This window comes from Bombus impatiens, unplaced genomic scaffold (assembly GCF_000188095.3).
Source record: "Bombus impatiens unplaced genomic scaffold, BIMP_2.2 scf_0182, whole genome shotgun sequence".
Taxonomy (NCBI): Eukaryota; Metazoa; Arthropoda; class Insecta; order Hymenoptera; family Apidae; genus Bombus; species Bombus impatiens.
The window spans coordinates 1-51,493 of NT_176601.1; the positions used below are offsets into that span (position 1 = coordinate 1).

Here is a 51,493-nt window from a genome sequence, read left to right on the forward strand (position 1 = left end):
TAGAATGTTCTAAAATAGCGTCTTTTTGTGATATTTGTTAGAAGGGATAGAAAGAAACAAAGTTATTGAATTTCGAGGTATGGTTTTCTATATATTTAACGAGTACAAAAAATTTTTTTTAAAAAGAAAAAATTAGAACAGATTTCTAAACCTACTTCATGGGCTGCAGTTTTCAATCGGCGGGAAAGATACACCCTCGTAATTCTTGACTGAAACGAAAAACCAAAAAAGGATTAAATTATTCTATATATATTTTTCTTCTCGATGAACTAAAAAAGTTCGTCGAGAAGTTTATTTAAATAATTGTTATAGCACCTTAAAGTCTATTTTTTCTTTTTAAAAAACACATTTTTTTTAACCCGCCAAAATTTGTAATTTCACACTATTTTCTGCCTTCTTTTTAGTTCTGCAGTCTGCTACAAGTAGTATACCAATAACTAATTTTTTCTACGTTAGTTTTACTCATATTGTTAAGAACGATGTAAATAAAATAATAAGAAGAGCCTATCACAAGGGACGTTCGAACGTGTACGCAAATGAATGGTTAATTGCATGAAAATTCTTAATTAAACTCTTTGCATTAAATACTTTCACGTGACATTTCTTTTCTATAAGAAAAATTTGAATTGATACTAAATAAATAAGGGTTTAGCGTGGATAATGATTCTGATGTAACTATTTTCATTCGTACAACTCATATGTTATTTTCAATTGTTTTTGAAATGATTTCGAAAGTTAATAGAAAGTCGTATACTTTTTTATTTTATTTTCTGATTCGAATGTCTACAAAATTTCTTAAAGGAACTATCGTTTTTGTCGAAACTGAAAGGTTGAAATATATATACCTGTTCATTTCTTAAAAATTAATTTACATACAAAATGTTACTCATACATACATATCTGTATTTATCATATTTCTTAATTATTTTACTATTACGTTATATTACATTTCAATGTTTGTATTAGACATCTTTAAATTAATTGTAAAATGCTATTACTGAAATATTCATTGCTGTTCTGCAGACATATTCAACTGTAAAATGAATAAAGCACGACTTGATCTTGTCTAATCTTCTTTTTCTCTATTTCTTTCTACAAATTTAATTTTTTTCCCCCATCCAACTGGCGTCTACTGATTTTCAATTACAATTCAGGTATCTACATACCCTTCTCACAGCGGTCAAATGTATTGCTTTTGAGTTGCGATTATATCGTATATATATATCGTAACTGTATATATACAGTTTACTTGCCGTGTAAAAAATAACAGGTCTCGTTCCAATAGCTATATGTTGAGTTAGCAACTAAATCACTTAGTTGCCAACTCGATAGTATTGAAAAGATTCTTTTTGAGATTGCTTCGGGAGGGAAGCTCTTGTTTCTGAGTGCTCTCGCTCTACAAAAGTTTTATGCCTTTTGTGTTATTGCAATGTTTCTTTTTCATGTTCCCGTTTAGGATGCATGAAAAAGTTAAATAATTAATTTCCAAAACCGCTTATCGAAACATTTTTCGGTTTACAGTTTAATCTAAACAATTTTACCACAATTCGTTTTCCTTTCCTCTGATAAATATTTAAAAAATTGACTATCTGCGATTACTAAAAGTTTTATTTTTGTACCTGCGGAATCGCCATCGATATGCTGTTTTCTATTACTTGATGACGATATTTTATTTGATAATGAACGAACATGTTGGGTTGACAAATTCGGGATATTCTTCGCTATTCTAATAAAGCTGAGCAAATCGATATACTATAGAAAAAGTATCTTTTAATTAATAAGATGAATCATACCGACTAAGCAAACCGTACTCTATTCTTTGTACTATTTCAGTATGAGGCACTATTCCAACTGGCAAGCTTGCTTGCGATAGAACAAAAATCACGACTATGTGTTAGCCTGAGAATATTAACAATAATATTCGTTTCCGTTCACTCGCTTGGCAATTAATAATATTAAGGTGCGATAATAAATAAATATACACACATATTAGATTGACAACTAAGTGATTGCGGATTTTGTCAATACCACCTAATGATAAAACCCGCAATCACTAAGTTGCCAACCCATATAACTATATACAACGTTGATTCGTAAAAGGTGAATTAATCATTTCGTCAGCGATTAAAAATTATGGATCAATAATTACGGAATGCACAGAAATATTCATGAAATTTCTCTTCCTGACGAAATTTTCCTTCTTCTCGATTTTGCCCATAACATACATAATGTACGTTAAATCGTTTTCTCTTCCTTTGTTGCTCTATTTCTTCCTCCTCTTCTTCATCCAGAAGTATCACTATCGTAGCTAACTGTAAGTCTTCGAGTAAAAATGGCATTAAAAATGGCATTTTGTTGTATGTTCTTTTATAACGTTTGATTTCCAACTGAGTGACACATTTATCCCGAGCACGTTGCGGACGATCGTGCAGAAATATTAACGCATAAACGCCCGGTCACGGAACGGACGCGGCACGGTTGTGTATAAATCGACCTTAATTCTGCTTAGGCGACACCGGAAGTAAGAACAAGTTACGCGCCACGAAATCACGATACGTCGGATGCGTCGACACACCTCGATTGTCGACATAGCGCGACATTGAGAGATTGGCGAAATAAATTCTTATTTCTTATTCTGTTTGCAAAATGATACTTTAAACATAATTTTTTATTGCATGAAAGTCAATTATGTTAAGAATCTTAATATATAGTGTATCTTATAATATATAATAATAATGTATCTTTACATTTTAGATTAATTTTTACATTAATTTTTATACTCCTATGTATGATTTAATAGACATTTAAAACATCTTTTCAAATGATTAAAATTTGTTCATATATTGCAAATTTTATAATCGTTGTTGTATAGTTATTGGATAATTGTACAATTTCGTTATATAGAGGAACGTAGCTTAATTAGAAATATTTGATAAAAGTTTATGCAATTAATCTTTTGGTTAAAAGTTTATTAAAACCAAAGCAGGAATTCTTACATTTTCCTTTGGTGTAGATGATTAGATAAAGGAAGAATGTATTTGGAAAACTATGGTAAAAATTGTCAATACAATAATTTATTAAATACATAATATAGGATATTATTTATAATTATACATAATACATATAATAAGTAAACAGATACTATCAATGTTATAGATTCTTTTGGAAAGTATTTGTACTAGTAGTGTCTTCCATAAATTAGGTGATCATCTGTTTGATAATTTAAGGATGCGCATCTATTTCGGTCACAACAATAAAAGTTCCTTTTCAAATTACTAATGAAATTATGACAAACAATGCTAGAAATTAAAAATATACGTGTACCTATATCTAACTGTTTATAAGAAGGTGGAATGCCTGCCATATATTTTTTCAACACATTAAATGCTGCATTTGTACAGTAAAAATGTTATTCGATGTAACTTGTTATTATATTGACTAGCTTGAAAGGCAGTGCGCACATTATATCTAGTTTTATATTTCAGAGGTTGCGGTTACATATTGCTTTTATGTTCGGCGATGACGGCATTGTAATTCAACTGAAATAGATCCAAGAATATGTATTAGTCGGTCAGAATTCAGAGCACCTATAGATGATTAAAGTGTTCCTGGAATATTTATTATCACACGTAAATACATTATTCGTGAAATAGTTACTACTTCATAGCATTTTAACTAATGCCATTAAATCCATTCGTTAACTTCTTCGGTGTAGCTTCATATTGCAAAAATAATTCTTGGTCTTAATCGTTTTCTCTGTCATAAAGAGCAAATGAAAAAATAATATTTGTAATAAAAATACAAATATTATTTCGATAATCGGAGATTATCCAATAAAAAGAATATTATACTATGTATAACTTTTTGTTAAAATTGAAAGTGTTAAAATGCAATTTTTGCATGTGTCTTAATACGGCCTCTATCTTTTTCAAATTCCTCCATTCCTTTTTCATTTATCTAACTAAAAGCAGTTTTATAGCACAGTTACAAATTTTTCACGCCTCGTGTAATAGCGACTAGTAGACTTTGGATTTTAATGCATTTAGACGAAATTCAATGTAAAAATACATATTTTTAAAGCGGAGTACTCGTCATAATCTTTACTAGATAAATTAGTAGGCAGTAAAAATTAGTAGATGAAATTTACATAAAAATTAGCAATCTGATAATAACATTCACGCTCCTATCTACAGAAAAACTAATATCGTTAGTTACTTTCCGATATAATTGTATAATATTATCAGAAATATCGTTGTTAAATAGGTTTTGGAGTTGGATATTTAATTAATTCACATAGATTCGGTTTTTATATTCTGTATTTCACCACCATGTACAACCATATGAACACATCGGATACACTGAGGCAATTAACCCGTGGCGGACGCCAAAAACAAAAGAGCGTCGTTAGAAGTCGTACCAACTTTACATGTAGAAACTAATGATCGTACCAACCTAATATTTTTCTGAACAAATATTTCAGTTTATTTCTACTGTTAGGTAACTCCCTGTATACACGGTTTATTGATTGAACCAATTTAGAAAATTTAGATCGAAATGTTTACCTGACAGAACTTCCGAAACAGACAATTTACATAGAAGCTACGCAATAAATCGCTTCGTTTAAAACAAACGAGTTCCAAGGAACGCGTGATCGCTATATTTATCGCAATCACCTGAAGAGATCGAAGGTTGTCTCTAATAGTTTTTGCCGTGTTTTTTAACACTAGAATTACCGGTATTTGAGACGTAGCTATCTCTACCAAAGCCAGTCGAAATGACTGGTCTTTAAAAAATACGTAATAGTAGAATATTTTTATATTTATTGATTTATTATTATCTTACAAAAGGAAGTCCATGTTATGAGATCATAAAAACAACTTTAATAATAACAATAAGTACAACAATGAAGAATATTTTGTACCAAAACTTTTGGTAACCTTTGGTAACAAGAATGTTAAAATAAATTTCCATTGGTAAATATAAGAAGTATAATATAATAATATAATAATAAGAGTAATAAGCGTAATAGAATAAATAAAATACAAATATAACTTACATTATTAGGTACAGAATTTCTCATTCATCACACTTCGTACAAACGTAAACGTTCTTCTGCCTGCATTTTCCGCATACATATTTTTTTACAAAGATTGCAACTGGTGGTGGTCTTATCATTATTACAGTACCCCATGTGACACCATTTGCGTGAATAAGGTGAGTTCGGATCTCAGATGCTCTATGATGTTCTATTCGTGATTTTTCATTGTCAGCGGCAAGCTAGTCTGCTAATTGAAACATAAAATCTTTTCTGGATATCTGCTCACATGTGCTTTTTTTTTATCTAAAATCCAGGCAATTATACCAGCTAAATCTAAAATATTAAAAAATGCTTGAAGTGGCCATCTTCTTGATCCCGACTTCACGCTATATTTTTTTCCCATTTTGTCTGCTATATCTATCCCAAATTTTGTTTTATTATAAAATTCCACCGTTTCAGGTAGGTCCTTTTCGCTTTTTCCTAAATAAGGAAATCTATTTACAACATACTTTGTTTGAACATCGGATGCTAACCAAAATTTAATTCCGAATTTGTCGGGTTTGTTATATAACTCTATGCTGGTTATAGTCATATCTTTTGAAACATAGGCAATGAATACTGATTACGTTGATCTAGTCATCGTTGACTCGCATTGCTTATTTAATAGCGGTTTGTATGACCCGAATCAGGAACGTAGATTGTCGCCCTTATTATGCAGCTCGCGTTGCTTAACACTGTTAGGGTTATGAAGAATAGTCTACACGGTACAATCAGTTTCTTGACTCTGCGAAAGAACGTTGAGATTTTTATTGCATTTTAAAACGCGATTGATATCGAATGATACATTTCTGATAAATGTATTCTTAATTAGTTAGAATATAAAAAAAATATATGTAGTTAGTCTTTTCAATATCGAGTTTGTTGTCAGCCTGTGAGAAAAAATAATTTTGTTAGTTATGAACAGTTAATTATAAATCGGAAATGATAACAACATATAAGAAAGATAGAAAAGTCTGACTAATCTGTATTTTTACTGATAGACAGTTTCGAAAGAAACGGAAGTTTTATAAAATTCAAAACCTATGGCTTCGTTAGATGTGTGTTTTTTCGTTATAAATTTTAAGTACTTCAAGCAGACTCTATTACATGCTATTAATTTTAAACAACTGAAAATTGTCAATTTATAAATGTCTTGTTTAATTTAGTTCTCCCAAAATAAATAGAAATTAATACTTGTGTGTATGAAAAACACATGAATCGTACAATTTGAAGGTTCTGTCCAAAATTAAATTATATTCGATTCGTATGGTTTCGTCTCTGCTCTCCTGTTACTTTTCGATGAAAAATATTTATGCCAATGATTTATTACGATAGATACATGAAACTAAAATGTATTATTTATGAAATACCATCCTTTAATTTTCAAATTATTATTATATCAAATGTTCTTTGTATTCCATTGTATTCTTTTAACGTCAAATGCATGCCAAATTGAAAAACTGTAATTTCTTCAATGTAATGCATATCTTTCGTGCAAATATAGTAATTATTGGTACAAGTTATCAATCTTTAGTATTTGCTATTAAGGGACTACATATACTTAAAAAGAGTACATTCAACACCAATTATAAGAAATCGACTATCACTTATTTGCATATATTTTATATTATACAGAGTGGTTGGTAACTGGTGGTACAAGCGGAAAGGGAGTGATTCTAGGCGAAAAAAGAAGTCGAAAATTTTCTTTTTTAATTTTTCCATCGAGACAACGATCTACAGTGAGATCCGTTATAACGAGACGCGATAAAGTGCACGCTCACCGAGCGAAAATTCAAAGTCGATTTTCTCGAAAACAAAGCCTGGAAAGAAAAATGTTGATCGCTCTTGGCGATACAATGGTCATTTGACATTCTAATCGCACATTATTATATAATGATTCCTGTAATAAAACTCAAATTATGTATCGAAAAATTCTGACAAAAAAGTATTTAAAATTACTTAATTATTTATAAGCATAAAATAACTTTCAAAAAATTAATTTAGTAAATTCTACGATATTTCTGATATCACTTTTGAAAACATTGTTTTAAGGATAATTTAATGTTCATGATAATTCAATGTCTTAAAATAGCTTCGCTATTTAAAAGATTTGTGTCATGAAAGTAAGGATGTGGCTACTACAAAAATTGTACTTTTTAATTTTTAATTACTAATTGTATACATGTTACCTATAAAAGTAAAAGAAAAAGAGTAAAAGAAAATTATCATTATACGTGTGATATTTCTGGTATTAATTTCCAATAAATATATAACAATAATTAGTAGAAAATTATGGTATGTAAATTATTGTAAATGAAAGAAATATAGATGCAACAAGGAAAGTCATACTAAATTTTTACCTGTTTTACCTGTATCTGTTTCTAGCGTCAATACCACATTGAGTAATTCTATAATAATTAAACAAAAGACGGCTATGTTGTCAAATATAATATCATAAATTTTCCATCTTGAATATCATCGTACGAAGCGCAATTCTTAATATTTGAAAGCCACAAGTAAAAAACATCATAAGTCACATTTCCTTTTATCTTTTTATTTTATCTTTATCTTTTTATTTTATTCTGGGATTAAATCTCGTATTTTTTCACCCTCTTGAACATTTAAAAAATATAAATAACATTAGCAGAGAGAGAGAGAGAGAGAGAGAGAGAGAGAGAGAGAGAGAGAGAGAGAGAGAGAGAGAGAGAGAGAGAGAGAGAGAGAGAGAGAGAGAGAGAGAGAGAGAGAGAGAGAGAGAGAGAGAGAGAGAGAGAGAGAGAGAGAGCTTGTATCAGGTTATTCCCGTTTTTTTCATTTTTTCATATTAAAATATTTCTTCTTAACCATCGAGCGACATAAAAATCAACGAATCAACAAAAATCATATTTTATCGTATGTTATTTATTTTTTCTGTATAAAAAGTTGAAGGTTCCTATAGAATAATAACTTTAATATCAATTCGTTATTTTATCAGATTGTCGATAAAAATCGGTTAAATAAAAAGCGAAGGCGCTTTTTCTGCTTTTCTTCTCTCATACCACATGCACATTAAACGGAATTTCGAATTGCGCGATCGTTAAAATTAGACGTTGACGAGGTGCGAGTGTTCGCCGCATCGGAACATCTCGTACGGAATTCGAAACATGCGAACCGATCGCTTTGGTCGCCCTCTATGCGTTGAATACGTCGGGGCTAAGGGTGTGCCACAAATCCGAAATAGAAGTGAAATTTCTCTGCCGCATGTCGCAACGGCTACGGCGATTCACGTGTTTCGAGAAATTAATCTTTGTACGGTAATTTAAGCTGACAAGCATTTACAAGGAAAGTTGCTGCGCTATCAGGTAACTGTAGCTAACCAGTTGGAGCTGGTCGCTGCGGATGCGATCACCAGGGGTTTGGAAATTGCTCCGACTTGTTATTTGAGATCCTCGGTAGACGAATTAAGGGTTCGATCTAATTAGAAAAAGCGAGAAGTTGTTTCGCTAGGGACTCGATTTTCTATTACAACTGGAAATTAGCTTTTGGAATTAGCTTAACTGAAGATAAAAATGATGAGAAATTTATAAATACATAGATTGCAAATTAGCTTGTATAATTTATAATTTATATTATGAAAAATTTGAAAGAAATTTGAAGATTAAAGAAGAAGGAGAAAAACATGATAAGTACATTTTTGTTGATTTCCTGATTTTAATGTCACTTTATGACTAAAAGGGGATTTTGATATATTGTATAAACCATAATATTTATGTCGTGGTAGATGTCTTTCGTACGATTAGTTATGCGTTTATAATGATCAATGAAAGTGTTGGCACAGATTGACTTGTTTTGTAAACTTTTATACTGTTTGTTTAACTTTTTTCTAAAATATAAAAAGTGGTTTTACGATATTCTATATAAACTTCTATTCTAAGTAATTCTTGTAAGGAATTTCTGTTTCTATAAAATCTTGTAAGGGATTTCTATTTTGGTTCTTATGCACATTGTTTCTAGATTAATTATTTACAAAACTTTGTTATTTCCGAGACAGTCCTAGAATTGTTTCTTGTATCGATTTTATAGTAATTGAAACATTACGTTTCTATAAAAACAGTTCAATATACAAGTATCTTTTATCATTTAGTTTTATACTTTAGAATGGAAAGTTATTTTACCAAAGAATTAAATAAGGCATCGTATGTTTTACGAATTTACTCAGCATTTTATAAGAAAGTCTAGCGCATGCATATACCTAGTGTATGTGTTTATCGTTGTTCGTTACTATTGGGTTGGCAACTAAGAGATTGCGGATCTTGTCATTAGGTGGTAATGTCATTTAGTTTAAAATAGTTAGAATTAAAATAGTTAGAAATTGGAGGAATCAGTCAGGTTTAAAAATATGATTGACAGAGTTTCGTAGAAGGCAAAGATATAACTGTTGAAACAAGTAATATGCGAATATTATGGCAAGCAGTATTTCAAACGTTATGAAGAGGCTGGAAAAATGTATGTTTAGTCCCAAAACCAAAAAGGAAAGGATATTTGTAAGATGATTTGATCGATAATGTAACAATATATAAAAATTTGAAGTTGCATCTTTTAAAAAAAATGGATAATATGGTTTGGCGTGTTCTTTCTCTGAAATTTTGATTTTTTACAACAGTGTAGTTTTTACACTTTGCAGAATTTTATTGTAATATTTTAAATTCTTGCATACATCGGTGATTTTAACTAGCATTGTATTTTTCTTTTTATATATTTTTGTTTATATTACATTTTATATATACTATTTATATTTCCAATATATTTTACTTGTTAAAATCTTATGACGTTGGTTACGTTGTTGGTTATGAAATATAATTTATGTCAAGCGTGACAAAACGAGTGAAAAAGAGAGACGTTTCATGTATACAACTTGAAATGAAGATAAATCCTCTTTGTAATTTGATCTGTTATATCATTATTTATGAAATTGTAAACAAAACATTTGTATAATGTTGTGCAGCCTTTGAAACATGTGTATAGAATGATTAATTATTTTTTTTTTTTTTACATCTCTATTGTGTATCTAACATTTTAAGAAAAATAACTAGTGAACTACAAAACTAATGAAAACAAATTATTAATAGTTTTTTCTGAATAATACTTTAGGAAATTTTACTGCCTTATAAATAGGATAAAATTTCCAAGGTATTAAAGGTATTAAAGGATTTTTATGATAAATTACTTGCACTATTTTTTGTTAATTTCATATATGAATTTTGTATTCAAATTGATTTAAACTTAACAATCGATAAAAATCGAACCAAATTTTGAGTTTAATAATTCAAATAAACCAATAATTGTGAACACTTTTGTTAAATCAATGGTAAAAGATTTATATAATTTACCCAAAGCCGAAGTTTTCGTTTACGCAACAGCTGTTAGATAACTTCAATACAAGTGACGAAAGAAAAAAGAAATCAATAAATTTATTGGTATATTTGTACTATTTGTTTCTGTATTATTATTATAATATATTTATATTATTATTATGAATAATAATAATAATGTCGTTATTATTACATTATTATTATTATGTAATATTATTGCTTAAATTTCACTTGGAATCAATTTTAAAAATATTATTATGTAATACTAATCTTTTTACAAAACGTTAACTACAAGATCTAGTATTTATATTTTACTACAATTAAATTGATATCGCTTTTAAAAAATATTAATAACAATGTAAAAAGAGTTCAATTAATTCTTAATGTTAAGAGAAAATTTTACTCCTAACTTCTTTCAATAAACTCCATTAACACTATTGTTTTTAAAGATGCTACAGATACCCGAAAGGATTATTAATTGTATATTACAACGATCAAATTGATATCAGAGTTTGAATTAATTACAGTCCAGAGGGTGTTAAATTACTAAAAGAATTGGTTTATTTATCAGTTGTTATTTAAGAAAAATATCAATCTTTGGCTACATCAGTTACAGTGTTGAAAGCGTTAAATGAGAAACAGGATATTTTTATTTCCCAACTGCCATTTTAAAGAAAACTTCATTTCGAATGTCTTTGAAAACTTTTAACAAATTCCATTAATATTCATCTGTTTAGAAAATGGTGTATAGTTCTATTAAAAAGACTAGTGATTTCACGACGACTAACGATGATATCAGTATTCGAAAGTGGTAACTACAGCTTGAAAAATGTGAAATTAACCGTAGTCTTTCTACATGTAAAAAATCTGCTGTAGCTTCGATCGACGAACTCGATTTCTGAACCGCTGAAACACTTTTCTCCATGATTACAGCATATACTGGCGTAGTTTGGATTTAAAGCTGCTTGAGTCACGCCTACTCTTATGCAGCCCGGCATGCAGGTCTGCAGTTCTGCTGCGCGAGTCTGCAGGCGTCGCGATCGATTACTTTTACCTCTGGACACGACCAAAGAACGTTCCACCGTGTTTCCCAAGGTCTCGCGGTGAATATTGATAGGGACACTTCTCTCTATCTTTCTCTCTCTCTCTCTCTCTCTCTCTCTCTCTCTCTCTCTCTCTCTCTCTCTCTCTCTCTCTCTCTCTCTCTCTCTCTCTCTCTCTCTCTCTCTCTCTCTCTCTCTCTCTCTCTCTCTCTCTCTCTCTCTCTCTCTCTCTCTCTCTCTCTCTCTCTCTCTCTCTCTCTCTCTCTCTCTCTCTCTCTCTCTCTCTCTCTCTCTCTCTCTCTCTCTCTCTCTCTCTCTCTCTCTCTCTCTCTCTCTCTCTCTCTCTCTCTCTCTCTCTCTCTCTCTCTCTCTCTCTTTCTATCTCCACGACGAGTCGACATAAAAATTGCCGTATCTACAATTTTCTACGATAAACTAAACGCAATATACTCAACTGTATGATCAAATGACGACCCTGGTTTCTGAAAATTTATATAATGGTAGATGTTTTATTTAAATTCAAATTTCTAGATCTTTATAATAAGCTATGAAAAATGATACGACGTATGTAATTTTAAAATTCAGTACGTCAACTAATTCCATATCATCAATATTATCTCTTTATTTGTCTTTCTTAAGCTCTTGAAAAATATTGAATAATATTAAATGTCAACATCTTTTTTCAACTATTTCATATAAAATACTTTCTTGCTTAAAGGTAGGAAGACACTAAAAATGGGTTCATTATGTTTTTTCTATTTAAATTATAATACATTATTTAAATAGAAAAAAGATATCAGAGATTTTTATTATTATTAATTGTAATAGAGTTTTTAAAAGTTAGTGAGAAAGTTTATAAAATACAGGATTTTAATTAAATTTAATGTCTTTAATTTAATAAAAATACATATAAAGAAAATATATAACGCGTTTTAGGATTATATAAATAATAAGAAGAACATAAAGAAGAAGATATATAAGATTAATATAAAGAAGGAAAGATTTCAGCTCATTAGATGTTTTGTTTACTATTTTTCTTGCGTTTACGTATGCAAAAAGATTAAACACTGTTCCTCTATTCGCCAGTATCGTAATATTCAGCAAGTTTTCTAGTGAATAGCATTAATTGAATTGCGTAAGTATCCTCTGAATAGCATAAAACTTTGTAAAACGTTGAGAAATCTGTGCTACGTTGGTCTCGAATTTTGTAGAATTCTGTGAATCGATACAGTAAATTGTACTTAAGGGGTTAGGTCTAATATTTTTAGAAATTACTAATTTTTCTCTTAGAATAATGTTTTTCGTGATTTTGCACTCAGTAAATTTAAGAAAGAAAAATGTAAAAATTATTTGCATATATTATGGTACAAAAAATTTAGAAACATAATTGTATAACAATTATATAAATTATGTGATATATATAATATTTATTCTAATAATTGGTTAATTATTATAGGTTAATAATTGCTTCCATTAGGAAAAAGTCGTTTTATATGTATATTAATATAATAATATAGTTTATTAAACGTAATTGAGACGCAATCTATTTTATTTATTTGTTTTTATATTTATATGGAGTTTATATAGATACCAAACTTGTTACTTTCTTATTTACGTTCAAAATTCTTTCTTTGAATCACCTTTCTTCTAATAAGAACAAATTGCATTTCGCCATTGTAAGCTTTAATTTGTCCAATTTAACTAAATTGTTAAGACAAAAACAACATAAACATAATACGGCTTCGCATCTTACCTTATCTTTGGTACGTTAAATTTAACAAATTACAATTAAAATATCTGCTAAATTAATAGTTTTTTAACATAATTAGGTTAATACATAATAATAGGTTCCATTTGAAAAAGTGAAATCCCTTAAAATCTTCCCTACTGCTCTACCCGCAAAAAATATTTTGCGCATGACGTTCCCCTGAATGAACGATGAACCAAATAATTTTAGTTCAAACATTTTTTTGATAACCTCAATGATACCGATCATTGCTAAAATATGTTTAATATGAAAATTATAAATAATCAAATCTCATTTCCTCGATTATTACAGTTTATTTATTACGTCCTTTCAAAAATTTGTAGAATAAATATTTTATAAATTATAAAAATATTTCATTAGGCTATGCTAAGATCTAAATACGATTTAAGCGATCCAATTAATCGAATATTAAACCTATCCGATACATTTACAGATATGATTTACTTTTCCTGTAGCAAATTCAGCAACAATATTTATTTAGCAACAATATTCATCGTTTCAAGAAATTTTTATACAATTAGAGCTTTATACACTATTTAAATTATGTTTTATGAATTTTATCATTACCACCTAATGACAAAATCCGCAATCACTTAGTTGCCAACCCAATATTTTCGAAACTTACCTATAACTTAAGATTAAGTATAACCTAATGCGTATAGTTACTTCCGTGTAATTTAGGCTTTTTTTATATAAATCTGTGAACTATACAATAATAATAGGCAATACTGTTTTGTTTTATCATTAACCTGCCATTTGAGCTACCCAGCTTTCTTTCAAACTCTTAAGCGTCACTAGGCGCGGTTGCCTACAGCTTTGGTCGTCTTGACAACTGTGATTGTTCTCTGTCACCGAGGCTTAACGCAGAACTAGCGCGTTGACTGTCGCGTCACCCACGTTCGGTCGACATCAAAGGTGAAATGGTTTCTGATCCGACAGTGTCACCCATATTCGGCTGACGATTATTTCACTACTTGCGAACGATCGTCGTAGATATTTGAAAAGATATTGCACAGGAAGTGATAAAACTATTGAATTGTTATAAAAGAGAATTGTTTATTAAGAGAATTATTTAGAATGTAAAACTTTAAAATATTCTATACGAAGCTGAGGTTGGTCGGCAGACAATTTGGACAATAAGTTGTTGTTTTCTTTAAATTCTCTCGTGTCTTTCACCGGTCCATTCAACGTCTTTTATCTGCATAACATAGTTTGCATGCGCGTCCAATGCTTCTTCCGCAATCAATTCGTTTTTATCATCTTCAGAAAATATTTTCTTGTAAAATATGCACATTGCATCATTTGATTCTGATCGACTATTTCACTTGTCTGGTTGGGTATTAGCCAAACCATCTACTTTAATTGGTGTCGTTATTGATTTCCTGTTTCTTTTACTAAGCAATGCAGTTTCTTTCGAGATGTCGCAGAGACAATTATCTTTATACGATGATATCGTTAATAATGCAGAACTTCCGGCTTTACGGTATCGATTCATAGCCCTGGGTTTAACACGTTGGTCGTCACGTCACCCATATCTATGTGACGGGTATACTTCCGTTGGAGAGGGGGGGGGGTGTCACCCAAATATGAGCGACGCTCTTCTTGTTCGAGTTAATTAACACGTTGGTCGTCGTGTCACCCGTATTTATGTGACGGGTATACTTCCGTGGAAGCCCCGTCACCCAAGTATGGATGACGCTCTTCTCGTTCGAGTTAATTAAATATAGGATATTATATATAGGATATACAACATGAAAATATTAAAAACATATTATACCGTACTTTCTATTAATTCGTATTCTGGATAAAATATTACATTATGCTATATCGCATGGTATTTGTTTAAACGTTCCAAACGTATTTGGGCCGATTTTGGGCACTTCGAACAATAATTGTAGACTTCGTCATCGCTACTCTCCTCACTTTCAAATATATTTTCACGCTGTTTACTGAAAAAAATAAGACATTCGGCCCCGAACCGCGTGACGAGAAAGTCGAAAGAAACGGCCACGTTTTCACCGAGAAACCGACCGAGCGACGCTATTGCGTATCGACGTTAACAATTAACCGATGTTAATTGCAGACTGTACGTTGTTGTTATTTGTTTAATAAACGTTAGTGGTTAAACGTCACCGAGTGTACTTCAGTGCCTATCACACCATTTCACCTCATATAGGATATTATATATAGGATATACAACATGAAAATATTAAAAACATATTATACCGTACTTTCTATTAATTCGTATTCTGGATAAAATATTACATTATGCTATATCGCATGGTATTTGTTTAAACGTTCCAAACGTATTTGGGCCGATTTTGGGCACTTCGAACAATAATTGTAGACTTCGTCATCGCTACTCTCCTCACTTTCAAATATATTTTCACGCTGTTTACTGAACATTTTCAGGATGAAAAAATCACTGATGTACGTCTCACAAGTATGCTTTTCGACCAAATGAAAGATCTGAGATATCTGCCACGAGATCCCTCGGAATACTCTAGCTGGAAAGCTTATCGCTTTCTCCATTTCAGAACTAAATAATCTTTCCTTTACAATGAATCGAAGGCGATAAACAACGAATACCCGCTTGTCGCATCTATTTACGTTCTGCGTACCAACGCTCGGATTTGGGCCCGCAAGAAACTTAGCCGAACCACGCTGGACGACCAACGTGTTAATAGATGGGATTGGCGATATGTGATCAGGACTTTCGATCGAAATGCTTGATATTAGGCTGGTGTCTCGAAGAACCTGAATATTGGAAGTGCCTGAAGAAGAACTCTGTGACATCGAATCAGCTACAGTTGTTGATGGAGTTAGGATAGTTTAATATTCTATCTATTATTTTCAGATGCAAATTGCCTTCCTTCGTCAGTCAAAGAAGCTGCATTTCCAGTTAATGCAGTAAAATCTGCTTTTGGAAAAGTTTCTTTGTTCAGTGGATAAATTCCAGTCGCTCGGGTTCAGTTTATTGCTATTTCAGCTCTTTGTACTTTTATGTACGTCTTCTCTAATAGTTCTGCCTCGATCAAATATCAAAAGGCCTCGATGTTTTTTGTTTTTGACGCAGAAATAATCGCATCTCTTCAAAACTTACCACAGAGTAAGTTCTCTATGGCCTTATGAAAGTTTTATTAAAAAGCTGAAGTTTCTGTGTAGAATGTGATGGTAGGTATACGATTGATACAAAATTCTTTTTGGCCAATTCAATTATACTTACATTATGGATGTGGCTGTAATGTCCATCCAACAAGATAAAAGATTCTTCTAGAGGTTTAATAAAATTAGCGAAGTGTGGCAACCACTTTGTAAAGAGTGGTGCTTGAATTCAGTCAGATGGATGATATGTACCGATCGATCTATTGAGTTGGCAACTAAGTGATATGTTAGGTGACCGTTAGATGGTAATGACAAAATCCGCGATCACTTAGTTACCAACCAAATACATGGTACCCTCCTCATAAGTACACTATTTTCATTTTTCCTCGGAAAAGTGACTACAGGTGGCACAAAATTTCCTGCTGCATTCAGGCAATCAACAGTACACAACCATTACCAATGCACCAGATTTTGCTGCTGTTCGTTTGCCCTTTTCCTTTAGGACAACAACTTTTGGTATTTTTAACTGTACAACGGTAAGCATTGTCCCATTAACATTGTAAATTCAATCAAGAGTATAACAATATTTGTCATACTCTTAATCAATAGTAGCAAAAAAGCATTTACATTTTCTCTACTGAAGCTGATAGTTCTGGCAGCTGAAGGGTCTGTTTAATATCTTCAGTGAAATCTTATCTTAATGACGGGTCAAAAAACAGTCTATTGAGCCTCTTCCAGCCGTGTTATTCTGAGAAGGATACTTGATATCATTTGTAATCGATAGTCAATGGTCTATTAATTTGATATGTTATTAGTTGTTCCATGGAATTTTTATTTCATTTTCAAGATGTAATTAAGTAATTGAGTTTCGAAGTCATCTCCTAAAATTCTTTCAAGCTATATTCTTAGTACTGATACTTTTATTAACTTTAGAGCACATATATGGGATTATGACATGATTGTTGATCGTGACATGTTAAATACTTTTGCTGTTTTAAAGTGGCCAAACTTTTTTAATTTGACAGCCTTAATAGCTTGTATCGTATCTTCTCCAAAATAATTCTTTCTTAAACCTTCCTTTTCTTTATTCAGTTTCGTTCGTGGCATCTGAAGAAACGATCGAAGCCATTTTGTAGTTTAATTATAAATTATAATATGTATAAATAAATTATAAAATTATAACTAATTATAATTATGATTATAATAAAATTATAATATGTAACAAATTGTAATAAATAATAATAAAATCTACCAATCAAGAACCTTACATTTCATTTTTCACCAATTTGCATTTCATTTTCTCTTATAATAATGTATTATAATCAAAACACAAACACTTCAAGTACTTTTGGATATATTAAAACCATGATTATTATATAACTTACTTTTTTCTTTTTTTTTTTGATCATAAAATATACCAAAGTAAATTTCACTTTAAGAAGCATTTGTACAAACTTTCTATTATGGCCAAAGGATAAAATATCTGTTAAACAAAAAAATTCATCGAGAACGGTTGCTATCTACCATTATTATCCTACTCGTCCCGATTCTGAACATACACGTACCCATACACTTCTACATAAAATTAAACAGAAATAGGTACAGTACCATAACTATTGATATTGTAGGAAAAAAAAAAAATAAAATCGGCCGATTGGGTTGCTGGAGCGGGATTTGAACCCAGAACTTCCACTTGTCGAGTGGTTACATCGTAATCTTTCTTTCTTTAACGATTATTTATCATCGGGTATCAGCCTTTGGTTGCATCAATAAATGAATAGGTGAGACCCTAACTGTTTATACTTATTGATCCTTATACATATTCGGTTTAAACATTTCATATAGATCTCGGTGTGTGTTGTGTGTGTTGTATAATTGTGTTCGTATTTTAACAAATAGTATTTGTATACAAGTTGCCATTTTGTCTCGTCTTTTATGTCAGAGACTCTTATGGAAAAATATATAATAGTATATAACAAAAATCATTAAATTACTCTGTTGGATTAGCCTAAGCTCTATCCTAGATTATATTTTAAGACTATATTTTTAAGGTTTATTTACATATTTATATATTGCACGTTATTGACGACGTGATGTATTTAGTTTTCATCGTTATGTGCCTTTTTGTTGCGTCTTCTCCCCTGGCTTGTGGTGATTGTTGCATCTTTGTCTCCTGACTTCTTTCGTCTCGTTTCCATATGTGTTGTATTTATTTGTTCTCTTTCGTGAGCCATCAGTATCCTTCGTGTGTCCTGTGAGTATCTCCTCTGTTACATGTTGGCGTTTCTCTGAAATATTTAAATAACTGTAGGTGTCTTTGCGAAGCGCGTCAACGGGAGTCGCAAATTTCCGTTACGATTAGACAATCGACGCCACGAACTGATCGATCCCCTATTTCTATTAGGATAATAGAAGTAGCTTAATAAGTAGAATGCTTGATTAACAATTCAAAGATATTATATATTTCCAACAACTTTGTAGAGAAGCCAGTTACGCTGGTGCGTAAGGTGACTGATCGAAGGGTGGAAACCCAGTAAAGAGACGTTGACTGTTCTAAAGTCGATGAACCAGTGAAGTCCGGTGACGATGCTATCGCAAAGGAAAACTCTTACTTGGTGGTGATCGCCCCACTGCTGATCGCTTGCGCGTGGAATCCCGGGAAACATGGGAAGATCCACGTTTCTCCAATTTTTACCTGATGGGGCGATAGCCATAAGGAACCTCTCGACTCGAAGATATTTTATGCCAATTGACGGCCTTGACGATAAATCAAAAAGCCTCGATTTATGACAGTTCCTTAGGATTATCGCGATCCGCTTAATTCTATGTACACAGCTGGTGGCCGCCTCGAACGTAAAGGGTCATCGGACGTAACAGTAAGTGTGTGAAAAGTTTGGTTCCTTTCTTTGTCTGGTTTCTTTTGCCTCCGTGGCTTCTTGGTCAGTGGTACAGGATTGGAATGTTGTCTGTGTCTGGTATCAGTTGCATAGGATTTGGTTTGGTGTATTCTTGAGCTATTATGTAGCCTATGGCGAGGGATTTGTTTAGGTATGCGGTGTCTATTTCTGCGAGACTGTAGATTATTGTATTTTCTTGTTACTCCAATGGCGTGGTTGTTTATTCTTGGCATCTCTGCTTCTTTATGTGTCTTTTTGTTGCTTATGTATTTAAGAGAGTTCTCGCTGATCGGCGTTTCTCAATGGAATATCTGGGGCAAGCTCTTTCGAACTTTTTGATTATTTTCCAACCGGCTATGTTCAAGTTGAACCACATTGCGGCTGCGTAATTATTGACACGATAGGTAGCACATAGCGCAATACAAGATATTCTTTTTTCTACATACAAGATATTCAGCTACAGGTGTAAAAAGATTTAAGGGGTGATTTTTGAAGTTAAAATTAGACAAAGATCAGGAATAAAAAAAATTGCGTCTGCAGCTTCGTTTTTACTTATCCACAATTAAAAATCGATTGAAATGTCCTTGTGCGAGAGCGAATCTCTTTACGCGGATAAAAGTAGGTCACCTTGAGCAGAGGGATGCACAGAGATTTTCAAATCGAACGAAACGTACACCATCCTGCGCGAAAACGTTCTTGCGGCAACGAAAATTCGTAGATTGAACATTAAACCTGCTTACTGATTGAAATCCATAACGGCATATCGAAAATCTGCTATGGGATTTCCGATTAGAGGGGATTAATGTTTCCTCTAATCTTTTGCTTCCATAAATAATTAGTAAACAAAAGCATATATTAACAATGTTTATGCAAAGTTCGCACATCACGATTGTCCCATCCGCGGATGTCCACAGTCAAATCACACAAGGAAATGGCAATCGTTTTATATTTAGTATTATTAGTAAATGTTCTATATAACGAAACGCAGTATAAGCAGAATACACACAATAAGCACTACACAAATTTCACATCCAAATCACTCGCGTTGGAACTAAATAAAAAAATTGAGAAAGTAACAAAAGATACAAAAATAAAGGAAATGAAAACGTTCAAAGAACTAGAAATGAAAAGGCTAAAAAAAATCGACAGCAGAATAAGTTAAACCTATACTTAATCTATATTTAACTCTAACTTTATGTTTATAGAATTCTCCTAATTGTTTTTGGCTGTCGAAATGGTTCTATCTTTTCAGAATAGTTTTACCTTCTTACCAACTTCCTGAAACTACCAAAACGTGTTACTTAACAAGGTAGCAGTGGAGATTTCATTCCGAAAATATATTTACAATATCCTTCGCCAAACGCCTTCGTTTTTGGTATAGCTCGAAATTAGTCAGGAACAACCACAGTATCTAAAATATTATCTTATATAATATTATTATACAGGGTGATTGGTAACTGGCGGTACAAGCGGAAAGGGGGTGATTCCACGCGAAAAAGGAAGTCGAAAATATAGAATACAAATTTCTCGTTCGAGGTTTTGCACTTTATCGCGTCTCGTTATAACGGATCTCACTGTAGATCGTTGTCTCGATGGAAAAATTAAAAAAAAAAAAAACACTTCTATTCTATATTTTCGACTTCTCTTTTCGCGTAGAATCACCCCCTTTCCGCTTGCACCACCAGTTACCAACCACCCTGTATAATTATATAATTATATAAGATATTTCTTAGTTTAATTAACTATTATTATATAAGATATTTCCTTTAAAATGTACGGTTGGGCGTGCCTATTGAGAAAACAAATAGGTTGCACACCAGGTGTGTTTAAAATGGTTAGAACTGCCTTGCAAGGCTAGTATTATTTTGGCAACGAAAGCGAGAACTTAAAAGAGCTATTCAACGCGATAAATATAATTTGTCATTCGATTATACATTAATTGATATTATTACGCATTACTCCATAAAACGAGAGCTTAATCAATCCTTCGAGTATAAATCGAAATAATCTTTTCGTAGCTTTCTTGCGTTTCTTCACTTTTTATTGCATGTGTATGTATGTATGTGAATATCGATGACTTTTTGATGAGCTTTTGCTTCTCTTGCTGGTATTGATTGGCGGATTTTCTGAATTCTTTACGAATTTCTTTTTGACTCTTTTCAGTATGCTGTGGGGCATCTGTATTTGCGGGATTTGTCGAGTTACGCGATTAGCTACGATTACTTTTTATATCCTCCTGTTTATATACTTTTTAAAGTTATATCCCATAGTGTTTTTTTCGTACGATTTTCTGTGCGGCGGAATATATTAAGTTGTTAATGTCTGTTAGTTAATTGGCCATTTGTTTTTCGAACTTGGTCCAGTCAGCCTTCTTGTATTGCAGCCTGATTGTGTTTGACGCTGTTGCTGCTATAATTTCTATTACTTTGTGATCGCTGTTGTAATTTGCGGTTTGTAGCTTACCGTTTATTGTCCGTGCTAGATATATTCTGTTGTCTGCTGTTCAAATGTCCAGAAAGGAGCCCGCGCTTGGAAATGATACATATTTACATACATATATACATATCTTTAATTTATAGTGTATTTATCTTTCGCTTGCCCAACTGCGAGTGAAACCGCCTCTGAGATTCGCTGCTGTGTCTTCCTGCTGCAAGGATATAATAGTTACTCGTTGAATTTTAGATCCTAGTACACCGAAATTCGTCTTTTTTACTATTTGAACCTTATTGTTGTATATGTGTATAGGCACTGATGATGTAGTGTTGTTGCTTTCCGTGTGGTCTTTAGTATCACGGTTTCGAATATCTTGTTTCTTTTTATTGCGGTGGGCTGTATTTATACGTATGGTATGTGTTTCTCGATTAGGATTGCTAATACCTCCTTGTTTGGCATTCGATCTGTTCGATCTTAATATACTGTAGTCTGCGCTAGTGTGTTATTTAGTTTAGTTTCGCAGAGTAGGGGTATGTCTGGTTTCTTTTAATCTAGCAACTTTTTTAGGTTGTATCTCCTTATGCTCCTTATAATTGATTTTAAGTTGGCTATGTTGGATTATATTTAGGTGTCTGATTTTTAATTCTATAAAATGTTTAGGGCTCGTACTGCTAAATTGATTTTCATTGGTCCTGGTATGTGTTTTCTTTATAGGCTGCCGGGAGAAGGAATCTATTACTTTGTTTTTGAAGCCTTCGAGCAAGTATTTTATGTCCGGTTGTGTTGTTTCTTCGCACTTCGGTAGATTTGTATTGTGTATATTTGTTATCTCGGTCTTCATTGTGTAACGAGCGTAATTTCGGTGTGGTTGTGCTGCATGGTAGTGGGGTTTGTCCAGTTTGATGGCGAGCTGTGATCTGTGGGTTTACATACTTGGATCTCCTGTGGACTGTGTCTAACCTTTGCTCTTTCTCAACTATGTTTTCCGTTTATTGTTGCTCGTGCAAATTTTAAGAACGTGCATATTTTGTAGTTTGCTGGATGCTATATTCGCTGCAATTGATGCAGCCTAGTCTGTTATCTTCATTTTCTGTTCTATTGCATTGTTCAGGTAAATGTTGATCGAGACATTTTATTACATATCTGTATCTTAGTTTTCAGTTTTTGCTGCACGGAGTTTGCAGTTTTGGCAGTTGCGGACCAGCAATATCTGCTTTCCATGTATGGTTCCCATGTTACTGTTTGATATGCAATTGCTTTGATTTTTGTTAAATTGTTGGTTATGCTTGGAACTGAGTGTTGCATAAAGAAGTATTCTGATGCCCCTGGATTGGCGTTGAACTTTATTTTTGTTATTTTTGTGATTTTTAAATTTGCTATTTTTATGTTGATTATATCTGACAGGATTTCTTGTAACGAGTGATTTTGGTCTTATGTTTTTTGGCGCGAATATGTGTAGTATTTGTATATATAGTATGTAGTATTTGATACATTGAGTGATTGAGTGTTTATTTGTGTATTGCCATCCCCTGTGTCTTTGAGGGTAAAGTCGGTTATGGCGCGAGATGTGTCGAGTTTGCGTTATTCATTTATTAGCTGTATATTGGTGACGGTTTCATTTTTTTTTTACTTGTTGAATGTGGTGTTTAACAGTTGTGATTGAAGTTAGCTTCTCTCTACTTTTCCGCTTTCACTTCGTTTGCTTGCTGAATTTACGTTTTTGATTCTTCGTTTCGTAGATGGCTAACTTGGTTATTTAGTTTTACCGGTTCTATCATTGTTGCGTTTCTCATTTTCGTTTGACTTAATGAACATTTTAGTTGGAGCCATCTTCTTTCCATGTTTTCATTCTTTTCTTATTGATTGATAAATGTAGTTGGTGTTTCTCTGATTTTCTCGCCGTCGGTAGGGTAGGAATCTTTTCTCTCTCATTTATGTTAAGTTGTGATATTTTAGGTTGGTGATGTCTTCGTCCAATTCTTTAAGAGCTTTATTCTAATATTATAATATTTCCTGTCAAGCTGTTGGATGTTGCTTTTACTGCCCTTGGTTGTTGTGTTTGTTTTTAGCGCAGTTTTGCTTGCACTTCGTGTGCAGCACGGCGCCATTTTATGGTTCTCGTGCGGCGCGGTGGGCGAGACTCGTCGATTTCCTGCACCTTTGTACACGACATTTTTTCTTTTTATTTTTCTCTTGTAGTAGAGAGTATCCCTATCACGGAGACCACCAATTTTTCTCGCAGAGTTACCATGGGCGTACACTGTTACATTCTTTGGAGGTTAAGTTGCGCGCACTGACCAGAGGTGTCGATGTTTTGGTTCTTACCGCGCGATTTTGTGGTTACTTTCTCAATTAAGCTACCTAGATCGTCAGTGAATACTGTTCTCCAAATTCTTAAGCGCCACTAGGAGGCTCCTTATACAATCGAATAATTAAATACACAAAAATGTATATACATATTTATCACATATGATTAAATATAATATTAATAAATAAGAAGATATTTCTTATTTATATAAGATTCTTGTGGGAAATTCTTGTGGAATTCGATTCTCTGTTTCTAAAGATCGTGATAATACGGTATTGCCCTTACTTTTATACGTCGAGTCTTTATGGATTTGTAAGCTATAAGATTTTATAAGTTTCCAATTTCCGCGGGATCAGCAGTGGTTGACTTACTTTGTTTAGTTAGAAGGCTGATGTTATTCTTGTAACTATTTGCTTGTATAGGTTTCAATTCGTTTTTCAAAGACTTTTATTCGAAGTTGAATCATTAAATAAAGATACGAAGTCCAGCCATGACTGCTTTTTACCTTCTCCTATTATTTTCCTCAAGTTAGCCCTAATTTTTTTGAAGGCGACGAGCTTTTCAAACGAAATTAATGAAACGAAAGAACAAATCCATCGTTTAAAAAAGTGCTCCACCCAGTGATCTTTTGTTAGTATATCTTTACATACTGTAAGATATACTATACGCCGCTTAGAAACGTATATTTAACTAGATAGAATTTAAGAATTCCCTAAGTATATAGGTAGAAAAGTTATACAAATGGCAACGACTGTTTGAAACAAATGATCTTAAGGAGCTTCATCTACTCATTATCACTAGAACTATCACACCAGTCAAATTGACTGGTTTTACAATTTTATTTTAAAATTTCTTCTTCACGTTATATTTTTTTCCGCGATGATGTAATGCCTTTCGCAACGATAATTGAAAGAATAATATAATGAATTTTATTTTGTTTTTTATGTATTCAAACTGAAAATAATTTTGTATCAAGGCTACTTATACCAATAGCAGTCAAAATGACTGGTATTTGTCTAAGTGTAAAAGGGTGCTGCAATCTGTTTATCGAACTCCAATTAACCAATTTCCTCGTCTTCTACAACTTGCCACGCGTTTTTCAAATTTTTACCGCGTATCGTTCGATATGACGATATCAGATGTTAGAAAAATTCCGGATCGATCGCTAGATGCTGACACTGGAAATACCATAGCAGTGAAAAGGACTGGTTCTACAATTTTATAAACGTGTCGACTCTCGTTTAGAGATTATGGTCCCAGATGGATCAATAATACCAAAAATCTACTACATAACATGGAATTGCTTCTGTAAGAAAGTAATAAATCAATAAATATACAAATATTCTATTATTACGTATTTTTTAAAGATCAGTCATTTTCACTGCTTTTGGTAGAAATAGCTTCGTGTTAACTATCGGTAGTTCCAGTGTTAAAATGCTGAAAACATTCACGCAGAAGAAATTAGCAGTTACGGTTGAATCATTCATAAGACAATGGGTGCAGGAATTCAACACGGGTAGAAAAACTGTATGATCACGTTTTCGCCGCCTGTCTCTCATTAACCGTTTTAGTGCCAGAGGTTTTCAAGAATCCGTGTCGGATTGTACCATGCAGCGTGACAGCGTTTCGTTCATTTATTTGCGAGAAATTCTTTTCGTTTATGCAGGTGGTTTACGATTTAAAAGAAAAAACAGAATTACGAACTACTTTCGGAACCGAGCGCGTTGCGAATTGACGATTGTGACCAAACATCGCGACACAGTTTCACCACAGTACGTGAACAGCGTGATCGCGCTGCGTAGCGCTAAAACGGTTAAAGAGGATCTCAAGAAATACGTCTGCAATTTGTATTTGGAAGAATTTTACAATGGGATAACTCGACGTTGAAAACCGTCAAATATATTTTAAAATATCAGGTGGTATGACGTAATAGGTACCGAAGGTACACTCAAATACGTTCAACAACCAATAACGTTTATTAGATTCTATCACTCGATAGCAATGAACGATTAACAACGGTTGAATGACAATTAACAATTAACTACGGTTGACGCTTGAAGACGATTGACAACAGCGACGATCGACCGATCTGCGGAAAATAGCCGACTCGTTTCTCTTCACCATTCGCGCGTCACGGCTCGGGGTAGAATGTCCTTTTTGTTCCAGATCGAACGGATTCTTCCCTTCGTTGCCCATCGATATTCCCACTAGCGTGCGTTCGTTAGATGTGTCGCAACGGTTGGCGCGTGTATGCCCTTCTGAGAATTCGGCGGAAGAAACGTGAAGATATCGATGGCACATTGGACACGTCGGTGTCGCACTTTCACGGCGTAGCGCTTTGTATGACGAAGCCGTTGGGAAGTTCCGTGACACGTGCCGTCACAAATATTTAACAAATACATAGAATGTTCGTACTAACGAATTCGCTAGAATAGATCGCTAATAAGATCGCTAATAAGATCGCGTTCGTTTATTTATACTGGTCGGGGAGAGCCGGAAAATTCAAAATATCTTCGTCCGACGGTTGCACGTAGCGGCAACATTGTTTCGTCCGGAGTTTATTTATTATTACATCGCGTGTTTCCTAACGATATTGATACTCCGAGGCAACAACACGATTCGAATTGTCTTCCAGCTCATATCTCGCTACATTTCCATTTATCGCGTTTCGTTCTCTCCACAGACGCCCTGTGTACTCGAGAATTTTCCAACAAAATTTTTTCCACGAATCAACTACTGCCTCGAATACGCGCATACCTCTCTATCCGTTTGATCTCTCTCATCCACTGCCACTCTCGGACAGCTTGCTCAATGTGCTGTCTTGCTCTTTTATTGATAATGAATAGAGCAACGTCACACACGTAGGGACACGCGTTTCCAAGAACAATCGCCAGCAGGGAGGATACATATGCTTTCAATTTCAACGAGCAAAGGGGCAAATGGTCGCTAATAGCATTTTGATGAGCCTCTTTTCTTCTCTGTCTCGCACTGCACCATTCTCTCGAATAATCACTGTCTCTCGGTTCTCTTTCTCTTAGTTTCTCCATGCATTGTCAGTGCGTGTTTCGTGTGCATTCCGAGTGCAAGGAGGGGCCATGCTTAGTTCATTGATCATTCGGTAAATCGGTGACTCATGTGCAAGCCGGCATGCGTCTGCCCCTTTCTTTGCTTCGTTTTACTACTTCGCCCCTTTCAAAATGAAACGCTCGTTCGATCGTTACGCCCGCATAACGCGAAGCGTAGGAAACACGCGTCTATGCCTTGCCCTCTCGATAGTTAGCGTTGTAGAGCGGACCGTTGCTCAGGGCCGCCTGTACGTAGTCGCGGCACCCTGTGGTTCAGGATATTCTGGAGAAAATACAGAGGCGAAAATATATTAGGTTGTCCGAAAAGTTTCTTTCGTTTCATAAGGCGATAATTGACGAATAACAATTTCTCTTTTGTATTATTTCATTCGATTAGGTATGATCCATTTAGTTCTAATTCTATTATTATGTTCGTGCATAATTCAATAAACTATATAAAACAAAGAATATTGTGCGTCTATCATTTCCTTATAAAACGAAAGAAACTTTTCGGACAAGCCAATATATATAGAAACAACTTTTATAATTATAATACTATAATATAATACTAATTATAAATAAAAACACACACACACACATATCCATATTGTATATTGTATATATATTTACATATGTCATTTTATATATTATTTATTTTTATATATATTTTTATATACAGGGTGGTTGGTAACTGGTGGTACGAGCGGAAAGGGGGTGATTCTACGCGAGAAAAGAAGTCGAAAATATGGAATAGAAATTTTTTTTTTAATTTTTCCATCGAGACAACGATCTACAGTGAGATCCGTTATAACGAGACGCGATAAAGTGCCAAGCCTCGAACGAAAAATTTGTATTCTATATTTTCGACTTCCTTTTTCGCGTAGAATCACCCCCTTTCCGCTTGTACCAACCACCCTGTATATTTTATATTTATTTCATATATATACATATGTCATATAGATAGAGGAATTAAATTGAGAAGAGGGAAGAGCTTTTTTTCAAGAATAGACCAAATAACTTTATAGTGCATAGTGTAATATATTCAAGTTTAAAAAATGGTACATGTAGTTCCATTTATAATGGGATTCTACGTTCCCATGGGATTTAGACGAGTCAGAAAAATTGTAACGATGTAAAAACAATATAACACATTTTTCTAAAAGGTACTTTGGAACGTGTTGTGTAATTAGTCTATCAAAGATTTATTAAGTAGTTGCGATTAGGAGATAAAGGAAAAGCTATTTTCTTTTAGGATATTTAGTGTTATCACTCTCAGATTATTAAATATATTCGTTGATGTTTATTTAATATGTTTATGATTTGTAACTTATGACTTTATAAAATTCCATTAATAATTATAATTCGATTGTACAAGAGTTTAGTACAAATTAAATATGTTTTATCTTTTTTGCTATTTAATTATTTTGTTATAAATCTGCCATTTCATTTGTATCACGTAATTTATAATATTAAGTAGAGTAAATGATGATATTGGCTGACGGTATTTATATGTATAATTTATAGCTATCTACGGTACCCACTTGACACAAATGTGACGCGGATTAAAAATCACGAAATTGTAGAGAAACATTGCATAACAATTGATATCGAACAAATACCTACAGTTTTACAATATACAGATACAGTCAGACAAAAATTTCTCCGTGCACCCTTTAAAACAATAACTTTGTATAACTTAATTAACTAACTTAAAATTGCACCAAACGAATCAAGTTTTTTCGAGAAGTTAAAAAAATTAGTTCATAAAATTTTGTGAAAATAGAAATTGGTAGGTATGACGACGAAAAAAGTAAAAGTCACTTTTATAATAATAAAAGTTTTATCTGCGCTTACAATGAAAATTTGAACAACACACTTTGAACATGTATGTCAGTTAGATACATGCCGAAAATTTCATAAAAATCAATTAACGTTACTGTAAACTACGAGCGATTAAAAATAGTGAATTTTTCAGTTTTTCATAACTTTCGGCCTATGACTGTAAAAATAAATTTTGATATCTGTTGCTTGTGTTCGTACCAACCGGTTTCGGTGAATTTTTCACCATGTAATTGACATATGTTTACAAAACGTACTTTCTAAATTTTCACGATAAGCTCGGGAAAAAAGTTATATAACGTGATCTTTGGTACTTGCATCACCATTCCTATCAATTTCAATTTTCTAAACATTTTTTTCCCGCATCGTCTAGTTAAAACAATCCTTGCAATTTCTCGAAAAAGCTCAAGTCGTTTGGTTCAATTTTTAAAAAGTTACTCTACTTCAAAGAGTGTTTTTTGACTGACCATGTGTATTATGCACGTGAAAATTATCTGTTAGTGCACGATATTGTATCTAAATGATGACATTTCTACATATTACGAGGCTAATATAAGCGATTCGTATAAACATCTTCAGATTTATAACGGCAGAAAATTGTTTATAAATGGAATAAAATTTACCTACCATTAGTTTTCGATTGTAACTTTATGATTACTTTTTGACGATGGGGAGAATAATATTTCTACGCCTTTGACGTTATTATCATCGTATCAAAAAGCTATTTATGTCGTATTTGAGGAAAATGCGTAAGAATGTTATGATATGCGTGATTTTTCGTTTTACAATTTTTATTCGTAACATTACATTAAAGTTTTACTCGAAGCGTTCAGAGGTTGTTTATCTGTTAAAACTACAATGAAATTAGAATATAAAAATTTAAAACTCAAAAATTTTGAGTAGACTTGCCAAGTCTAAATTAATTTGTCGATTTAGATACAATTTATATAGGTGAAATATAATTGGACGGAAGTACAGTTTTGCGAAGCTATCATTTTTCCACTTGTACAGAATTTTAACTTTGCTTTACAAGATTGAACATTTATTGTTATTAAACCACATGAAAATTATCTTTGTAACTTATTCCTCGTATTTTCATTCCTTTGTGTCTTAAAAGTCTCTTGAGTGTGTATTGAGAAATCTACAAATAATAATTTTCTTAAATCTTTTATAAATGATAATTATGTATTTGTGAGTTTATTTATTTGAGAAATTATTCTGATCAATAATTTCGAGAAACTTACAATCAAAACGTGATAATAAGAATACTAGCTACTAAGTATCCTTGCTCCTTTCTGGCGTCGAAAATAATAATGGTAACTACATATTGGTATAATATGAATAGTTGTTGTATTGCTATTTACTAGCCTGATGATTTAGGATTATTTAAATTCTTTACATGTACATAGAGTTTATAATAAAGATGAAAGTTTAGGTGTAAAATTAGCCTTATCGTTAAAGATTTCTAATTTGGTTTAAAAGTTTAAAAAGAAAATGGAGCTCTATGTTTTACAAGTATTATAATGTTTTGTTCCGAGTGTTACAGTTTTTGCAAACATATTATGTTATTTGAGTAATATTTACATATACCAAATGCGTGTCCTGTCCTTTATAGTTAAGCGTCGTGTTTAAAGAAATTGGATAGTCAGATGCTTGCCGGGTACGATCAGCGTATCAGCGATGAACGTATCGGAAAAATTTGCTTGCTTAACTTGTGTTTAAAGAAATTAGAAATGAAGTTAGTGTACATATGCGCGGGACAATTAAAATAAATAAAATACGTGATAAATAAAATAAATGAAACTACATGAAATCAGTTGAAACATTTTTAAAACATTGTTGAAAATACTTCTGAAAGGTTAAATAACGTTGTAAAAATAAATTTAGTAGAGAAATTTTCCAACGTTTGAAAAACAGCGTAACGGATTATTAAAGAAATTAAAACGTTGAATTTATGTGAATTACACGAATGAATTACATATTTGAAATAATGAAAATACAGATCGCATATTGAGTCGGAAATTTAAGACATAAAAATCCTATTTCTCATTTATTTCGTATTAATTTGCATTTTGCTTTATGGAAATATGGAAAAATATTCCAATATAATATAGTACGATTTATTAGGAATTAAATAAAAGTCGGAGGAAATCAAAATAAATTTTAATAAATACAATGATCTTGAGATACTTATTTTCATCTAATTTATGTAAAATTATCAACTATCTGTGACGAAGTATTGTGATATATCTTAAAATATGTTTACACTATCACATACATGTTTTATTCTAAATTTTCTGAAATACCATACTCATCGTTCTGCGTGTGGAAGGCTATTAGTTGCACAAGATATTTAATCAAATATATTCAATCGTCAAGTAGAATTTCTAATTTTAAGCATTTAAAAGTCATTTGTTATTTTAACACTGTATAAATGATTACAGAAAACATCGTTGAATTAAAAAAAGGAATAAAATTTGCCTGGACGGATATTCAAAATGGAACTTCAAATAAGGTAGTGGATAGTGTATATTTAATAGATTAATAGAATTAATTAAAAAAGAGAGAAATTCGTTAAATATTGAACGAAAACATAACAAAATTGACACTGGGTTTATATTTTTTCACAGAATATAATTTCACAGAACAAGATATAATTTCAGGAGAAAATTTAATTTTTTGCAGACTTCAAAAGAATACAATTTTTGTTTGTAATATCTTCCGTTTTGTCTTTCATTATAAGATGTTATTATATAACCGATTTTGTCAATTTTTCTTTGAATATCATGAAAAATCAAAAAGTGGCGTTGAATTTATAATTATTCACACCACTGCCACCAATGCCAAAACACGAGAACAGAAAGAGGCTATTGAATTACATTTAAAAATAGATTATAAGTCAATAAAGATTCAATTACATAAATTAATTACAAAGAAGGTTTGAAAACATGATAAATCTTTATGAAGGAAAACAATATTTTTATTGAAATTGTTTGCAAATAAGCATGCATTAATACAGTGTATTGATACAATCCCAATTGACTATAATTTATTGTACTTCGGTTTATTATCATTAGAATGCAAATTTTTATACATTTATAGGGAAAAAGGCAAAATGCACAGAATACACATAGTATGCGAAAATATATAAAATATTCGAAATATAGTATTCGTTCTAAGATTTGACGAGGCGAGCAATTTTCTACTTATTTATTTAAACATTTATTTAAACTCCATGAACAAATCTCGTACGATATATTTCAAAACGTATATCGTACGATATATTTCAAGACGTATGAAACAGTGAAAAATATACCTAAATATTAGAAAAAATGGAGCGATCGGAATTTCGGTCTTCGTGTCTCGAAATTTTCGTTGGTTTGTTCGTACGGGCCTGAGGGTCCCGTATGCTTCGACTGCGCGTAACGAGCAGTTGTCGAGGTTCCCTGAGTTGGGCCAGTGGCAGCAGTTGCTGACTCTCCAGTACAATCACCGAGCGTATCCTTCGCGCGCTGAGTAGCAATAGCAACGCTTTGAAACGTGCACGTGTTTTCTCACTCGTGTGATCAAGAAAACCTCTCAAAATACTCGTTAACATAATTTTCTATCATAATCTCGCGACTGAATGTTAGTCGTATAGTGAATAGTGTATTTATAATCGACGATATCCTATTCGTCCTGGTTAGTTCGTTATCGCGTTGCAAGGCGGCGTCACTTCAAACTGATTATTCGCGCGTTCGTTTCTCGTGATAAATACCGCGATACGAGGATTTAATCGAGTAATATTCAGTTATCGCAATATATTTTCATTTCACGGAAATCGGCATTCTCGCGGAGAAAGTCATACAGAGTAAGCGTTAAAATCACACTCTGACAGTTAAATAGAAAATTGACGCCCAACTGTCCAGCAGTTTGCGTTTCATTGTAATTTCCCATTAGTTCTAAACTATTTTTATTTTTCACTTTATTATTATTCAACTAATTTTTTTTATGTATGGTTAAATTCTTCCCAAATCTCATGTTTAAACTATTTTTCGTTTCATCTTTCACTCTATAACTCCAGTGTCGATTAACTCTAAATTGACTGAACAGTGTATAATGGAGTGTTGATGTGAGTGCAAGTTCAAGGGATACGTACAACGAGGAAAGATTTCACGAGATAACAAGAAATTCTTGAGCGATGGTTCATATGAGCTACGCGCAATGGGCTTGCCTGCCCAGCACTTATCGGAACAAGGTTCGTACATTTGTTTTAACGTGTTTTTTTCTCCAATCTAGTTGCCAGAATAGTTTATCAATGCCGCGCGCATACATCGTCGCGCGTAATATTTCTTCGTTACACGTTCTTTTGGAATGTTTGCGATTCACATGAAACATTTTTTTTCTTTTTTTTATTTGGTGAACTTTTTACAATCACTTCTCTTTGAGAATTATAAATAAATTATTTTGGCGTGGTACCGTAACTTGGATTATAAGAGTTTATAGTACGTTTGATTCTAGTTGAATCTAATGCTTCAATCTAGAGGGTGTTGTCTTTTTAGCCTGCGAATCTGATCCTAGTACCTACTTAGGAAGGACACCTAGTATAAATTTATCGCACAGAATATGGTATAAATCCAAGACAATTAGGTCCGAACTTTATACTTTATGTAAAGTATAACATATTTTGCTTAATTAATTAATTTTCCTTTTTTGGGTTTTGGTGGTTGTTTAACTCTTATATTATATCAGTTACTGAATTTGGATATACATGAAACATTGCCGTGAAAGATCATCCATCGGCTGGAGCTATGCCCCGGATGTCGATAGGTTAACATCCAGTGAATTTTGCTAGAAGTGCGTACATTCCACACTTATTTGCTTGATTCAGATGGAACTCGCGTCAGTGTAAATTCGTAATCGCGTTCCGTCCAATGATGTTTGAACTTTGCGAAACGCGAAAAATCGTTTTGCTTGTTCCATTGATACAATACGACGGATAGATTAGTTTTACGAAGAATTACCGATGTTTATTTGCCGTGATATCATTTCCACGTGTCAAACACTTGATAATGTGATTCAAAGCGCTGCTTATTTTTTGCTTGTCAAACGTTATCTGCCTTGTCATTTTCTTTTCTAATTTCAATCTATTTCTGCTTTATGAGAACTGTTAGATTTCGAGGGATAAGAAACTTGCATATTTCTGTTTCATTAAATACTAGGTGATTGCATGATGATAATTTAGAGCAAAGTACCTACATGTTTTTCTGCATTTACGGAGACGAACGATTTTTTAAATAAACGAGGCTGAAATATTGAAAATTTTTCATGAATTTTAAGAAACGGAGAGAGTTGTATGCGTTTAAAAAACCGGACTGTTTCATCATGCCATTATATATATAATTAGATTATTATATATTTTATTTATTATATTATATTATATATTGTGATAATTATATATTATATATTACTAATATAAAAAATGCGATAAACAAAATAGAAAAGTTGTTGATTTTATTTATTTGAAGTTTTATTGTATTCTATTTACTGTGTGTATGTGTGCACTGCTTTTATAATATAAATTAATATCTTTATCTTTATTGATTTTTCCCTTATGCTTGGAAAAAAGATTAGATATAGTCTTTAAAAAATTTGCTATCTCTTTTCTTTTCAAATTGTTTCTTGGTTTCTTGTGAACATTTTTTTAATTACAGTAGTAAGGGGACTTTTTGTACATTTTCTACTTCCTCCTTTTTATAATAACTTTGGAACTGAAAACATATTATTCGTAACTAAATCTTTTGCTTCTAGAAAACATTCTTAATGAATGTAATCTTTCATTAAATTTTCAATTAAATAGGAAATGAAAAGCTGATCGATATTTGTAACTTCATATTATACCAATCATTTATTTTATTATTTAAATTTTGCATTTTATTAATCGAGCAAAGCACTTTTTAATTCCTCTCATTTTTACGTTCATCGACTTGGTGTTCTGCTCTTCTCTTAAAAAATTTCGCGAAAACTTCGGTTATAGCTTCTTTCACCATTGCTACTTTAAAAACATTATGTATATTCATTTGCGTACGCCATACAATTGTTTTTGGTTTACAAGAATCCCTATTATCGTTTATATTAGTCAAATTTAATATATTAATTTAGGAATTTATATTTAAAAACATGTAGTTGTTTGATGCAGAATATATCGTGAAATTATGCAGCATATTTTTTAATAATCTTATATTATAGTTTCTCTTTCCTTTTAAATAAGATAGAAATAATTATGAGTAAGATAAAATTGATAAATGATCCAAATTAATTAGGAATTTAGGAATTTATATTTAAAACGAACGAGTTTTAAGTGTTGCGTCGGGTGTTTAGATACTACGTGACTTTGTAACGATTTCCATAAACAACTGTATAACGTGTACTTTTTCTAGCGTTTATTCGCAAAACAGCTTTAATATAATAATAACTATATAATAATATAATATAATAATAATAATAACATAAACGTGTGATATTGACTGAAATACCGCAGATCAATAAAATATTAGTTATAATGAATCCAATCCAATTGGCTTTAAAATTCGAGTACTCGCAGAGTATAATTTCTTATATTTAATTACAATATTTGCATTGATTATTTTATGCTTTCTTAGGGCATACGAAAATTACGTTGATGAAATAAAATAAATAAATGAGATAAAAAAACATGAAATAATATAAAAGAAAATAAAGTAATATGTGATAATATAAATAAAATGAAACAAAATAATTAATTAACCAATTTACAAATAGAAACTTTCGAAAAAATTCAAAGAAATATGTTTACTGAATTTGATCCAGAATGTCGGTAGGCGCCACTTTCTAACCATCAGTATGTATCCAAGTTTTGCCTATGATTATATTTCGCAGGTTTGGAATTTGATAATTAATAGTGTAAATTTTGTCAGTTGCATATCAAATTTTTTTATCTATTTCGTTTTTGATTACACGATGTCAATGGATCAAACATCTAGATTCGCGTCTAATATATCGTTCGAAATCCAATGCTCAAAAGGATGTAAAGATCATTTGTCACAAAAAAAGTTTGATAAAGATTATTCGTCAGTGAGAAAAAATTATTAGCACCTGCGTTTTTCGGAAGCGGTCCTTGCAAAAAGATCTGCCAAGTGCCGCCGAAAGGCGACAATGCCTTACCATTTATATATGTGTTCTACCCTTATTTAATAGAGTGTTAAACGTCCCTCCTCTCGTACTACAAAAAAACATTCTTTTTCTTTTTACGTGGAGGAAATCTTCATAGACACCTTACCACCCTTGGCAAAGGTGGACAGAAGGTAGTGCCGGATTCTTACCGGCTAAAACCTCCACGGGCAAGACGACGGTAGACCAGTGTTGTGCGAGTTGATCGTCGGGCCCCTGTGTGCTTAACGCGAAGCACGTTTAACCAAGCGTACTCCCAGAAGGTACATCCACACCACACGCAAGGGAGGGGCTGGCCGCTTGCCTGTTGTGTTCTTCTAATAAATGTTGTATGTTTCTTTTAATAAGAAACTTTCTCAGTCCTCTGCTAATAATTTGTGCTCCTCTGTATGCCGAGCTGATTGGAAAGTATTTGATTCTTAATGTGGCAATTTCTCATAGCCCTCTCAAAATACAAGTAGTGAAGGTAAATAATTCCCTTAATTAAATCATTATTATTAAATCTATTGCGAAGCTCTTAATAATATATTTTTGCTGCTATTATATTTCTTGTAGTAAGAGAAGGCCGTTCTAAAAGAATTCCTGCCTCTTCTAATGCACTTATTTTCAAGATGCGTAGCCTTGCGTTTTCTATCGCATTGGCAGAGATTTTATAACGTATGGGATTAGCATAAGTTATAAATAGGTCTAATTAATAATTTGTAACAGAAGATTTTAAGCTCAAGATTTAAGTCCGATGCAAACGATCGAATTTGTAACAAATGACCGCAACGGCAATGGGTTGGAAGAACAAGAAAATACATATGTATGCATCCTTCTTTTTTGAAACAGGAGAACTTTATTTATTTCTTTGCTTTTCCAACGGCACTGGAACGATGTCTTAGGATAAAATATCGCTCATCTGCATCGACCCTTAAGATACACGAATAAAAGGGGTTTTTATTAGCCAACATAGCCCTACATTTCCGTTAGTGGAATTTTCACATGTTTATTACAAGTTGTATGTGTATTAATACAAGCGACGGGTGTGTATATCGCAACTGGTACCACTATGCGATTGGCCCAGACAGACGATATAAATGTCGTCCATTTGATTCGGGTTTAAGAGTGCTTCAAACGCAGCTGCGTACGACCGTCGTCGTTGACCGACGGTTCGGTTGAAGAAATCCGACGTTAAATTGGGTGAGTGGCGCCGGGCGACTTTTCCAACCATCTAGAACTTAGAATTTTTTTTTTTTTATTATTTAATTTGTACTTTACAATTTGTCCAGCTGAACATTTGGTAAATTTTTCTAATCTAATTGCTAAATAACATATGGATGGCTACTCCCAGCGGGATACCATCTTCGAGTTTGACTATTATGTTTCTTTAGTGAGGTCAGTGGGCTGTTTTCTTCTTAGTCTTCTTTCTATCAGAGTTTTGCTCGCTTCGGCAGCCACCTGGTTTGGACGTGTTGCCGTTCTTTCCTTGCATTTTTTTGCGCATCTACCGATTTTTTCTTCGACCATTGGTATTTTTAAGTCTGCGTATATTCTCGTTTCTGACATACCATGGGACGTTGACTATTGTTCTCAGTATCTTCGATTGTAGCGACTCTAGTTTATTTATGTGGCTCGTTGCTGCTGTCCCCAATAGCGGTATTCCGTACGTCCAAATTGGTTTTATTATCGTTTTATAGATTTTAAGCTTATTTCCTATGCCGAGTTTAGAGTTTCGACTAGTTAGCCAATACATCTTTTATTACGTCTTTTATTTCTCAAATCGCCACTCGTCGACGACAACGCGAAAGTAAAATCGTCCTTGTATTCGTATTCCGGTTTCCAAATTTTTGTTCTGGTTTGTTCTAGAGGTGTAGATATGTGTTTCAAATAACATTTTGCTATATGCTATTATACATAAAATAAAAAAATTCACTTATTTGGAAATTATTTGTGGAATCTTTCAAGACAAATCACTATTTCTTTGGAAGAATGTAGGACAAACGTAGAATTTGATACTTTGACAAATTGAAGTGGCAACAAATATTCGAAGTTTAAGAAGTGGTGCACTATTTTTATACAGGTTAGCTGTTATAAGTTACCGAATTTTCCCGCACAGATAACAGCTTTATTCTCTCTTCCTCTTCTCCGCCTCTTCGCAGTATGTACTCTAATTTATCTATCCTCTTTCTTTTTTGCTTCCTTTTTTTAAATCGTATTAAAAATAATTAGCATTGATCTGTCAAATTTAGGTTGAGTTAGTTTAGTTTATATAAAAATACAGCCACCTAGATGCCCGGATGAAGTGCAAGGAAACTAAATGTAATTAAAGCTTTTTACGAATATCTCGTAAATAGAAATCGAGTTGCGGTTACATTTATAGGTCAAAAATTGTTCAAAATTTTGGCGTTGACAATATATTTCGAGTTTATTGAAATCGGTAAGGTGTCCGCTGTTCTATTTATATAATTGTCCAGGCTATCTCGACCATAGCCTCGTACTTATGTATTGGGTTGGCTATTAAGTGATTGCGGATTTTGTCATTAGGTAGTAATGACCTTAAACATCGCTTAGTTACCGATCCAATACGTCCCGAAGTGGACCAATCGCATATTACTGTTAGGTTGTCCGAGAAGTTTCTTTCGTTTTACAAGGAAATAATGGACGCACAATGTTTTTTGTTTTATATTAGTTTATTGAATTATGCACGAACATAATAATAGAAATATAACGAAATGGATCATACCTAATTCAATAAAATAATATAAAACAGAAATTGTTGTTTACCTTACGAAACGAAAGAAACTTTTTCGACGACCTAATACCGTTGTACTGATGTGACTTTCATGATACTATCGATTGTTATATTAAGTTTCATCTTTGCGAAAATAAGTGCAACCTGATGTTATTTTTTCGAATTTTTGAAAGGCTTATTATGACCTTGTCCATCAAAAAACCGTAGCCATACTTTTTATTCCTTCTTAAGGACTGATAATTCTCCCTAAATAACTTTAAAATTTGCGTGTGAAAATAAATGAATAAAAATCAAATGACCAATGTCACTGACTCTCTAATTATAGGTAGTTTCATAAAAGGTGGACGAAAGCACAACTCGCTCAACCTTCTTTTCTTACAGTAGTAAATGAGAAAGTCTGAAACTAGCGGTTGATGCGTTAACCGAGTGTTCTTTCGTGAATCGACCGACTACGTTCTCACAATCGTTTAATTACGAGAGACTTCTCCTGTCTGTACTCCATGTCACATCGCGTTCAGCTTTACGCTCGAGGAGAAAGCATTTGTTGCTTGGATGTTGCAAGCCACACTTATTTCTTCCCTGTAATTCCTTCGTAATTACATAACGAAATTGCATAAGTGAAACGTTTGTGGTATTTTCATAATGTTGTGCTTTTCGATGCGACTAAGGCAATTTGTTTCTTTTAAACTTCTTCCTTTCTTTTATAACAGGCAGTATATGTTTTTTAAGAAATGAACTAAACCTAACTCAAAGATATATATATGTCGGAGATGAAAGGACATCGGGGCCTCGCTTTTGGAATTTTTGGGAAGATCCCCAATACCTTAGTCTAAACTTTGTATCATAGCTGTGCTTAAATAATAAAACTTAGAAGTAACTAGAAGTTTATGATTTAATCGGATTATGTTTGCTCGAGATTTGTAACAGTGGGTTTGGCTCGAGGTGACACAACTGGTCGCTAAACGTAGCCACGGTCACGGGAGGGCGTTTTTACCTAACAAAGGTATGCAGTAGTTGTATAGCTCTCCCTAAAAATATAGTTGACCCGAGGGGTACAGAGAGGTACAGAGAAGAGTATATAAGTGCAGTTCCACTTGGACTGAGTTAGTTAGTTGAGTTCTGCTTGTACTGTGGACGAGTTAGTTGAGTTACGCTTGAATTGTGGACAAGTAAGTTGTGTTCGACTTGGACTTTGGAAGAAAGCGCATTCTGTTATCCCGTTGACCGCGGATTCGTTGTTGGACCTAGGATCATTGTCATTAGCTTCTCGAGCGTCTGATTACCGCGGTTACTTGTCAAATTCTGTAATAGTCGTATTTGCACTATTCAATGTCTTCTCTATTGCATAACGACAAGGTGTAGTCCGAACGAAGATTCGTTTCACGCCCCTAACTCTAACCATATTGCGAACCCGACATATATATTAGAGAATTTATCATTTTGAATGATAGAACGACACTAGTCTTGTTAAAAGGGCTGTGCAAACCCTAAACTAAATATATATATATAGGTTATTGGGCACTAGATATCATAACGCTGATTAAATTGTTTTAAATCATGGCTTCGTTCAGCAGCAAATTTAGAAGCAAAGCAGCTTGCAAAGTAGCATTGGGCGATCTAATTACAATGGTCTAAGAGAGCAATTCGATCGTCTTGTAAAGAACAAGCTGAACAGCCCGTACAGAAACGTGTTCTACGTATTTTAACGTGTAGAGAGAGTCACGTTTTATAATTCACGCGCGTAATCAAAGCTTGAGATCATTTCATGTTACATCGTCAGCAGATACATTGTAGAGCACGTGTTTCTACTATTGGAAAACACGCTTTTTTGCAGACTTGCCATTTTTTGTTGGAATAAAAGATGATAACATTTTGGTATAAGTACATGTTAAAAACACGATATAATTTTTCTCTGGGTCTCTTATTACACATTTTTCTTCCTTATCGCACTGTTATTACATTGACACGCCAAATAATATGTCATTGGTCATCGCATTCGTATAACTTGCACGTAACTGAAGAATACATACAAAGGTTTAGTTAATTTTTGATTTTTAAATTATGTAGTATTATGTAGTATTATGTATTCGAAAAAATTAAAGCCATAAATCTATGGAAGTGTACAAGCAATCAAGGATATATTTAATATTATAATAATTGACATTTTTGAAGTGTTCAATAGGTGCAAAAATGCGCATATGATCTCATAATCAAATACGATTTATCATTAGGATTTACCATTTTTAGAAAACAAAATTCATGTATTGCAAAAAGATGACATAAATGATAATCGATTCCAATGTAAATTAAAAAACAGTGTTTGCAACATCTTTAATATGCATAAATACATATACTATGTATAACTAATTAGACTTAAATCAATTTAATGAAAATAAATATATGTAATTGTGCTCCTGACCTAATAAATGTATTTCGTAATTTTACAAAAAATATATTGCAAAAACAAATAAAAAGTTTGAGATAACGATGAATTTGACGAATGTAATAGGATTAGTAAAAAATAAAGTTTATAAATGTTTAGAGTTTTATACAGATTTTGTAGAAATAATATATAAGTAAATTACTCATTGTTTATTTCTATTTTTTTGCGTTATGTTATGTAAAATTGAAAAGTTTGCGATAATAGTGACACAATTGTTATTAAATAACAGGCAACAGTTTTAAAAAATAATATCTTTTGAATAAGACCTCGGATCAACGAAACTGAGTTACACAACTTTTTCAGGTTGAAATACTTCTTGTGGTAAAGGCTATACCAAATTACATACTCTTTCGTGATCCTTATCACGTACGATATCAACCGTAAGATAATTTATATAATAATAATTTAATGTAAATTAAATTATTTTAATATCATACTTTAGATCTTAAGAAAATATCCATTAACGTAACACTGATATTGTACGTATTAAAAATATTAAATCCACGATGAACGTTCCTTCCAAATTTAAATGAATTAAAAATTTTATGTGCTTGACTAGATTGACCGCGTAGTATGGAAGTATGTGTGTGCGTAGCGCCTCGAAAACAAAGGAATATAAATTGTTCAATCAACAGTTTGATATGGAAGGAGGTGAGACGCGTATCGATGTGTATCGATGAGGTGTATCGATGAATATCTTTGAGATCGTTTATCAAATAAATATATAACTATTCTAATATAAATTCTAAGTGTAAATTTATTGTTCCTATACCATTATTTCGGCAATTAAGATCCAAAATTTTCAACAATAAAAGGGCTAAAGAAATTATAGTAGACTGTCGTAAAGAGCAATGGGAAACTTACAACAATATTGATATTGAGGCAGGACCCCAGACGTAACAACATAGAACAATTATTTAACAACGCGAAGAAGCAATATGAGATAATTGATAATCGTAAAAATAAGTGAATCGAGTGAAATTGATGATTGTACACCGTAACTTATCTCTTGTAGGTAACATTTCAACATTATGTGTATCGCGTAATAAAAGACTCATCGTGGCGCCACGGCGAAAGCTTGGAAAATTGGCGTGGCATTCAACGTGTTAAGAAAGGTGTACGTGACCATCTTGAGTCGACAGTTGTAAAACACGTATGCGTTGTAGTAATACCAAAAACTCTGGTATAAAAAGGAAGTGTTGGTGAAGAGAAGGGTCAATGTTCAGTAGTAGTCAATACTCGTAGTTAGAGTTATGACTGAGTTGTGACTAGTGGCAGTTGCGAGTAAGCTGCGAGTAGTTGCGGGTCAATCGTTGCTCATAAGTTATGGGCTGTTAGTTGTAAGTCGTAAGTTGAGTTGTGAACTATCAATTTAGTTGTCCTTAGTTGTATCGCATTACTTACTACATTAAGTTCTATTTAAATAGTTATAGTTCTCTATTTCAATCGTAATAAAGAAATCTATATAATAAACAAAAACCACTATAATTCTGATTTCTATAGTAATAATTGAATTATTATCTATTTTGATCGAAAATGGCTTGCCTTTTATACATAAAGTAAAATTTACTTATAGTATTTAACACGTTGACCGCCACAACAGCCGTATTCGGGTGTCAGCAAAGTTTCTGGTCAAGCCACGTAACCCATATTAGGGTGTCGCTTATTTGACTACTTGCGGAAAGATAATAATAAATTGTTAATTAATAATTAATCGTAATAATAGTTGAATCGTTATAAAATAAAAATACGGAAATGGTTTATTAAAAAAATTATTTAGAATGTAAAACTTTAAAGCATCGTATACATAGCTGAGGTTGGTCGGGACAATTTGGACAATAAGTTGTTGTTTTCTTCAAATTCTTTCGTGCCTTTGCTCGATCCATTCGACGTCTTTTATTCGCATAACATAATTTGCATGCGCGTCTAATGCTTCTTCCGGAATTATTTTTCCGAGCGGCGATATTATGCCGACTCCGTCGAAGACAAGAATTTTTTCTATTTTCAGACAACCACGATAATTTTGCAACTAATAATTGTCTAAATATTCTAATATTTATATTTGTTCTTGTTGCAATTTTGTAAACCGTCAAAACGTTTACAACAGAAATTCGCAGAAAGAATCGAATGCCAAGTTTTCCGTACCATTTGATTCCTTTTCTAATTGTGGTGGCATAAGAAATCATTTGGTCGGAATAATCTATACCACACTTTCCTTCGTTATATTCGACAACAGCTAGTGGTTTTAACGTTGCGAACAAACGAAACGAAAGATGATTCTTGAGACCACCGCTTGAGCGATTCGCAGTACTAAAATATCGATGGCAGCACCTAGCACAGAACGCTTGGTACTGCTGTACGCGTGGCCTGACGGAGATTTCTTTGAAAACACGCGTGCCAGTCAACGTGTTAAAGAAGCAAGAGTAACGTTAACATTAAAATTAGGACATTTGAAGCAACAGGAAATTTGTTTAAATTTTCAATCTGTAGATCAAACATATTTGTTTACAGTCTTTATTCGTAGCTATTTTGTTGATATGAGACCGTTTCACGAAAACTATTCGTGCAACTTTCTAAAGATCCAATGGGACGAAGAATAAACACGTGACATAATATACAGTGTTTTGAACTTTTAAGGTTACGTAAAAATGATCGTAAAAATAAACTGTACGAAGTTAGCATCTAATTTTTTAAATCTCGTATCGTTCCAAACGAATAACGATTTATCTCAGAAGATTTCAGAAATAATTCCAAAAAAGTGAATGTCTTCGTAGTGAATATTTTGATTTTATATAGAATAGTATTACGGTAAAAGGTTCTTCTTTGGAACACATACACTACATCCCAGAACAGCCCAGAACAAAAATTTGAAAATTGGAACACGGGCCGACAAACGACATCGATGCAAGAGCAAAATCAGTCTTATATGCGCGTTCCACTTTTCATAGTTTCGTTCTGGGTTGTTCCGGTGTTGTAGGTAAAGAAAAAGTAAGAAAAGAAGATTCTTTTATTATACGGCATTATTATCAAAATGAAGAGAAATGTCCTTAATTTAAGGAATTTGTAATCTAATTGAATAAATTAGCTAAAAGGATTCTTGTTGTATATTTTTAATTATCGTACAATGAACGAACCTATTATTTAACACTAGCACTACCACGCCAGTGAAATTGACTGGTTTTACAATTTTATTTTAAAATTCCTACTACATGTTATATTTTTTTCTGCAATGATGTAATGACTTTCGCAACGATAACTGAAAGAATAATATAATGAATTTTATTTCGTTTTTTATGTAATCAAACTGAAAATAATTTTCTATCAAGGTTATTTATACCAATACCAGTCAAAATGATTGGTACTTGTCAGAGTGTAAAAGAGTGCTGCAATCTGTTTATCGAAGCCCAATTAAGCAGTTTCCTCGTTTTCTACAACTTGCCACGCGTTTTTCAAATTTTTACCGCGCATCGTTCGATATGATGATATCAGTTCGATTCGATCAGACCAGATTCGATATGACGACAGCAGTGAAAAGGACTGGTTCTACAATTTTATAAATGTGTCGACTCTCGTCGACTAGAGACATAGGACATAGAGACTATGGTCCCAGATGGATCAATAATACCAAAAATCTACTACATAACATGGAATTGCTTCTGCAAGAAAGTAATAAATCGATAAGTATAAAAATATTCTATTATTACGTATTTTTTAAAGACCAACTATCGGTAGTTCCAGTGTTTATCAGCGAACGAACGTATCTTTAACGAATGTTTTCACAAACAACGCCAAATATAAAGATTTCATATTTCTAAATAAATTTCTAATATTTATTTATTCCTATGAATTATCCAATTCTCAGTATTGCTATCGTTAAACTAATTCTACTTCGATGCTATCAAGTATACTTCGCTTTACATTAATTAAATGTTCCGAAATAGTTATACAATTATAGTAACAAAAACTTATATGCATTATTTTACGTATCAGGTATTTTGGGAAGGCAGATCTTTAGATAAGATAAATTCAGTATTATGTAGTTAGTACGCCATTTTTTAATTCTCGAAATTTTTGTTGTTGTTCCAAGTTGTTCTACATTTGTCCTAGATTGTTCCAAACAAATAATGATTTATCACGAAAGAAGAGATTTTGTATTAGGCCCATTTTTTTTTAAAATCGAGCGTTTAAAGGTTATTTTAGATTGTTTTAGTCGTTGGAAACATTGTTCCCAGTTATAATTCCAATATTACGTTTAGTTTTGGAATTAATCGATGAAATTTGTCGAGTGCATGCAATTGAACGCACGCATATCTAGATACGTTGCCAGTTTCAAACAACCGTAAGTTTTTGCTTCATCAGCTCAATTTTCAGTCGTATTACCGTCCAAATTTACAAAGCTACATTGTATCATTTGCTGATATATATTCTTGTTATACTATTTAGAGAAATTGTTCGAGCCTTGAATAATAATACATTATCGAAATGAATAATACGAATCATACGTTGTTGTTTTGTCAACAATAATGGTGTTCTTGTTAATATTATTAATAAATAAATGGTAAAGATTGAGATATACATCGTATTATTTTTCAATATGTAAATATAAAACTTATTTAAGTAATTATATACAAAAGGGCACACTTCACCGATTTTCATGATTTTGAGATGTGTTGTCAAGGTCATCATTCTGGACAACTTTTTTTTTATACATGTTATCGCTACTTGACTTTAGTTTCCAAGATATTTGCAAAAAGCTTTAATATAATTTATGTTGCGATTACACTTCGTTTTGGAGTAAACGCATTTTTATGTAGTACAGCCTAAACTTAATAAGTAAATAAAAAAGGAAAATTAATTAGTCAAGCGAAATATATTATACTTTACATAAAGTATAAAGTTCAAACCCAATTACCTTGGAAAATGCTGCTTCAAACGAAAAAATATTATCTTATATTGTCTATTCTTCTTTCCATGTCAGTGCAAGTACAAATTGCATTACATCTGCACACAGATCTTGATTCTTATCATCGTGCTCTCTCCTGCAAAATATTCAGTGAAACTTACAAAATCTTTACAATCAACATCATCTAATTACATCCATTTACACGATACATTTATCGTTTACACGATAATTACGCGATATTCTGTGCAATAAATTTATACTAGGTATCCTTCAGAAATTTACCACAATTTTCTTCAGATCTACATATTTAGATACCATTTTTCAGAAATTCAACATGATTTTCTTCGGATCTGCATTATGATTAAATTTTATTATCCAGTGCTCTAAAATCTTCCTTAAACGCGCCAAAACGATCAGTAAATATTATAAACTCAACTTACAACCATTATTACCTAATTTCTGTAATCTCACGAATATTCATTTATGGATATAAATGCATATTTACCAGCAGTTACTATCGACATTACCTTTTGCGAAACAATTGGGGAAGTACCCTCAATTAGAAACTAACAGACGTATCCTTGGGACAATTTTCGATTTTCTTGTCTTTTTAACTCCATCCATTTCCGTAGTAATCACAGTGGTTTCCGATTTTTCTTCCACCCTAAGTGCCACCCTCTTGCTTCCTTACATTGGCCGTGACTAACGCGATTCCAGGTGCGTTGCAAAGGGCTTCAGGTATTTCCACACAGCACATTCTTGGATTCTCTCTAAAGAAGAAAAGAAAACGAACTTTAAGACCAAATTTCTTTTACCGCGCTTCTTACGATTAATTGAAATGTTCTGCCTAGCATTTTTTCATTTTTTAAAATATCTTCAAATCATGGACTATGCCATTTGTAACCCAAATTTACAAAGTTATAGTATAAACGTTAGCATCTTACAATTATTTTAAATTGTCTTGATCAGAAATAATCTATAATTACTCAAACTTCTTTAGTTACAACTTCCGTCACATAATGATTACCAATAACTAAAAATTACATTACAGTAATGGTTATGGATAACCAAAAACAATGTTTATCGTTAATAATAGTTATCGGTAACCGCAGAGATCATAGAACATTTGTAATAATTATTCCTAATCAGAACACTCACAAATTGATTTTTTAATCACTTAATTTTTTCAAAACATCTTTTATAATTTAGTAGGTTTTTTTATTGCCAAGAAGAGTTAACTTTTTTTTTAAATAACTTCTCTAAATTTTGCGAATAATTGTTATTTTTGCCCGCTATTTGAAGTATACAAAGTTCTTCATATTTTTATCTTTTAAACAAAGTTAGAAAATCTTATGCAGCTTATAGGGATCTAGAAACAGCATAATTTATTTACTCTAATTGTTTTTTAGATGTCTTTACCAATTTATAATGTTCTATTACAAAGTGTCGTAAATTAAGTGGTCCTACCTTTAAAAATCGATAGGATATTTTATTGCAATACCACGTACATATGTTGAAACCACTAATTTCTTAACAAATTTTTCTAGCTTTCACTTCTATTCTTTGTTTTCTCCTTACTATGTTTGCGTTTACGTGTAAGTTGTACGTATATTTAAAAATATTAATTAAATATATCTTCCGAATTTTGGATCTTAATAGCCGAAATAATGCTATAGGAACACTAAATTTACAGTTAGAATTTATATTTGATAATCGATTTCAGTGATATTCATCGATACACACTTGCACGCGTCTCAGCACTTTCTTCCATACCAGACTGTTAACTCAACAGTTTACATTTCTTTGTTTTCGAGACGCCGCGCGCACACAATCTTCCACACACTGATATTCACATACATGCATCGCTACTACGCAGCTCACCTAATCTAGCACATAAAATTATATATATCTCAATAATATGATTTCAAGTCGTTTCTTGATAAAAATGCCCCATTTCGCTCCTTTTATAAAATTAAAACGTTCTATCTGAAGCATTTAATTAATTAATACATTATTATCTATGTATTTATTATTTATTTTTCATTGTCTATTGCTATTATCTATGTATTATCTACGTGTACGCTTAGGTATAATGGTAGGTATAGGCTGTCACGAAAAGCTGACTAAATTAAATCGAATAAAGAAAAGCAAGAATCACAGGAAGAAAATGTAAAACCTCAGTTTTTTCAGTCTCCAAGTGCCAGATAGAATACTAAGTAACGATAGAAAAGACGGTATAAGCATCAGATGATAGCGTCTGATGTATGGCTCAGACCCATTTGCATATACTGAAACAACGAAGAAACACGCTTCTGTTTTCCAATAAGGCTCATTCCACATCAAGTCGATCATTTTTTGACTTATAAGTTCAACATTTTTTCAGTGAAGTATCGTATAATTTGCGTGAATTGCTCATTTTCATGAAAATGGAATTCACAAACTATTTTTATAATCGAGTTGCTCCTTTGCAGTTTTAATGTCTGTGGTTTAACATATTTAAATGAAATTTTGTTCGCATTAAAAAATCAGTATTTCGTGACGTTAGAAATGATAAACACACGTCTGTCTTACAATTTTGAAAATTTTACTTCAAACTGATTTTCAAAAATTTTCAAATACTGAGTTCGCCTTAAACGTGTGTAAGTACATGTCTGATAATCGTCTGTTTCAATAGCAAACTGCAGACGCAAGTATATTGCAATCAAAATCTTTTGTTTCTTTTCAAGCGAATGAAGCTCTATTAGAATATATTGCGAGTAAATGTGTTTTGTGTTTTTGTGCAGCGCGCAAAATTTAAAAGGATATATTAATCTCTTCTTGTTATTTATACAATTGATATACAAAATAACACGTTTGAATATTGATTAAAAATTCATTTTTGATTGAAACTAATCTCACCTAACGCTTGGAATGCCCCTTTATATCTAACTCACTTTACTGGTCTTTTTTTGTCCTGAGGTGCTTTGCAATCCGAGCACGCTTTTCCTGGAAACAGTGCTAGACAGGGCCCTATTGTCTAAAGATGGAATTTCCTTAGCCGTACTGCCGCGCCTTACGCGGTTGCGTCTGAAATTCCCAGTCTGAGTCTTATATCCGAATTGTATGGGTAACATTCATCACTTGTCTGCGCCACTCACATAGCAACACCAGCTGATATACGCGTGCGGCGCTTGTGTTGATACACATAGCACAGACGACTATGTTTTTTCACAAACGAGTTTTAAGTGTTGCGTCGGGTCTTTAGATACTACGTGACTTTGTAACGATTTCCATAAACAACTGTATAACGTGTACCTTTTTTACCGTGTATACACAAAACAGCTTTAATATAATAATAACTATATAATAATATAATATAATAATAATAATAACATAAACGTGTGATATTGACTGAAATGCCGCAGATCAATAAAATATTAGTTATAATGAATCCAATCCAATTGGCTTTAAAATTCGAGTACTCGCAGAGTATAATTTCTTATATTTAATTACAATATTTGCATTGATTATTTTATGCTTTCTTAGGGCATACGAAAATTACGTTGATGAAATAAAATAAATAAATGAGATAAAAAAACATGAAATAATATAAAAGAAAATAAAGTAATATGTGATAATATAAATAAAATGAAACAAAATAATTAATTAACCAATTTACAAATAGAAACTTTCGAAAAAATTCAAAGAAATATGTTTACTGAATTTGATCCAGAATGTCGGTAGGCGCCACTTTCTAACCATCAGTATGTATCCGAGTTTTGCCTATGATTATATTTCGCAGGTTTGGAATTTGATAATTAATAGTGTAAATTTTGTCAGTTGCATATCAAATTTTTTTATCTATTTCGTTTTTGATTACACGATGTCAATGGATCAAACATCTAGATTCGCGTCTAATATATCGTTCGAAATCCAATGCTCAAAAGGATGTAAAGATCATTTGTCACAAAAAAAGTTTGATAAAGATTATTCGTCAGTGAGAAAAAATTATTAGCACCTGCGTTTTTCGGAAGCGGTCCTTGCAAAAAGATCTGCCAAGTGCCGCCGAAAGGCGACAATGCCTTACCATTTATATATGTGTTCTACCCTTATTTAATAGAGTGTTAAACGTCCCTCCTCTCGTACTACAAAAAAACATTCTTTTTCTTTTTACGTGGAGGAAATCTTCATAGACACCTTACCACCCTTGGCAAAGGTGGACAGAAGGTAGTGCCGGATTCTTACCGGCTAAAACCTCCACGGGCAAGACGACGGTAGACCAGTGTTGTGCGAGTTGATCGTCGGGCCCCTGTGTGCTTAACACGAAGCACGTTTAACCAAGCGTACTCCCAGAAGGTACATCCACACCACACGCAAGGGAGGGGCTGGCCGCTTGCCTGTTGTGTTCTTCTAATAAATGTTGTATGTTTCTTTTAATAAGAAACTTTCTCAGTCCTCTGCTAATAATTTATGCTCCTCTGTATGCCGAGCTGATTGGAAAGTATTTGATTCTTAATGTGGCAATTTCTCATAGCCCTCTCAAAATACAAGTAGTGAAGGTAAATAATTCCCTTAATTAAATCATTATTATTAAATCTATTGCGAAGCTCTTAATAATATATTTTTGCTGCTATTATATTTCTTGTAGTAAGAGAAGGCCGTTCTAAAAGAATTCCTGCCTCTTCTAATGCACTTATTTTCAAGATGCCTAGCCTTGCGTTTTCTATCGCATTGGCAGAGATTTTAAAACGTATGGGATTAGCATAAGTTATAAATAGGTCTAATTAATAATTTGTAACAGAAGATTTAGATTTAACCTCAGATTGAACTTCAAGATTTAGATTTAGATTATTAGAAAAATATATAATAATTTAATCCTTTTTTGGTTTTCTGTTATGGTCAAGAATTACGAGGTGGATAAGTTTTCTTTTTACTTTGAAAAAAATTTGTTTGTATTCGTTAAATATATATAAAATCATACCTCAAAATTCAACAAATTCTTTTCTTTCTTTTCCTTCTAAAAAAAAAAAAAATCATAAAAAGACGCTGTTTTAGAACATTCTAATTCAGGATACTCCCTTAATCGTTTTATTTACTAGTCATATCGTATCCCGTTGCTTTTTGGGGGTTAAAATGGTAATGGTCATTTCTTTGACCTCTGAGGTTGTAGATGGTTTTATAGGAAAAGATATCTAGAAAGGTGATTTACAAAAATTTCATGTATTATCACAAATGTGATTTATAGGTATACAAATATTTCTGCTTCATTGGTAGAAGAAAGTGTTTTTTTATTATTATTTAATTTGTACTTGACAATTTGTCCAACTAGACATTTGGTAAATTTTTCTAGCTTTATTGCT

General features: G+C 32.5%; 1 long non-coding RNA gene and 2 other non-coding genes across 3 annotated transcripts; all 3 read right to left on the reverse strand.

Moving 5' to 3' along the window:
* Positions 1-7,095: 7,095 nt before the first annotated feature.
* On the reverse strand, positions 7,096-40,747 carry LOC117151387. The gene is made up of 5 exons (XR_004461273.1): positions 40,737-40,747; positions 25,687-25,806; positions 22,625-22,629; positions 19,066-19,072; positions 7,096-7,107 (listed from the first exon to the last, which is right to left on the reverse strand). It is a non-coding gene; the product is annotated as an uncharacterized LOC117151387 (long non-coding RNA).
* LOC112212442 lies at positions 36,026-36,132 on the reverse strand. The gene has a single exon (XR_002946272.1). It is a non-coding gene; the product is annotated as a U6atac minor spliceosomal RNA (small nuclear RNA).
* A 9,430-nt stretch (positions 40,748-50,177) lies between the features above and the next one.
* Positions 50,178-50,284, reverse strand: LOC112212444. Its single transcript, XR_002946273.1, has one exon. It is a non-coding gene; the product is annotated as a U6atac minor spliceosomal RNA (small nuclear RNA).
* Positions 50,285-51,493: the final 1,209 nt, after the last annotated feature.